We start from the raw sequence: 72,089 nt of genomic DNA, 5'->3' as shown, positions 1-72,089 counted from the left end.
CATATGGACAAGCCACAACAGAAAGGAAATACTGCAGAAAAAAGTTAAGTCACAAGCTGCCCCACCACCACCAACAACAACAAAATCCTCCCATAGAACTATTTATAAACTGTACCAAACCTAGGCTAATTGACACCATGTGAGAATGTGCCTCTCACCCTTAACTAATTTGCTAATTCACCCCCACGTGGGTCTATGTACACATGATTGAGGCCTGAACCCCCTCAGCTGAAACTAGTGCATCAACACTGCTGACCCACCACACTGTTGTATTTGAGAGCTTCCTTAAATAGAGGTGAAATGTGCTCTCACTGTCCTATTCAAATTCTTTGGTTCCTGAAATGAATAGTAGCACAGATGTAAAGAAAGAACAACTGGATACAGCAATCGCTCAGCAGGTCTTTTTAAGCCTATGTGAGTTGCACTGATCGGGCAAAATCACTGTCCATGCTCATATGTCCTCGTATGTCGGGAGTTAGGACACAGAATGTTTATTTTTATTGAATTAAAACCCTGTTGTGGTGAAAGAACATCAAGACTGTTATAAAATGAACACTCATTGATATGTTATTGCGTTTCACAAATGTAACAATAGCACTTTGTGATGATATTATTTTAAACTGCTTTAATGATGTCAAAATAATCAAAGTACCTAACTGAGAAATTCTGCTCTAGGTCATAGTCTGATTTACAGTGTCCTTTCACGTATCTAATACTGGATATACCGGTAGTTCTGGACTTAAAAATTAGAAAATGACTATGGGATGGCTTTATTGGAAATCTCTCAAGAATTCACATACACTTTTACCTTTGTTTGTTGGGAATGAAAGCATAATAGAAAATGCTGAATGTCCATTTAATGACTGATCGCATAGCACTACATCCATATTGCACTACAATAAATTACACATTAATCCAAGAAAGAACTGCACTGTAACTTATAGACCATAAATAGACTTAAATAGACCATAAATGCTGTGAATGAAGTGAAGTGTGAACTGAAATGTCTTTCTTCACCAAATATTACTTTGTCTTGTGTGCCAGCCTTAAGCATGAGATACAATACAAGCTGGAAAGGTTTGACTCAACATGAATACATTTGTTACTACATGCAAATTTGTCTTGAAAGTTAAGCTTCTAGGTTTGAAAAAATGATGGGCACTTTATAATGAAGGAAAACAGTTTGGTACTGATTTATTATTGCATTTTTCTGTAAAATTCGATGGTTTGATTGTAGGCAATTGAGAAGGACAAACCAGATTTCTTGAGCCCTTGTTTCCATTAGGATGCCGTTTGGATGCTGCTGATCTGGCCGCTGATGATATTTGTACACAGTGGGCTCACTGCTGGTGCAGCCGTGTCCTGCAGGAACGAGCAGGGGGAGTCTGTGGACTGGTGAGTGGTTTTTCTGCCTTTACTAATTCCCCAGTATACATGCAACAGCAAAGAGGTGTAAATTGTAATAAACAGTAGATGGACACATTCTTTCATTGCGTGTATTAAACATTACAATTTAGAATAAATAAAAGCTGAAAAAAGAGAATCAGCTTAAAGCATGTGTGTCCAGCTATAGTTCTGGATGCCCTGATCCAGCAGATCTCGGGTTGCTTTGGCCGTGTCCCAATATGCAAGGGCTTAGGGTGTTTCATTTCTAAATTTGTCACAAGGGTGCTCACCAGCACCGCCAATGCAGACTTCTCTGAAGTCCGCATTGGAGTGGACTCCGCTGAAGGGAATTACCCCCAATTGCTCGCGGAATGGTGACGTTCCACATTCTAACATATCAAGGCGGAGAGAAGTTGCCATGGAGAATACAATATTCACGTATTAGCAAAATGGAACTTTTTTTAAGTTTTAGAACTCATAATATTGTAACGCATACGGCCACCATTGGTTGTGAGAGCCGGCTTACCAGCGCGGTGACGTCACCGCCCTTCCCTGTGAATAGCAGGGACCGCAGCCGCCGGGCTGATGGGAGATTTCCCTTTAGTTCAGCTGGCTGGGTCCCTGTTGAGTGACGCCGGAGGCCCGGGTTCGAGTCCCCGATGGTGGGGGTTCGACCTGAGGCGGCAGAGGAGAGGGCGCATACCCACGTGAACTCCGGAGCGCTACAATTTTTTTGAAAAAACAAACTTCATTAGGCTACTTTAGATTCAAACTGTATGTATTCTACGTACAAAGTTTTGACATAAAGCTTTTATTTCGTCACCCCCATTTCGACTGATGTATATTTATTCATTTACCTGCTTTGTATTTTGTACACAGAGTATTTATTTCGTATTTAATAGTACAAGCTTTGAGGTATAGCCAAGTTTACCTTATTTAGTTGAATGAAAGCGTTATGTTCCTCGTACTGTCATTTTTGTACTGGGACAGACGATATGAAATGTATTTAATGGTACACAGCTTGGAATAAGCAGCGATATTGCCAGTGATTCCTTAGTTTACTTCGCCTGTTATGAATCGAGGTTAAGTTTTCAACATGAATGAACACAGTGTCACTACATTTGTACAGGAATTGACGAGATAAAATTCAATTTAATCAAACTGCAAGCGGACAACGAAAAAATTAACAGCCGACTTGGATTTCGACCCTCCTGAGCCGTGTGACAAAACAGTGACATCACGCGAGGGTGCTTTTTACCTTTTTGTACTAGTGCGCCCTTTAATACTGGCGCACTTGAAGTCCACACTTGCGCTACATCACAGAAGTGCGGACTTGTAGAAATGGCTTAGGGCGCAGGTCGAGAACTGGGACATGGCTTTTATCTCTGAAGCACCCAGAGATTTGGGGAAGGACATTAAACCGTTGTGGCTAAGCAAATAATTAGATTATTGGGAGGTAAGAGCCGAGTTGGAATTGAAGATTCATTTAACTGGTGAATAATTAAATACTGGAGTCACACCTGAAGAAGGCTCCACGTTGTGTTCTCTTTCTTCTTTTTTTCAGCATGGAATAAACCTATTACTTGTTCCTTTGCAGCCTACGCATGCTGACGCAGCTACCCACCTGAACTATCAATGTAACATTACTTTTTCACAACAATTTTATTATCAGAGAACAGATTATTTGATCAGAAATAGTTCCAGTTTGCTGTTTGATTGTTGTACTGTCTTTTGATTGTTTGAATCTTAATTTATGCATTTGTACACTTACGTTTTAAGTTGCTTTAAAAATAATGAGGTAGTGAACACCCCACCTACCTTGACAGGTAACAAACTCTTTGTTTTGTTTTTCTCACATAAAAATGTAGGAGAAAAATGTTTGACACTTCCAATTTTTGTTTAACCTGTTATTAACATTGACACATTTAGCCAATTTCCTCCTCCTTAAACATTTGTTATATCTCTGCAGCAGAACATAGCAGGAGCCTGGTTCAGGTCTTAAATTGAAGGTAACCCCCTTGGCTTTGAGTGTGAACAGTCAAATTTCTTATATTTCTTAATGTGTCCACTCAGCAGACAAACATATGAAAAAAACCCCCAAAAAACAGCAGGCGAAAATGTTTTTTTGGTCTTCAGAGGTCAGATTTTTCAACTATATGCATGTCAAGGGCCTGGGAATGATTTGAAAACCTTGTTCTAGGTGACTACTAGCTTGGATACAAATCTGGGAAAAATTGATCAATTAGAAAAAATTCTACATCATGTTTTGTGAAGACTGAACCTGGAATGAAATTTCACGCCTATAATAAAAAATCATAAAAATATTGAAAATAAGAATAATAACCATTGCAATTGCTATAAAAACCATTAGACACTGCTAGAGAGCCTTTATCTGCTGTTATGCAATGGAAAAAAAACTCAGAGTTGCCTTCTGGTGTGAAAAAAAGGAGCACTGATAAGAAACTGATTGATTACCCCTTCTGAGTCAATGATTGACAGCTAAAAGGCAGGCGGAATGCAGCTGGAGGCTTCTAGAGGAAGCCTTACCCCCTAAGGGCTCTGAATGGCTGAAAATACAATGAATGACAGTGGTTTTTACCAATCAGATCGCCTTAGTTCTAGCGGTCGTTCTTCAAACATTTACTATGAAGTCAATAACCTTCAAGAGTTAAACTGGAGATAAACTAGTCTGGGTTATTTTGGATATATATCATGCTTCAGAATAAGGTAAAAACATGGAATATATATACTGTATATATACGCTGGTTTTTGCTTTTGCGGTTTTGTTGGTAAAAATGTATGATATTGACATGCTGTGCTAGCCGGGTGTTTTTATTGGGATTCTGCTAGTTCATTAATTTATTGGTTTATTGCATAACAGTGTCATATCTGTGGAAACAAACTTTATGGTTTTGTTGTGATGATATTGGAGAATATGTGCATGTGAGAAAATTTGTGGAGCAGTTAAAAAAAATGTTGTTTATCTTGCGTTTATCTTAAAAATAAAAAGTGTCATCTGGGGGGACAAGCGTGGTCACCAGTGACCACGATCCGGGCAAACAGGTTTTTTCAATTTTTTTATTGATATCACATTACGTTATAAATTATAGAGCTTAACTTTCTGTATGCATCATATGAAAAAAAATGACAGAAAACCTCTACAACATGTTCATTGACATAACGATGTACTATTCAGTACTGGAATTTATTTTTTTGTTTAGATATTTTTTCTATTTATAGAACACTGCATTAATAATTATTGAACTTAATTTTCTATGTGTGCTTCATATGAAAGAAACTGACCGAAATAACATCATATGTTCACTGACATATTGATGTACTGTACACATGTATGCATAGCCCGTGGGGTGTGATTAATGGGCATTTCGACTTATGTAAATTTCTAGTTACGTAAGGGTTTCTGGAACGGAACTATTATGTAACTCGAGGTTTGTCTGTACATTTTTGTCTCTATCCTTAAGCTCTAGAATGTTACTGTGAAATTAAGACATTTGGGTCTTCAATTCATAGACTGAAACAGACACCTGTTGCAAAAAAACTGACCTAGGACCTCAAGCACTTAACTACCACTATGTGCTCAAGTTGCCTTTTCTCACAAAAACTCTGAAATGGACAATGCGACTCAATTCTAATTGCATCTTGTATCTAATGAGCTCTTTGAACCTCTTCAGTTGGAGTTTGGATCCACAGTACAGAAACTACCATTGTTAAGTCAGTTAATGATTTTCCAGTGGCTTCTGGATCACTTAATGTGCTTTTTATTCAACTAAAATGCTGCTGGTGTCAATCACAGTCCCACACTGGATCACATGGAAACTTATCTTGGGATATCTGGCACATCCCTTCCTTGGTTTAGCTCTTATTTATCAATACCACAACCAGAAACAAATTCATCAATCCTAGTTAAAAGTGCACTAACCCGAGGTATTACATAGAGATTTGTACTGGAAACTTAACTATTTAATATTTATACACTGGCTCTTGGGCAAAGTTTTTACCATTATGGGCTTGGGTTTCACTGCTATCCTGCTGACAGATTAATTTGAAAATCAAATTGGATTACTACTATTCTGGTTTCTGTACTTTACAGGTGTCTGTCTGAAATTAAGATATAGATACAAAAGAAACATTTCTGAAAGCAAACCGTGACAAGACTGATATTAGCTCAACGGCTGAAAAATTAATGCTATAATATTGATATGTGCCATTATTTTTTTGTGTATTATGTGTACTACTGTAAGGAGCTTTGAGGGTTATTTAAAAACACTCATAAATTAACATTATACTATTATTATTGTCCTTCAATGCATAGTCATGAGAATTGTGAAGAGAGAAAATCTTGCAATACTACACTCACCACTCTGGGCAAGATGTCAAATTTGCCAAGCATGAACTGCAACTAATAGCACCAATGATCGTGAGAGACGCTGACACATCGAGGCCACTCTGCGTGGCCTCTATGAACTGGGCTGTTAAATCTACACAAGAGCTAATGCTGAATTCAAACAATTCTAATTCCTTAATGCCATATCCTCTTCATTAAAGTCCAGGCACTACTGTTTTGTAAATCCTTTAGTCACCTCAAAATTGATACCCAAAATATAAACAAATAATTGTTCCACATAGACATGGAATACTTGTTTATTCTGAAATATAACTGTTCTATCTACATACACTTCACACTTTAAACTATAAATCCCACCATTTTCTAACTGCTTTTTCCAATACAGGGTTGCAGGGGAGCTGCAGCTTATCCTGGCATGCAGTGAGCGCAAGGTGGTACAGTATACACGCTGGAGGGGACAGCAGTCTATCACAGGACACACACAGATAGACACACACAACCTCACACCAAGGCCAACTGTCCCAGAAACCAATTAAACTACCAGCGTGTCTTTGGACTGTGGGGGGAAACCCACGCAAACATGGGGAGAACATACAAACTCCACGCAGACAGCACCCCAGGTCTGGAATTGAACCCAGGGCCCCAGTGCTACATGGCAGAAGCGCTATCCACTCCACAGCCATGCTGGCCCTTTATATAGATTTTAATTTTCTTTTGATTGTGTTCCAGAGTACTTATTCTCAGTAGTCATAAAGGTAAGACACTGCATACTGAAAAATTATTTTATTTTCTTAAATGTAGCACAAAAGGGACAACAGTGAACACTAAATCCCTGATCCACCCCTCTTCATATTATACTCACTGGATATATATGGCATACAGTATATATGGGGAAACAGCCAAGTCCTGTCAGCTGCAAATGGGCAGGGATGTTTTTGGTAACATTTGGTAGAAAACAGACCTCTTGCTCTTTGAGTAAGCAAAACATGCTGCTATCTGGAACCCGATTCTGTGATTTTTTTTAAGGAGCATATTTGTGATTTTTAAAGTGGGCCTTAGTTTCTGATCATTAATATTCACGTTTGTTTTAGGTAAGATGATTGTCACTATCGTTGTTGCTGTGTTGAGAGAGGTTAATGTTACAAATTACTGCCAGAATTACTTCAGTATACAAACTACCAAGAACAGAAAAACGCAAGAGAGGTTACAGACACAAGTGGGCTGCTCAAGTGACCGTATTCATTAGGTTGCTAGTAGCTAGTAGTTTACTGATGAATCATGTGAAACTGTCTCTTGTACTGTAGGAATCCCAGGAACAGGTTTATCTCTAGAACAAATCTGATAGCTTGTCCCAGAGACAGTTCACCCTCTCAATGCATGACGTCATCCTGGCGCCCAAAAGCTGACACCAAACAAATAGCAGGTTTAAGCAATATTGAGTCAGAAGTTCCTACAGTACCTTCTGGCCTCCTTCTGGGTCCAGAGAATGCACACACGCTACATACTCCTGCATGGCCTGTTCTTTGCTCATGTCCCCGAGCTGCTTCCAGGCCTGCCTGCAACATCACAGCACAATGTGTAACCCATCAGCAGCCTTACAGAGCCCAGCTGGTAGAAACCACACTCTTAACAGCTTTTCAGTAGGACAAATGTTTTGTTTTCTATTTTTAATACAGTTCGGCAAGGAGACTGTCAATGCTAGAACTCATCTTCTCGGGTACGTAATCTAGTCACAGTCTATCCCATAAATTGACTGACAGATGTTACTTGTCTAGGATGTTACTTAGCCTTTAACAACTGAAATCCTACTTACAGTCCCTGGTCTGTTGGGTTTCTTACAATCACTGTAAAAGTTCGCACATTTACCTTTCTTTTTTTCTGGACAACACTGAAACCTATATTTAGTGTGGGTTTTGTGGACTCGCACGGATTTGTCTCTTGCCTCGTGTAACTTAAAATGAGTTTGTGCACAATACTTTAGCTATCACTTACTAAAAGGAATACATATTCAACAACTGAAAAGGTATCAATGAGAAGAAGCAAACTTTAAGAATATGATTAGCTAGTCATCATGTGAACAGAGGATAACAATGGCTGTTTCAAACAGCAAATACACTGGAATTTAACTGTATTCCTATTTTAAATTCACAGTGGCAATATGCTCACTGTGTGGAAAATGATTCCATTTATTTTTTAAATGTGCTTGATATGATATATATAGATATATATTGTATTACCCTGTTCATTTATGCCAACTGCTTATTTCTAAATTTTGCATATAAATAATGTATATAACTCAGTATACGTGGCCAGTAGGTTTGTCAGTAATACAAAATGTTTGGGGACTACCAGGAGAAATAATGTCACAGGTGCAATGTAGTACTACAAGGAGGTACTGTAGATGGATTATGCTTATAATCACAACGTAGTTCTACAAACAATTATCTAAGAAGACAGTTTCCAATTAAACCAGTTTAACTGTAGTTCATTCAAACTTACCATTTCCTTTGTCCTTCAAAGTCAAAGAAGCCTGGTTTTGCTGTGTTACATGTTCCAACTTTGACCTGAAAAGTCAAACCAGACAGAATTTGAAATCTGAAAAAAAGTTTTATCACATACAATTAATTTACAGTTTCTATTGCTAGAAAGCATCATCATAAAGTGCTTAACAAATTTTAGTCCAAGCGGCAAACATTGTACTGTATCAAGATTATGAAAACAATGTTTGAGGTCATTCTGCAGGAAATACAGGACTGAATTTAAAAATGGCAGTAAGAAGGTGAAAACTTTTTTTAAAAAATCTTATTTTAAGCACTTTCTACAAATTTCAGGAATTAAGAGAAACAAAAAATAAGCACTGAAGTGATAAAATATAACAATAATTATTCAAGACAAAACTGGTTAAAGAATTTATTAAGCGATGTCGATCTCATGAAGCAGAGCAAGTCCTGAACTTCTATTCTCCTGTACGTCACAAGAGCTTGCTGCCATCAGCAGCACGGAAATAGAACATTTTGAGATTATGCTCAAAATGAGAATGTGTCCTTGGAAACACAGTGTGTGATGTCATTGCCTTTATAGTTGCTCATTTTATTCCATTTAAATAGGTCAGCATGTCTCAGATAGGCGTATTTGGCTCAAATAAGGATTAACGTTCAAATATGAATTTGCATTCACAGACTGGATTCACATCTTGTTACTGCTACTTCCAAATTCTCCAGACCAGAGCTGCTTTCCCATCTGATTCATACACATTTAGAAGCTTACAATCATAGTACGTATCCCTGTGTCGCATGTTTTTATCATGCCAGTGAAAACTATATTTTTGGTGTCCACCCAAATATCTTTTAAAATGGCTGTGTAAAGTATTTATTTCTGCACTTTTCTATATCTGATGTCACGCGAGAGCTTGTTAACGATTTTTAAAGCACTTTCATATTCCTCACATTAAAATTGCGAATTTAAACAGGTATCATCCGAGTCTTCTGCCGATCAGATCTTGGTCCTAATAAGTCTTTGACTGACGACTTCAAGATGTCATGAGGAAACTGCTTCTTGCCAGTTGTTGTCTTGAAGATGTAAAGTGGGAACTTTCCCCCGTCACAGACTTCAAGAAAAGCAACAACAAGCCAACCCGTTGTTGCGCACAAATCGCGACTTCAGAAAAGTCGTTTTGTACACTTCTATTCAACGTTCGTCAATTAAAACGATCCCTTGGGAAACTAGAAAATATTGCTAGTGGTTTCTACATCCAAACGTACTCAGTACTTTATAAACACGAAGGTTATCCCCCATTGTCACCAACTACATGACAGAAACTGATTATGCACATGCTGAGTGCACATTTGGAAGGTTTCAAACTAATTGATCCTGAGCCCGAAAACACATCAAACACGCCTTTGCTGCAGTTTATTAAAGAGTTGCCAAAGGTTTGGGGTTGCTTTACCTGTTTATACCTGGCGTACAGGTAAAGCAGCTGTTCTCTGCTCGCTGTCTGCACCAGTCCACGGAGCCGCTCATCTGCCGCTTCAAACTCGGCTTCGAGCTCTGTCTCTTCCAGGCGATACCCCAGGTCACCAGCACCGCAACCTTCCTCCCCGAGACCCGTCTGAGTCCGAATCTGAACCACCGAGCGGCTCTCCTGTGTCCGGCCGAGCCGGGTCGGTACCTGAACCCGTAGCAGAGTCGGGGGAAGACGATGGAGAGCGAGACGCCATATTTGGAGTATGTGCTATAAATATAAATGTTATGATCGTAGTTTGTATTTCTCGAATAATCTAAATCGATCTCCAGGAACACAAATTATATTAAAATTACTCTCTCATGCAGACAGTACCAAGATGCTGGCTAATCGTTTCAGGACTTGTTGCTCACCGCGGGGAGGTCGGCAAGATGGCGACCAGTTCGCACGTGTTTTGTTAAGCGCTGAAAAATTTGGAGTCTTTTTCCCTTAAACTGTTGGTGAAAGGAGAAAATTTGCTTTGATTTGGATGTCTATGATTTTTGACTAACTTTATGTCAATTTTTGGAGAGTTTTAATTTTATTTCTAACCCAAAAAAAGTTAAAACTTGGATACGATTTTTTTTCTTTCCTCTGAATTGCACTACTGGAAAAAAAAACCCCGTTATTTTAGGATGGATTCGATCTCTGAAAAAAGCACTGGTGGAAAGAAGCGAAAAGAGAAGGACGTTTCGAAAATGCCGCGGCCTTCAGGAGGGCAGGTGCACCCTGCAGCAGGGGCGAGCGGCGGAGCCGGGGCGCCCCCGAGGCCGAGCACTCGTCCGCCCTCGACAGCGAGAGGAGCTCCGGAGAGCCGCAGCTGGAACAGCTGCTCGACTCCGACTGAGACATTGAGCCCGACACTCCGGAAAAGCCCCTCATGAAGAGGATGAAAGACGAGCCGTCTCTGCTGGAAATGCAGAATAACATCGTGGTGCTTCTCTCCAGGAAGATTAATGAGAGAACAGATCATCTGGAGGCATTGATTCGAAACAACACGATGACAGTTGCTGCCTTACAAAAGTCAGTGGACTTCGCGTTGGAGGAGGTGAGAGACTTAAGATCAGATATGAAAGCAGTGAAGGAAGTGGTTAAAACAAATGCACACATACTGTTGTCAATCTTAGAACTAAAGAAATGTAAGAATGTGTTGCAAAGTTGTGATGAGGCAGGTAATGTGGTGGGGCAGTTTGGCTTGAGCAGTCTGTTGATGGTGGAGAAAAGATGTCTGGGATTGTTTTGGTGATTTTCAATGATGTGAGAGAAGTAGGTGGATCTAGCAGACTCTATAGTAACCTTATATTCAGATAAGTAATCTCTCCAAACCTGATAATGTACATGTAGGCCGGAAAGACGCCACCTACGCTCAAGTTTGCGAGAGGCTGCCTTCATGGATCGCAGATGGTCATTGTACCAGGGGGCAGGGCGTCAGGGGTTTTCGTGATTTGACAAAACGAAAGGCTATTTTTTTTGTACTGCAAGAGGTTTAATGCAGATTTTTATTTTTTACAAGAGACGCACGCTTGTTCTTCGGATTTGAATTTTTGGAAGAGTCAATGGGGGAGTGATGTCTGGTTATCATTTGGTAGTAATCATTCTGCGGGGGTTGCAATATTAAAGGGTAAATTTAAAGGTAAAATTATTAGTGGTAGAGTTCATCATTTGGGCAGATGGATAATTCTTGTAGTGGCTCTTAATGGGAAAATGTTTTTGCTGGGGAATATATATGCTTTTAATAATGAACAATATAGCAGAGACTTGTTTCTTGAAGTTGAAGAAGAAGTGAATAAGGTGAAGGACAAGTTCCAGGATATTGAAATTATTTTAGGGGGTGATTTTAACACAGTCTTTGATGTTAAGTTGGATAGATACCCTGTACCTGCTAGATCTCCCCCTCCTGATATGGAGTTGCACAGGTTATGTCAAGGCTTAGGAATTAGTGATATATGGAGATGTAAACATCCAGGACTAAAGGAGTTCACGTGGTGTAACAAGGACAGATCTAAACAATCAAGAATAGATTTTTGGTTAAGTTCAAATGCATTAGAAGGACAGATTAACAAGGTTTCTATTGAACCATCAGTACTATCTGACCATAAAGCAATTTATCTTTCTGTTAACTTGAGTAACAATGAGGATTCTAAAGTCCCTAAGACTTATTGGAAACTCAATAATATGATTTTGGAAAATGACAGCTTTAAAATGGAAATGAAGGAAATTATACAAACATATTGGAGGCGAGCTCAATTAACAAATTCATATAGCCAAAACTGGGAATTTATGAAGTATAAGATAAGATTGATTGCTATAAAAAGAAGTAAAGAAGCTGTCCGCTCTAATAAAATAAAGGAAGAGGAAGTTATTAAGGCAATTTGTGATCTTACTGATGACAGCAATACTGATCAAACAGATGTTTGTAAATTAATTGGACTGCAAGCTGAACTGGATGAACTATACATAGAAAAAGCAAAAGGAGCTTTTGTTAGATCCAGGAGACGATGGTTGGAGGAAGGCGAAAAAAACTCAAAATACTTCTATAATTTGGAAAAAAAGAATGGAGATTATACATCTCTTAGTAAACTTAACATAGATGGCTGTGAAACTCAAAATCCTGTAGAAATTTCAAGATATGTATCAGATTTGTATGGTAAGTTATATACTAGTAAGGCATGTTCTACAGAAAAAATGTGTGATTTTCTGAACTCATTAAAAGAAGACTTTAAAACTATAGACGAAGGGTTTAAAGCCATCTGTGATAAAGAGATATCCATCTTTGAAATTAAGAAAGTTATTAATAAGCTCAAGGTTAACAAATCTCCTGGTAATGATGGCCTTACCACTGGATTTTATAAGACCTTTCGAGATGATTTGGCTGAATTTCTTCTTCTGGTATTTAAGGAGTCAATTGACAAGGGAGTCTTACCAACCTCGATGACTCAGGGCTTAATAACCATAACTCCAAAACCAGATAAAGATCATTTGTTGATAGATAATTGGCGGCCTATCACTTTGATTAATAATGATGGAAAGATTCCTGCTTCTGTTTTTGCAGAGAGACTGAAAACAGGCCTTGACTCAATTATTGATGAGTCACAGTCGGGTTTCATGAAAGGAAGACATATATGTAATAATATTCGTTTGGTGTTGGACCTTGTAGACTATGGTGAACTTATTAGTCAGGATAGCTTTGTTCTATTTGTGGACTTTTATAAGGCTTTTGACACAATTGAACATTCTTTTATTTTTGAAACTCTCAAAACTGGAGAAACTGGTGAGTATTTTCAAAAGGTAATTAGAACTTTGTACAATCAAGGTAACAGCTCTGTTAAATTGGCTCATGGAACTTCTCATAGATTTAGAATTGGTAGGGGAATTCGACAAGGATGTCCCATAAGCCCATTCTTATTCCTGCTGGTCACACAAGTTATGGCTATTCATATAAAACAAGATGTGTTTCAGGGTATTCAAATACAGGATAGAGAGATTAAGTGTTCCCAATTAGCTGATGACACAACGCTATTTTTAAGAAACCATGCAGAGATTGAGAAGGCAATTAAGTGTATAAATGTTTTTTCCTCTGTTTCTGGTCTTTCTCTTAATTTAAAAAAATGTGAACTGATGGCTCTTGGGAACTGTGATGTTTCATCTATATGTAATATTCCTGTAAAAGATGTAGTTAAATATCTAGGTATGAAGATTTCCAAAAATCCAAAAATTAGAAATGATCTAAACTTTTCTCCAATTATGCATTCATTTGAAAAAAAACTTGACTTATGGTTGTTAAGAGACCTTTCTTTAAATGGTCGAATACTTTTGTCTAAATCTGAGGGTTTATCTAGATTAGTTTATGCTTCACTGGTTCTGGACGTACCACCTGCAACTATTAGGAAAATTGACTCCAAACTTTTCAAATTTATCTGGAGGAATAAACCCCATTATCTTAAAAGAGAAATGATTTGTCGTCCACAGGCAGAAGGGGGCTTAAATGCTTTAGACTTTAGGACATCTAATGCTATTTTTAAGATTAAATGGATACAAAACTATTTAGAAAATAAGCAAAGTATATGGCATATAATCCCCAATCTGATATTTCAAGAAGTAGGGGGTCTAGAGTTTTTACTAAAGTGTAACTTTGACATAGGAAAAATCCCCTTGAAACTTGCCAGTTTTCATAAACAAGTACTTCTGACGTGGTCACTTATGTATAAACATAACTTTTCCCCACATAGATTTACTATCTGGAACAACAAATATATAAAAATTAGAAATAAAACCTTATTTTTTGAAAACTGGGTCAAGAATGATATAATTTGGATTAAACAATTAATCAAGGCTAATGGTAAAATATATAGTTACACCGAGTTTGTTAATAGATACAATATTTCTATTACTTTGGATCAGTATTTTACTGTAATTAATGCGATTTCTGGGGAAATATGAACTCTTTTAAGGAGTTGTAATAGTAGTCCTTTAGAAACATTGGAAGAATTTACAGCTCATGTTAGACTACAAGGAAAGGATATTGTGAATTGTGGATGTAATAACCAATTTTTGAGATCCCTGTTAAAAAATGATAATTTACTTGCGACTACAATATATTGGAATTCTGCATTTGGAAAACGCATTGATTGGAGAAAAATTTGGATGATGCCCAATAAATATTGTATAACCAGTAAAATTAAGGAGGTTTCATACAAAATAATTAATCAAATTTACCCAGTTAAAACTCTTCTTACCCAACGATTTAAAATTAATATAGATGACAAATGTGTTTTTTGTGACAATAGCCCTGAAACTATTCAGCATTTGTTTTGGTTATGTCCCAGGGTAAAAATGTTCTGGACTAAGTTGCAGAATTATATTAAAAAAGAGACCAATATTGATATTTGTTTTGTTGAAAAAGATATTATGTTAAGTTTCAGCCCCAGTGAAAACAATAGAAAAATTTCGTTTGTAATAAATTTAATTATTATACTGGCACGTTATCACATACATAAAATGAAGTGGTCTGGGAGGTACCCTGTGTTTGAGTATTTTAAAATGGAAGTAAAGGGGTATTTGCAGACTATTTCGAAATGCAAAAATATGAAAGCGGTGCGGACATTATTTTTATTTAATTTGTTTAATCTTTTTTCATAACTTGAATTGATGTAGTAGTATGTACCCCTGATGCTATTTTTGTTTTGAATTGTTATATGTACTCTTGTTTGTATTGTAATGTTTGTTCTTTTGTTAAGCATAAATAAAAATTTAAAAAAATTTAAAAGAAAAGCAAAAAAAAAAAACTTGTTGCTCACCGCGGTCCGTTTACCGTTCGCTCCCCTAAGCGGTCCGAAGGGAAACCAAAGACGCAGAGTACATAAGTTCCTAGTTCTATATATACAGTATAGATGGAAAAAAGAAACGCAACATTTTCTGGAATGAGAATACTATAGTTATAGCTTATGTACTTTCACAAAAAGTTGTCAATTTGTTTTAAGCCCTCTGACCAGCAATACAGCTTGTGCAGTGAGGCATTGCAACTTGCCAATCACACAAAAGTTCATTAGGTGCACTTGTTGTTGCACAGTAGAACGTTGATAGTTCATCTGGCTTGCTTGGTTTTTCAGTAGCTAATTCAGTGGCTAAGTCATTCACGTAACTCGTCTAACCCTTTCTTCAAGGACATCAGGATATCGGCGTCCACATCATAGTTGGGTAGTTTGTTCCAGGCCCCAAACCCTTTGAATAAAAATATGCATTTCCCTGTTTGGTAGATTATTTAAACCTCTTATATTTAAAAAAAATTCAAATAGTTTCCCCTAGTTCGTGTTTCACTACTCAATCTTATGAAGTGCACTACTGTAGGTCAGTAGCTTTGAGGATTTTGAATAGTTTGAATAGTTACTTGCTATAACTATGAATAGAATTATGAAGGCTAAGACTGTTTTATTTTTTTAATGGTGTAGTACACCAATAAGATATTTACAGACAACATTAAAACTAACAAACCATTTTGTGATTTAGTTGAAAAGTGTCTGGTCATGGATGTGGCAGTGTGCTCACCTATTTGAATAACACAACATTATACAAAAACATGAATGCAATTATTTTTATTTCAGAAACAGTAGATCAGCTAGGCAAATGAGGTTCCCATCATTAGAACTCCTTTTTTGATTCTTACAGGAAGGCTCTGGATAAAGCGGTCGACATCTTCGACAGCAAAGATGGTTTTTTTGGCATCTTCCTGGAGTTTGGAATTACAGGGATCCCTGGAAACACAGAGTGGTTTGACATGTCACTGTTCGAGTTTCTTTATTCCATGGCAGCGGGTCAGATAGACTTTGGATACAGTTCTTCCCAGCGGAATCTTAATGTCAGGTTTATTCAATAAGAAGCTATTTGATTAAAGGTGTGTGGTAATTTGGCTATTAGACAACTGTTTTTCAGTCATTTCAATCACATTCATAACTATAATTCCTCTTATCTTCTATTGGACTATTCACCCCTGATCTGTACTATTACCTGTCCCTTAACCAGTTCAATACATGAATTTCCCTAAATGCCTATTGCCTTTAATTTAAGAAGAACACTATCAAAAGCATCTTTAAAATCTAATCATATCATTTTGTACGTTCTGCGTGTTTACTGCTGTGACTTGTTTGAAGAATTTTAACAAGTTGGTAAAGGAAGAATGACCTTTTCTAAAACCATATTGACTACTGCTAGGGTCTTCATATGAGCGATCCTGTTGTTTAGTTCTAAAGTGGTTTTCATAACTTTACTTGTAAAAGAAGTAAGACGTATTAGCTTATATCTTGTCATATAAGTCACATTTAGTCATATTTACTATACCGAGAGATACTGTAGAAGGGAATGAGGTAGGGCACTGAAAATGGAGAAAACAGAGTACTGTTGAAGAGCACTGCCAAAGATTGATGCACTGGACAATGGACTATTTAGAAGAAGAGAGATCAGGTAAGAGTAGAGCTGCACAGTTAACCACTAGATCAGAGTGGAGTTTAGAGTTCTGCCTCACCATTCCCATGGAGGTAGCAGTGTCAATAAAAAGTGACATTTGCAGAAGACTAAGGCCAATTTGTGTAAAAATCAGTTTGTTATTAAAGGATTCTAAATTTAGGATGAATTCCCCCATTCTACATAAATTCCATCCAATGTCTAATTCTGAACCACACTGGTCACTAATGTGCTACACAAAATAAAATCACAGTCACAAACTAAATACTCACCATCTGGAGTGTTCTGAGGCTTGTTCCTACTGAATCTGTCCAAACTAAAAACTTCTTTTTTGAAGAACTATGAGCACACAAAGAAAACAATTAAGGAATATTTCTTCCACAGGTATTATAATTGAACTGTTACGTACTGTATTGATCTTGATAAATTTGTAGTCATTATTCATACAGAATATTCAGCATTGGCCACCATAGCAGTTGCTATTCTTGTTGATTGCAATTAATAGAAATGTCATTCTATTCCAATAATTTCTGTAGTGCTAATATTAAAAATACAATAATGCCCAAATTAATTAATAATTAAAGTTTGGGTAACTAATCCATACCTTGTGTTTTTGAGGCTTGTTGTACTCATCAGGCACTTTAAAAGGTCCAAAGCTTTCACAGCTCCCACGTCCACTGGATGTTCCCTGGGCTCTTAAGTTTTCCAAAGATGGATTTGTTTCATTCTGAATTCTGAAGTCTTTTGACCTATTACCCATGATCTTATGCTTTATCATGGAGCCAAACTTTTTCAAAGGATGTTTCTTGACTTTCTGGCTCACATTCACATCTTCATCCGGCGTATTAACTGCAAAGGGGATGTTGCTGAGCGAGAGAAGCCCTTCGCTCTCAGACGTTTTGGTCAGTTGCATTGGGGTCATGTAATGTTTTGCTATGTCAATGCGCAGACCACTCTTGCTTTGGGCTGGACTGACATTTTTGTCCTTATTAAGGCTGGGATTGTACACATACCAAGATGAGTGTCCAGGCAACTCCTGTCACAAAAAAACAAAAAGTTACAGTTCAGTGATTGTTGTTTCAGTTTTAGAAGTAAATCAAAACAAGTAACACTTCTCTTACGGAAAAAAAGATAAGGATTATGGGGTGTGTATATGATTTTAGCACTGACGTTAACACTAGAATAAAGGCAAACAATGAAATATAAAATAATCAGTTTAAAATAATCAGACATCAGTTTGGAAATGTAGACAATACTGTGAGCAAGTCTCTCTATAACAGCAATAACTCACCTGATTGCTTTTGTACTAATTTAATAAGAAAGTGATAAAGCTGAAATCCACAGACAGGTGAGTTTGGTACTGTACGTACGCTATGAACTGACAATAGGGATATTTCTGAGATGTTATACAATATTAGGGAAAACAAATCTGGATTTGTAGTTTTATTGCATTGTAAAGGAAAATGCACAACATAACTATAATCATATTTACAAAATGAGTTCCATCTTCCAGTACTTTCTACACAAATGTCTGTTAATTAGGTACAGAACAGGTCCATCCTACTTTGGTAAGAGAAATTTTTACAGGTTTGGAACTGTTGGTCATACCTCATCAACCACATCATGCGAAGAGGACTCCAGAAGTCGTGTTTTCATACTGTCTGGCCTCGAGGAGCTCTTCCTAGTCTTCTTAACTTTGTTCCCTGAAACCTTACACTGCTGTACTACTTCTTGATCCTGGACTCTTTGAGCCAAATAATCTCCAGGCTTCTCTGGGGTCTCAGAAGCAGAGCAACCTTTTTTCTTATTAGAACAAGGTGTCACACCAACAGCTTCTCCTAGGGAACGCGATGAGCAGGGCTTATCCATAGTGTCTTCTGGCTGGAAACTGTTTTCAAAAACACTTTGGACTGTTGGAGAAAAGCCCTTTGGAGACTTTTTCATAGAAGACTGTAGTTTTTTACTTCTGACTGTAGTTACATTTGTGTCCACAATTTTGTCCTGTGTGGACTCACTGGTTTTCTGAGAAATGAGAGATTGTGAAGATGGAATTGAACACCCGCTTCGTAAACCATGAATTGCAATAGTTTCTTTAGCCACACAACAGGCCATTTCCTTGATCATTTCTGGATTCTCTGAGGCAATTCCTACTTGTAACACTTTCTTGTTGCCATTGGATTCCATCAGTTTGCTGTAAACAGAGCTAACAGTTTTCTTGATGGCTTGCTGTGATGGAAAATGTCCTTCAGCCTTTGGTTCACTGATGGTTAGAGTGGAAACCTTTGACAATTCCTTCAGCGCATCTTTGGTGAGTTTCAGTGCCAGGTCCCTGACCTGAGACTCAGACAGCTCTTCCAATTCCCCAGAATAATCTTCTGGTTTGGGGAATCCAGGGCGAATTTTCAAAAGCAGTTTTGCAATGATATCTTTCAATACATCTATTCGACCAATAACAGGTGAAGGTTCTAACTGGTTCGTTTTGGTGCACATGAGCTGCTCAGTGCTCCGGGTTTCCATATCAATGGCAGCTTGAGGAGTACTGGACTCAGGGCTGGAACAGTTTAGCTGAATTTCCTTTAGCAGATTATCTGTGACTCCATGTACTATCTCAGAAGAAACAAGAGAAATTTCAGAAGACTGAGCACTGGGTGTTGCCTCTTTGTTGTGCTCACTAGTGATTCTAATATCACTCATCACCTCATCAACCTTCACATCATGCGAAGAGGACTCCAGAGGTTGTGTTTTCATACAGTCTGGCCTCGAGGAGCTCTTCTTAGTCTTCTTAACTGTCTTCCCTGATGCCTTACACTGCTGTACTCCTTCTACATCCTGGACTCTTTGAACCAGATAATCTCCAGGCTTGTCTGGGGTCTCAGAAGCTAAGCAATCTTTTTTCTTATTAGAACAAGGTGTCACACCAACAGCTTCTCCTAGGGAACGTGATGAGCAGGGCTTATCCATAGTGTCTTCTGGCTGGAAACTGTTTTCAAAACCACTTGGGACTGTTGGAGAAAAGCCTTTTGGAGACTTTGTCATAGAAGACTGCAGTTTTTTACTTCTGACTGTTCGACCAATAACAGGTGAAGGTTCTAACTGGTCCGTTTTGGTACACATGAGCTGCTCAGTGCTCCGGGTTTCCATATCAATGGCAGCTTGAGGAGTACTGGACTCAGGGCTGGAACAGTTTAGCTGAATTTCCTTTAGCAGATTATTTGTGACTCCATGTACTATTTCAGAAGAAACAAGAGAAACTTCAGAAGACTGAGCACTGGGTGTTGCCTCTTTGTTGTGCTCACTAGTGATTCTAATATCACCCATCACCTCATCAACGATCTCACTTGCTTCTCTGCTAATACTGGTTTCTGGTGAAAGGGATGAACATCGGGAAGCTGAATGTGTCAGCTTGGAAATGTTGGTCACCATAGAGCTGATTATGGTTTTGACCACTGTCTCATTTCTGGAGGCTACAGCTTTCTGTAGAACTTGTTGGGATCCAGTTTGACACAGCAATTCATTGTGAACAGAGCTGGCAACCTGCTGAATCTTGTGTGGTTCATGAAACACATCATTATCCTGTTTCACAACTGTTATCTCCTGGTTTTCGGACAAGTCCTGCAACACACTGTCAAAGAGGTCCACAGCTATCTGACTCAGCAAAGACACAGACATCTTCCCTGGGATTTCTGTAGAAGTTTCCTCTTTTATCAAAGTAGGGTATATCTGTAATAGCAGCTGTGTTATGATGTTTTCCACAGTCTCAGTACACACTAAAGTCATATTAAGTGATTCTGTTGATTTAGCCATAGAACTTTCCTGGAGCCCAACTGAGGAAACCGGTTCAATATTCAACGGTTCTACAGGGACACTGAGTGGTTTGATTTCAGAACTGTTTTCAAGGTGGGAGTCTCTTTTCAGTTCCTCAGAAGAACTCTTCTCAATTTCTGATGTCACCCTGGCTGCTGGTATATTACCTATGGTAACAAAGAGCTTTTCATTTAATGATAGTAAAACAAAATATCAGAAAGTATGTAGAATTGAAACAAAAACTAAATTATATTGAGAAGTAACGAATGACAGGCATCACAAAATATTTGAGTATAAAGCTTCATGTTCCTGTAAAACTATTACATCTTGGAGCTCAGGTAACTACATACAAACAAGCAGCCATATTCACAGATACTGTATATATGGCTACTGAATATATGGCTATATTCACTCATTCTCTCATTCATAGTCATGGCCTACACTATCTTAGTCTAAATACATCAAAAACTTTTAAAAGATACAAGAGATAGAAAATCAAGGTACTGTATATTTACAATACAACACAAGAATTACCCCCAACTTATATTGTGTTAACATCTTACAATATACTGTAGCAATCAATACATTTGTATTTTTTTCTATCGTTCATAGTTTCAGTTCTGTTTTCACATCTTTCTATGAGAAATTGCTCAATATTACACATATCTTTGAAATAACACATATATTGGGAGCTATATTTTAATAATCTTATGTGTATAAACACAATTTTTAAGTGTCCATTTCTGTAATTGTTCCAATTTACAGTATAGAAACGCAGTATATTCAAGAAACAAGTTAAAGTGCAGTCACTACATTTTTTAACTTGTACTTCATAGCAACTAAAAGGTTAATACACTATTAAATGATTTGATTTGATTTCCTTCTTACCTTGATTTTCACTGTCTTCAGGCTTCATTGATAAATCACACACAGCAGACAAAACATCCATGACAGACTTTACAAGCAAGCTGGAAAGCTGATTAATTGCATCATGGTACATCTGTGAACTGGGCACTGATGGTTCAGTACTTTTCTGTGGTCTGTGATCCTTGGCAGTCAGAGACACTTTCTCTGAAATCCTTTGGGAAGACTTAAATTCCGGATTTGTATCACAATCTTGAAAAAGTGAAACATCTTTCTCATTTTCGTCAAAAGTTGGAGAATCGGGAAAACTGAGGCACTGCTTCAACAGCTTTTTCACTGATTTCTCAGTAAATGAATACAACAACTGCATAGAAAGCTCTGAGGACTTTGGATGGGATAAATCCTGAACAACTAGATGGCTCTTTAAAGTTGGATCTGAATTAGATTTGTGAGCTGTGCCGAATTGTACTGCAATTCCCGATTTCAAAATTAAATGGAAAACATTTTTGACAAGTTCTTCTGAAAATACACGCAGAGATCCATTCGAGACAAGTTGTTCCACTTTCCTTTCAATAGGACTCATTGTAGAACTCTCTGTGGAGGTCCTGACTTGGTCCTTAGGCTATTCTGAAACCCTTGTCTGCAGTGGGGGGAGATTGTGCTTTGCTGTGGCTCCTGGTACTTGAGATGCACAGGACACCTCTTCAGCTGAAAGCTTTTCAATGTTCAAGTTAACATTATTGGAGTGGGTTTGAAATGCTATATTCTCAGTGACGAGACCAGCTGCACACTCTGATTTCTTTTGGCTTACTCTAGACTTGCTTTTTGTATCTGAGGCCTCCATTACATCAAGTTCGCCCATAATAATGTCAACAATACCCATGGCAACAATTTCAGTGTCAGACACTGCAGACTCTGCACATGCTATGTGTTCTGCTGAGAAGTCAAGCTTTGGTGAAATGAGAGGGCTTGGCTGGTCTCCTTCCTCAACATTGTCAAGTGTTGTTTTCTCTGAGCCTCTCTTTTGTTCTGCAGCATTTAAGCTGTTTTGATCTGTAAATGAATCTTCTATCTCATTGCTTTTGCAAGGAAGTTCCATGAACTCTTGTTCACCCAGTCCCATGTCATTTGAAGTAGAGGGTTTCTTCCAAACCCAGGACCGGGGAACTCGATTGCTTTTACATGTCAATTCATTTTCTTGTTCTGCTGTAGGAGTAGGTTGATCCTTAAGTTTTGATGAAGCATCAGTCAGGGCTCTATAGGGAGTGTCCCGATTCATGACTTCTGTGTCATCTGTATAAGAATCAATCACCATCCCAGGCACATTTATGGGTGGGAAACGTTTAACAGAATATTCTCTGCGGTTACTTTTAGTGTACTCTTTAGTGTACTCGTCTTGGTGGCCATGGACTATTTTACGAAGTGGCCGGAGGCCTACGCCCTCCCGGACCAGAGTGCCCCCACGGTGGCCGATGCACTACTGGAGGGGATGTTTGCCAGGCTGGGGGTGCCGGAGGAGTTACACAGTGACCAGGGGTGTAAGTTCGAGTCCCAGGTCTTCGCCAGAGTGTGCCAGCGCCTGGGGATCACTAAGACGCGGACCACCCCGCTGCATCCCCAGAGCGACGGTTTGGTGGAGCGGTTTAATCGGACGCTCGCCACCCAGCTGGCCACCCTGGTGTCCCAGCACCAACGGGACTGGGACCGCCACCTCCCCCTTGCGGTCTGGGCGTATCGGACCGCGGTCCAGGAATACACCGGGTGCACCCCGGCCTCGCTCATGCTGGGCCGGGAAATGCGAACCCCGGTGGACCTGGTCTTTGGCCCGCCGCCCGGAGACGGGTCGGCACCGCCGGCTGGACCGGACTACGAGTGGGACCTGCGGCAGCGGATGCGGCGGGTGCACAGCTTTGCACGGACCCACCTGACTCAGATGGGGGTCCGGCAGAAGCGGCACTACGACCTGCGCTGCAGGGGGCCTGCCTTCCAGCCCAGGGACTCAGCCCTAAGCTGGCGCTGTCGTGGGAGGGGCCCGCTGAGGTACTCGGGGTGGTGGGCGAGGTCTGCTACCGTGTCCGGTTGCGAAGAGTGGTGGGAGAGTGGTGGTCCTGCACCGAGGCCGCCTGGCCCCCTACCGGGCCCGGGAGGAGGAGCCGTGGGGGAGGCTCCACACTTATAAGTGTATAGCGTGTTGTTAAGTAATTACCACCCTAAAGATGTGTACGTGTTCCGTCAGTCTCCTCATGTGCATGTATATCCTGTGTTTGGTTTTGTGGTTGTTAATGAATAAAGCTATCGCTTGGTTTGTTAATCACGTCTCCACTGGTCCTTTGTTCTGAAAAGAACCTGTAAACGCTACAGTATATTGTAAATACAGTAGGTTTTATAGTCTTATAAAACACTTTTTTTCTAAGCGTTTTATAATGCTAATCTTGCACTCTGCTGTGTCCTAGTTCCTTTCAGTTGGGCTTCACTGGTGAAATAAGGATGAAAACATCCTCTCTCTGCCCAGTCTTGCTTTTTGGCGGTTGATGTGTCTGTTCTAGATATGTCTAAAACGGCACCTAATCTGCAGGAAGAAGCTGTTAAATTGGTAAACTGGTATCTGTAGCTGTGTAGCTGCAGAAAGGGATTGAAAACGCACCGACAGAAACTTTTTAAAAACAAATCTGGGCGCGACGGTAGGATGACGTCACAACGGAACGGCCATTTCACGAGGTTCCTAACTCCTCAGCCTCGAGATGTGTTCTGGTTGTTTTCGGTTTGGCTGAAGGTATTTGTACCGTAGCAATGCCGTGCTTTAAATTTCATACTTGGTTATTTAAGATCCCTGTTTATAAGAATAGGTGTGTTAACCCCTCTGTATTCTAGCTAGATTTCACTCTGGAATTCTTAATCTGGCCTTCCTAAAGTTTTTCCTTAAAACAATTGGTGAAGACATTTCTCACTTTTCAACCACTTTTCATCTGTAGCTCCAAGGAACTGCTGGTATAGTGGTGGACAATGCGTGATGGACTTTGGGATCCTTTGGGATGGAAAAGAAGTGTAGAAATGCAATTTTAATTATGGTCAATTATGGTATTGCAGCCATTTATAGTTATACAGGTCTTGTCCTCAATATTTTCAGTCACAGCAGCATGACACATGGAATATTATCCATCCATTGTCTAATCACTTGATCCAATTCAATGCTGTGGAGAAGGGCTCTGCAATTACCAGAGGTCAGTTTCTTCATTTCTGTTGCAGTGTGAGAGCAAAGAAAATTACAGTCATCAACAATTATACTGCTTATCTGTTTAGTTGCAAGAGGATTATCCTTTCTTTTGGACAGAATCTGCATTCGGATTTGTGACCAAGATTACATAATACAAATGCCAAAGCTTGGAACGTCTGAAAAAGACTCAGTGGATGACAGAGGGATCAAATTTGCTAACTAAATGTGTGTTCACTGATTGATCTGCAGAGCCACACGGTCAGGCTGGGTGCAATAAGATGTGGATACAGTCCTTCAAATTCAAATCCCTAGTAAAAAAAGAGAATACAATCCATTTTATCCAGCAGCCATATCACTCTGCAACTCACAACTGGCAACCCACTGAAGCTCAGCAGGTGTGAGCCTGGTCAGTACCTGGTTGTGAGACCTCCTGGCAAAAACTAAGGTTGCTGCTGGAAGAGGTGTTAGTGGGGCCAGCAGGGGGCGCTCACCCTGCAGTCTATGTGGGTCCTAATGCCCCAGTATAGTGACGGGGACACTATACTGTAAACAGGCGCCGTCCTTCGGATGAGACATAAAACCGAGGTCCTGACTCTCTGTGGTCATTAAAAATCCCAGGGCGTTTCTTGAAAAGAGTAGGGGTGTAGGATCTCCCATTGGCCCTTACCAGTCATGACCTCCTAGTAATCCCCATCTATGAATTGGCTTCATTACTCTGCTCTCCTCCCCACTGATAGCTGATGTGTGGTGAGTGTTCTGGTGCACTTTGGCTGCCGTCGCATCATCCAGGTGGATGCTGCACATTGGTGGTGGTGGAGGGGAGTCCCCATTACCTGTAAAGCGCTTTGAATGGAGTGTCCAGAAAAGCGCTATATAAGTGTAAGCAATTATTATTATTATTATTATTTTAATACCCTGAATGTATGAAATAAGCACATGCTTGTTTTTAGCCTAGTCTTGCTGACAATCACATTGCTGGTCTGATCACCTGCAGGATACGAGAACTCCGTTTCTATAATATTTTGTCTTTGAAGAACTGGCATCTGATTCATTTCCAGTAGTCTCTCTCATTACTTGACTGTCTGTTGGGAACTGTTAGTCCTGCTTGTGTTTATTCTGCAGTCTGGTGAACAACAGGTCGTGAAATTAAGATCTATTTGATTAATTGTCTTTTATCCACCCTTTATCAGAAGGCTGCTTATTCCTGTTTAAGGGTTTGCTGACCAGGAGTCTATCCCAGAATACCAGAGGTGTAACTCGGCATTAGTAGTATACTTGTCCCCTTGTAGGGTACATACACAAACACACAGGGCGATGTAGACATTCCAGTGAACCGAACAAGCATGTGTTGAAGATGGAAGATGGAGGGAATCACCCAAAGGAAGATTATGTGAAAGCAGGGAGAAGACGCAAACCCCCTACATAAGGTGCACACGTCTGGAATCAAATTCAATGACCCCCAAACACGTTCACCAATTTTATTTCTAAAAAGATAACTTTCTGCATTATGATAAATGATGAATGCACCTTCGTGTTTATTAAAATATTATTCTAAATGATTTTTAAAAATGGTGTTATTTTTATGTAAGAACTGTTTCAATCAAACGCACTAAAAAAATCAATATTTTAGGAAATGTTGGAAAAGGAAAAGATGGTTGAAAAGTATGGAAGCCCGTTTCCGCCAGGGAGTCAAAAAAACGCGCTATGGTATCTCAGAATTCCGATTTAGTATCTCAGAATTGCGACTTAGTAACTCAGAATTCCGACAGTATCTCAGAATTGCGACTTGGCAAATCAGAATTGCGACTTAGTATCTCAGAATTCCGACAGTATCTAAGAATTGCGACTTAGTAACTCAGAATTCCGACTTAGTATTTCAGAATTGTGACTTAGCAACTCAGAATTGCGACTTAGTATCTCAGAATTCCGACAGTATCTCAGAATTCCGACTTAGTATCTCAGAATTGCGACTTAGCAACTCAGAATTCCGACTTAGTAACTCAGAACTCCGACTAAGTAACTCAGAATTCTGACTTTATATCTCACATTTGCGACTTCGAAACAGCCCATATTTCATTGTCTGTCCTTTTGTTATTGTAACGGATTCGGGTTCTAGGGCTTGTGCCCTCGCCGCTCCCACCCTAGTTTGTGCCTCACTGCATTGGCTCGAACCCAGGTCCTGCCAACTGAGGTACTTTCTGAGTTGCTAAGTCGCAATTCTGAGTTGCTAAGTCGCAATTCTGAGTTGCTAAGTCGGAATTCTGAGTTACTAAGTCGGAATTCTGAGATACCATAGCGCGTTTTTTTTACTCCCTGGCGGAAACAGGCTTCCATAGAAAAGCCTGGAATGCAATTGTAATCCTCACTTAAGGGGAGCCGGGTTTTAGAACTGGCTATAGTTGCTCACGGACATAGCGTTGGCTTTATGAACTACAACTCCCATAATGCAATACTCAAGTTTACGTCACAGTCCCTATTCTGCCTGGCTGTGGTGACCTCTAGCGGGGCCCTCTCAGTTCTGGCAGCTTTACCGTTGATCGTGTGCACTCACCGGCGCGCGCAAGAGGAACTCACACACAGTTTCCTTTTTTAAAGTTTATTTTCTACAAAAATAGAAAAAAACATGGGAGGGTTTCCAGAGATATGTACAAGTCAGGTTTACAGCAGGCTGGTAGCGAGAGTCTGACTCCTACCCTCGTACATGTTGTTTTCCCCTGTTTAAGACGTTTACTATAACACCATTTAAACGCGACACAACATAACAACTCAACTCACTAAGAACTTAACTCACAACACACAGACAGTTTTCATCTAGCGACTTCACACAGTTAGCTAACGAAGTTCAATTTCGTCTCTGATAACCCGCAGAGCCCGAATACACTTTTGATACTCTTAAAACAAATATAAACGCGTAAACCTTAAACCGAAACTATGACATCAGTAAACATAAATTTACAGACCTTTTAAAAAAGCCTTATTACTTCAGATCTTACCTAAAAAATTAGAAAGAGCCATGGGAGAGTTTCCAGAGATACGTACAAGTCAGGCGTACAGCAGGCTGGTAGCGAGGGTCTACCAGCCTGCACGAGGCGCTGTTCCCGATTCCCGGGCCCAGCTGCTCATCACCTGGTTGCACAAGCTTTGACTTTTCATTTTCATTACTATATTTTCACGTTGTGTTTTTCATACCACTACCGAAAAAAAAAAACATATTTTAGAGGAAGATGTCAGCTTGATTAAACAAATATTGCTCCTTAAGCCTAGTTCCTTACTGTGCTAATTCTGCCACCTACTGGACAAGGTAATAAATAAAACAAGGAGAAAATCATAGAATATAACACCCACACAACAGGCCAGCCAAGTAAAGGGTGTAAGATGACCAGGGGAAGGGTCATTCATAACAGGTATTTTCGGAATGACCTACTTAAAATACTAGATATGGACCTCAGTAAAATGGCTGCCAAAAAGAATCAGCTGACCGGTATATGGAAAGGGTCTACCCTGAGAAACAATGAGACACAGCTGAGCCGCATCAGGAACCGAAATTGAAGTGAAATATAAGTGAATATAAGAACAGGGCGGAAGCCGATCAGGTGAATGCGGTTTGGAGGAAGAGAGAGGAAAGAGGTTTATGATAAAGATCGGACTAATGAATAACGGACTACTGAAAGGAGAAAAGGTTTATGGTTTTTGGATTGCGGATAGTGGATAAGGATACATCGCGGATTGGCTTTATTACGGATTTTAGTAACTCGGATCGGAACAGGATTAAGAGAGCGGATTACGGACTGGATTTGGAAGATAATTGGAGGAAGAAACGCCACGAAACTCAGGAAAGAAAAGTGTGGTGTGAGTACTTCTCTCATTTACATAAACTTTCCCCCGGAGGCACCACAAGGGATATCTGAAGGACTGAAAAGAAGTGCACTGATTGTCACATTATCTAAGGTTGTCTTTTAAAATGTACTTGTATTCCATTAACAGCATCTATTGCATTGCCCGAGAAAATTAGAAATTACTGTATGTAATCTGTTTGAATTGGGTTCCTATGAAAAAGACTTGTGAAGAAACCCAGCTGGGACTCAAAACCCTTGGTATCTTGTCAGAAGAAGAGAATGCAATGTGCCCCAAGCAGTATGATTTTCAAAACCCAGATTTAGTACCAGAAACAAATAATTTGTAGCTATTTTATAAGAACCTTTCATCTCGTGTTTTAATTGTAATACAGTGTAGTAAAATGCACAATGGTTTGGTTTTGGGAGAGAGAAGGAATAGGAGGGAGAGAGGTAAGAAGGGAAAGCAAACGAAAGAAAAGTCCAGAATAGGCTGTAGAAAAAATGAGAATAGAATATGACATATTCCAAGGTGAAGTCAAAACAAAAATAAGACCTTAAAAAGAAATCAACCTATCACTGTTTGCTGGGAGAATGGATGAATCCTGTCTAATGCTCAGCTTACACTCTGTTAATAGCAATAAAAGACAATGTTAGTCCTCCGTGGTTAACCTACATTTATGCTGTTGCTTTAAAACAGATAACAACGGAAGAACTGAATGACATGGCGGAGAATATAGTGGCGTGGGTGGCAGTGTCCATTATCAGAGTGCTGCTCCCAGCCATCTCCCTGTACAATGAAAAGAGGAGCCGGAGAAGAGTCTCTTAATCACCTGCTGCAGATCTAATAACCTTGCCTCTGAATTGTGGATGGTGTTCTTGAATGTGTCAACTCTCCCTTGTCAGCAAATAAGCCAATAAGAAAGAATTCCCACCCCAAAGACTGTGCGTCTTAATCAATCTGCAGACTCAGAGGCTGACAGTGAGATTTTACAGGTTGTCTCTAAAAGCTTGAACCACTTTCACTGTATGTATTGAGTCAGTGTCAGTTTACGGTCTCCATATTAAATGAGATGTAAAGTCTCAAATTGCACTTAATGAGTATGTTTTCTTTAGTGTTTTAATGAAACTTTCTGGTAGCAGAATGTGTGTAGCGTTTTTTGCAATGGAATGCACAGCAGCACTGTTTCAGAAGGATATACAAAAGGTAAAATGTACTGTAATATTGTGGTAAAATAGTTGATAGCTGAATGGATATGATTTAAAATTACAGTGGTTTCCAGTAGTAAAATAATGTTAAAAGGAAAGAATTCTATAAAGGTAATGAAGGTTTTAATCCATCCATTTTCTAACTGCATTATCCACTACAGGGTTGCAGGGGAGCCAGAGGCATGATTTACCCTGAACTGGACACCTGTCCATCACAGCGCACACTCACACCAGGGACAATTTTCACAAAAGCCAATTACCTGAAGACAACCCAAGCAAACACATGTAGAACATACAAACCCCAGGTATGAGGATGAACTCATGGCCCCAGTGCTCTGAGACAGCACCACTGCACCACTTTTTTATGCTACTATATTCCAGTTAAATACCAGTGTTTACTGTTGCTTATTTTAGCCTGGAAGAGATACATTATGATCATTTGATACTGGCAAATATTCTTGTAGCACAAGGAAAGCGGTACAAACACTATATTTCCACTAGGGGGAACAGTAGGTTTTTGGACTAAACTGTCCTGCTTTGGCAACACTGTATATTTATGGTATATAAATTAGTTATTTCTGGATAATCACTTCAGGAACTCACTTTATCCCCTGAACAGTAGTCACTGTAAATATAATTTGTCTTTTATTTCCCAAAACAATTCAATATTTACCACTGTACTGCATACAGTATTTAGCCTCTAGAATTTAATTTGCTCAATGTTAGTCTTGAAGCATGTAGTTAGTACTGTATAGGTACTATCATTTAACAGCATTCATGAGATACATTCAAACAGAATATTAATTCCATATATTCAATTGAATCTTTCAAAGAGAACAACCATTTCCCTGCAAAATTAGGCTTTTCTCTGTCACTTCTCAGGTGGCTCCGACAATCAGCTGCCGTTAAATTGTGGCTGTGGGCATCTGTTTCAGTGGAGTGTCTACTCCCTCTTTAAGTGTGATATTAGAAATACATCTTTTTTTGCTCAAAAACTGCTTTTTACAAATTAAAGATACGGCTATAAACTAATATGACGTTTTGGCTGTGAAGTCTTCTTAAGGTGTGTGGAGACACATCTGAAGAAGGCTTCACAGCCGAAACGTTGTGTTTTCTCTCTTCTCTTTTCAGCATGGAATAAACCCATTGTTCCTTTACAGACTACGCATGCTGACGCAGCTACCCACCTGCACTACTATAAACGAATATAGCATACAATGGCATCTAATTATAACAACTTATACTTGGGATTTTTTAAAGAATCTTTTGTTTTTAATCCACAGCATAATATTACATTATGAAAGACAGTTTTGTGCAGAAAAAAAAGCACCTTTACATTTTACTTTATTTATTTAAAAACTAAGAGCTTCTTTTTAAGTGGTAAGAATGGTAAATTGTGCCATGTGAAGTTCATTTTTCGGTTTCCACTGTCTACATTCCCGGGCACGGCTTATATGTGGGTTAATATTTACCTATCGGATTAAAATAACACAATTGAAACAGGATGAGGAAATGTGCACACACTCCTCTGACATACTCATGAGAGAGAGTCTTTCCCCGCTTGACATGCTTTGAGCTTATAAAAGAGAGATCACCCACTGGAGAAGAACACGACTGTGAGTGACATCACTGTGAGGTCATAGGCATTGAGCAGGTCAGAAAATCAAGACTGCAAGGGGAGACTCAATCCTACCCAACATTAGAGACATGCCTGCTTTTGCAAGTGCTAGCTTGATAATGGTTTAAGTTCCTCAGATATTTTTTAACTTCAGGTAGGTGTATGGCCTTTGACTTAAAAATCAGTAAATCATTAAAGAATGCTGTAAGGTTTAATAGACTTAAGATATTCTTACCAGATTGAAACACCAGCACGGCACTGTAACCTTATTCTTTATAAAAATGTGAACATAAACTCTCTCTTTTAAACTGTACAGGCCTATTACAAAGCCAGTCGAAGTGGACAGCTCCACAGAGTAAACAGTCATATAATCCAATGCTTCAAGTTGATCAATAATGTAGTAACTGTACTGTATATGAAGATGTGGTGATTGTTTTTATTTAACCTTATCCACCTGTTCTGAAAAGCATAGGTTGTCTTGTGTTTTGCAATACGTAGTCTGTGGTGTTATTGATTTAGCTAGTAAAAATATATATATTACTCATCCATTGTGTGGTTTCTGTGTAAAGTGTTGTCAGCATTACACTATTAATGTATTACAATACTGCTGTGAAAACAAACTTATTGATTATGTTTAAAAGACACTGGAGATCACTTGCATTTGCAATATTTTGAGAAAAGTGTAGTGTTGAAAGCTAATACACACGTATATTCCCCCCCGATATATTCAGTACTTCATTCAAAAAATGTTTTTTTAGATGCATGACTTCCTCATGATACATATCCTTTCTAAATACATTTTACTTTTGCTATTAAGGTCAGTACTGAATAGTTTAGGAACATGTAAAGGTTTATTCCATGCTGAAAAGAGAAGAAAAGAAACAATATTTCAGCTGTAGAGTCTTCTTCAGGTGTCAGTTCCCGTTTCTTTTCTTCTCTTTTGCAGCCTACGCGTGTTGACGCACTACCTACTTGAGCTACTGCAGAGTTTTCTTACATATTACTTACCACCATTTGCTTTGACTTGGAAAAACTATGCAGTATCTTTTGAAAAGCAGCCCTTTCTTGTTCGTCTATTTCTGCCAGCCACGTGTTACTGGCAGTCCTCAAATGTGTCAACTACTGTGAGGAAGGCCTTCCACACTCCAGGCCTGCTTGTGCACACAGCCCCGCCTCCTCTTCTCGTTTGACTGATCTCTCGGTTCGTGTCCGCGATGCAGGTCCAGTGCGGACCCCCGCCCTTCGTCACACACCACTTGGAGTGGTCCACCATGATGCCGAAAGGCCTGGCCTCTGGCAGCTGCATCGTCGTCACGTTGTACACCTTGTGCACCACGGAGCAATTCGGCAGCAGAGGCCGATGAAGCTTCCCCCAACTTTTGGCAAAGAAGTCGTCTCCTAAATAGTTAACCAGCAAACCCGAGTAGAGATCTGAAACGGAACAGAGTCACAGGTTCCATGTTAGAATCTGTCCCAGGCACACTTTCTACCCAAGAACAAGTGAATGTGTATTTCTCCCCCCCCTCTCTGAATGCTGTACTGTACTGGCTGCTACCCAGAACGTTCTTTTTTAAATCAACACCACCAATATACAGTAGATCAAGTGTGAAGTGTGACATATTGCTTTTGAAGGGCGGTGTTTAAAACTTACTGGATTGTTCCTTTTCTACATAACATTTTTTTAAATGTATTTAAATAAAATATGACAACCGTTTCCAATAACCTTTAAAGTAACAGCAGAATGAGATCCTTGGATCAATTAATCAATTTCTTTTCAAAACTAGTTGAGATTAATGGAACAAACTGCACATGTTATTTAAGTCCTGGTTCCTTTCAAGAAACAGCAGGATGAGATCCTTGAATCAACTACTAAGAAATTAGCTAAATGGGCCAAATGTAACCTCTCGTGTTCTTAGGTATTAAATGGTATCTAAAGAAGCTACACAAGTTATATTTTTATCCTTTCTTGTGTTTAAATCAACATACCAAGAGAAAAACATTTGTTTTAGATTGTTGTATGAATAAAAGATTGAAATATTCTATTAATCAATTTGCTCAAGAATTGGGCTTTACAGAATGTTAATAAAGCACCTACAAACTACCTCAGACACAAATCCTAAACCTAAATTACTACTGAATATAAATGAATGCTTTACTAACATCCCATAAAATCTCTGTTGAAAGAAAGCGATGCTATGAAACCTTAAATCTAAAGTGTAACCGCAGAACCATGTAGGAAAGTTCAGTTGCCAGGTGGCAGATTGAGAAAGTTTCACCAAAACGAAGTCTGCTTTTTTATATAAATACATCTTCAATTGGGAAAGGCTTTGACTAAAAATAAACTGGATATTGTTCCAACAAAATCTTTGTGAGAAAGTGGGTCTTGCTGGCTAGAAACGGCCAACATACAATAGAGTTAGACTTTGTAAAAATTAAATAAATTCAGATTCTGAGAGGCTCAATAAGTGCTTGTTCAGAGTAAATCAGACACTGTTGACCGAGTTTCAGCAGTGATACATAATTCACTGAATACCAACACCAACACAACAAGATTGGGCACTTTGGGATATCCAAGCGATCTCAAACGCGTCCAATAACTGCAACCTCTATGACCTTGTAGTGTTGTCAGTGAAAGAAACATCATTGGTACAACTTATGCCAACTCCGACACTTAGCATCACTGTGGGGCTGTTATAGCACATATTTTGAAGGAATAAGTACATTTCGTCATCTATTCCAAGCTGGTACTGGTCTGGAACTGTGATAATTCATTTGTGATTTTAAAATGTAGAGGCATGCAAAAAATTAGTTAACCAGCAAACTATTGATTCCAAATATCTAAAATGAGAAAAATAACTGATGTGACATTTTCACTTCTCCAGGAACAAACTGCAATAATGAAGCACAGAGATTGTATATGGATCATGGCAACTGTGTTGTTCACTACTGTTTCTGTATTTTGAATTGGAGAATAGTTTCTAAAGAAGCGATCAGTTGGGAAAAAACCGTGATCCATAGACTTTACTGATTTTTTTGTTTTGCAGACTCTAGCTCTGCCTTGGCTTTCTTTTTCTGAACACTGACAGGTTTTGTGCCTTCGCAATGTTGTTTTCCCCCCATCTCACACATTGTTTGAGCAGCTTTTGAAAAGAAATGCGAATGAAGGGGGATGTCTGAAGTAAGTTGTAGAACAGAAAAATACGTTTTGTTTAATCTTAAAACCAATATCTGGCATTGGTATGGGTGGTAGTGCCATTTGCATAAGGGAAATTTCAGATCGACTTGCATTTATCAGAAACTTCATGAAAAGGAATTGAGATTCGAGAGGGAAGAAGTGGTGCTCACCGTCGTTAAATCTAGAGTATTTTGCAAAGCTGGTGAAAGTTTCCCCTGCTAAAGATGTCAGGGGCAGCTGCTTAAACCAAGGCTCTTTCCTGGGATAGCATGTTCTCTGAGCCACACACTGAAGGTCTCTGTGGAAGGTTTGGGGGATGTGATAGTCAAAAGAGTATACATGGATATACTGGAGTTGCACAGCTGTAGAGACAAGAATGAAAAATAACCAAGAGTAAGTATGGCATTTTCATACATCCAGGTCAAATGCCCCCTTTCTTTTTCCATTAGTTTGGAGAGTTACCTTTATTTATTTTCATTTGTTAAACTATCCTCCAAGTTCTAAAATGTTGACATACATTTTCAGCAGCCACAATACACATCATTTAGATTCAATTAGAAAGTCTAAGGCTATTTCGATATTTATTTTCATCTGTATACACAATGAGGTGTAAGTCTATTAGTGTCCACCTATTCTCAGGGTTATATTAAGCGTTCATATGTAATTGAACCACCAACAGAAAATAACAGAATAGACTGGTTTTTGCCCCACAGGTAAATTTAGAATAGGAAAAGAAAAGGTGCACCAAACCAGAACAAAAACTGCAAATAACCAATACTTGAATCTTAAAATCTGGAAAAATTGTACCAAAGGCTTTCAGAAAGTGATAGACAGCTGCGATGTCAATGCCATGGACATACTAAAGCTCAGCAATCAAAGTTGTTCAAGAAAAGCTTCACACAGCTGTATGTACATGTGAACACCTACCTATGTCCTTGAAGGTGCTGTATGTGTAAGTCCCGCAGAAGAAGGTCTGTGCATTTTCATGCCCACTGGAGGGCCAGAATGATGTAGAATGATTTTTCACATCTGGAAGCTCCGGGGTGCTGTGAACCAGCCACACTCCTGTCTGTCTGTCTAACATCACAATCCCTGAAAAAGGTCACACAAGATACATTCAAATCTCAAAATTTGATCGTTTTTGATCCGTCTGGTTTTTCAGTTTCAATGTTTTTAAAGGACAAGTCTGCTCTTTTTGAACAGAGTCCATTATCAAGCCTGCTCCCAGCTGACGAAGTCAATTAATCAATTCAGATCAAAAGTCAGATTAAGAGAATTGAAAACCATAGTCCAAAATAGGACTATTCTTAATCCTATTAATTATTTTCAGTTCTCTTGAACTGACAATTGGCCATGAAGTATGTAGATTTATTTCTTAATCTCAACAATTTAATTTACTGTATTCATTTAGAAATGGGCTACTGTAAATTCAATTCAATAGAAACCTAGAGCCCAAAACAAGCATCTTTAGTTTTGTTTTACCCAGCAGATGAATCTTTTATTATAAACATCAGTATTATATTGACTTACAGAAGTGTTTTTAAACTCAGTGATTTTCACCAGGAGAAAAAGCTCTGATGGCAACAGATTTGTTCTTAGCTTATGTGATGCCTCAGTCAAAGAAATGTAAATGGGAAAAAAAATAATGAACAAAAACAAGATGGAAATATATACTTTAAAGCTTTATGATTCAAGTTTTAAAACCAGAAAACACAGAAAGCTTGTGTTGGTATTCTTCAGACACAGTATATACTTCGGACGTTCCATCATGTCTTGACCATACACAGTAAATCATCAAATAAATGTTTTCTACTGAATCAATGATTTGGACAAAATCTGCAGAATCACACATGTAAATGTTCTACCCTGAAATAGTGTAAATTTTAAAATATTTTATTTTAGATATATATAAAATGAACAATTCACATCCTGCATATGTAGCAAACATTGCACTTGGCTTTAATCATAGGAATAAGCAAGCAAACCCAGCAAGTATTACAGATACAATTATATTGTTTGTTGTGCTGTCTGTGATGTTTTTTCCCCCCCCCATTTTCTGTGTCCTTCTGTCTTGTACAGATGCAGCCATTCAAAATGGGTGGGGTATTTCACGGCATACCCCGGTGGGCGTGTCGCGGTATCACGCGGTATCACGCGGTTAATCGACGTCATTTGACGTCATGCCGGAAACTATCCAGCATCACCTTGTAAAACCGCCAGGGGGAGCTTAACCTCTCATGTACAGCATTTGAGCTTTTAATTTTGAACTGTGTATTACAGCATGTTAATCATCAGTCATTAAAATGTTGGTATATTTTATGAAAGCAAGATTGCTCAGTTGGACAAAAGTACACAACCTACCTTTATCAGAAATATTTATGCATCAAAGCCTTTACCGAAGATATTACTAATAGTATTAATAATGAATGACTTTGGACAAGCTGTATACTCAAAGTATAATTTCTTTAGCACATTTGTACAAGCGCTTGGAATCTGCCCAAGCCATACTTTGTCAGGCATTTTGTTTTACTTCAACGGGCATAAAAACTCCCTTGCTTTTAACAGGGCGTTTCATAATTTCTAACTACGAAAATGATTTAAAATGCGACACTTATCATTCAACTAGAGCTCAAAATATCACAAGGATCCTCAAGAGCACAGCAAAGACTGTATTAAAAGATACTTGTATGAGATACATGAGAATCCAGGCTTTTTTTATCAATGCTTTCTTTTCCGTATACCAGATTTTATGGAACCACTTCAGAAGGGTGTCAGCCAGTCAGATTCCAGGAATCGGTACTTTAAAGGAAAAATACACACCGGTATTCCATTTCTCCCTAAACATTTCAAGCATCAAAGTATTTAACTAGCATGTGAAATAGCGTGTGAAAAAGTGGTAGTTTTAAGCTTTTCTGCTAATATAATATGGAATCGCGTATCTAAAGAATTTAATAACGATATGATTATATTCGTGTACTGCGACAGGGCTGTGTAGGGCTGTTTCGCCTCTCTCTTCATGTGACTTCCCTTGTAGCCTACTGGTCTACGTGCCCGCTTACCAACTCACGGGTTGTGTGTTCAAATCCAGCTGGTGCTGGACTTTTCTCTTAACAAACATTTCTTCGAAAAAATAGAATAGCGATATTATGGACAATCAATTGACTTTTATATTTCAAAATATCACAACATGATCGATTCTAAGTCATTTTTGATAACAATGAATAGTCACCTTCTTCCCTTCTGACAACGGTCCCTGCTTCTGCTTCCTGCTTCTATTGTGTGTGTGTGTGTGTAATAGAGTAAATTTTTATAGAGAAATGGAGGCTGGACAGTATGCGATACAATATAAACATTTATATTGATTTAAATCGTGTTTTGATTTAAATCGCAAACGCGTGTTTAATTATATGTGTTTTTTTAATCATAATCAGGCTAATGCAACATAAATTGATACAGTATCTCTGTCTTCTAGGTATCTTAATAAACTTTCAGCATAGCTTTCTACCCGTTTAGATTTATATTTCTTGGGATTTTGGGATCAAACGTGGAAGGATTAGATTGTAATCGTTTTTATTTTTCAAATACGTTTTAGAAAAGTGTAATCTATACCTGCCCAGACTGTACGCCTTCCTAAACCCCGCCTTTCACTAGTGTCCTGCTCTTCCCCGCGCACCCCAGCCGGGCGCTCTTCGGCCTGTGACCGGGACGAATGTATATTTTAATATTTACACCCGGCGCGGTACCGAGGGAGCGTCTGCATTTATAACTTACAGATGCAGCCATTCAAAATGAGTGAGGTATTTCGCGGCATACCCCGGTGGGCGTGTCGCAGTATCACGCGGTATGACGCAGTTAACGTGGTGTCACGTGGTTAACTATCCGGCGTCGCCTTGTAAAACCGCCAGGGGGAGCTTAACTCTCATGTACAGCTTTCGAGCCTTTAATTTTGAACTGTGTATTACAGCATGTTAATCATCAGTCATTAAAATGTTGGTATATTTTATGAAAGCAAGATTGCTCAGTTGGACAAAAGTACACAACCTACCTTTATCAGAAATATTTATGCATCAAAGCCTTTACTGAAGATATTACTAATAGTATTAATAATGGATGACTTTGGACAAGCTGTATACTCAAAGTATAATTTCTTTAGCACATTTGTACAAGCGCTTGGAATCTGTCCAAGCCATACTTTGTCAGGCATTTTGTTTTACTTCAACGGGCATAAAAACTTCCTTGCTTTTAACAGGGCGTTTCATAATTTCTAACTACGAAAATGATTTAAAATGCGACACCTATCATTCAACTAGAGCTTAAAATATCACAAGGATCCTCAACAGCACAGCAAAGAGTGTATTAAAAGACACTTGTATTTATCAACGCTTTCTTTTCCGTATACCAGATTTTATGGAACCACTTCAGAGGGGTGTCAGCCAGTCAGATTCCAGGAATCGGCACTTTAAAGGAAAAATACACACCAGTATTCCATTTCTCCCTAACGATTTTAAGCATCGAAGTATTTAACTAGCATGTGAAATAGCGTGTGAAAAAGTGGTAGTTTTAAGCTTTTCTGCTAATATAATATGGAATTGCGTATCTAAAGAATTTAATAACGGTATTCGTGTGCTGCGACAGGGCTGTGTAGGGCTGTTTCGCCTGCCTATTCATGCAAGCTGTCTTGTAGCCGACTGGTCTAGGTGCGTGACTACCAGCTGGCAGGTTGTGTGTTCAAATCCAGCTGGTGCTGGACTTTTCTTTTAACAAACATTTCTTCGAAAAAATAGAATAGCGATATTATGGACAATCAATTGACTTTTATATTTCAATATATCGCAACATGATCGATATTTGCGATATTTTGAACATATCTTCCCTTCTGACAGCGGTTCCTGCTTCTATTGTGTGTGTGTGTGCAACAGAGTAAATTTTTATAGAGAAATGGAGGCTGGACAGTATGCGTTACAATATAAACATTTATATTGATTTAAATCGTGTTCTGATTTAAATCGCAAACGCGTGTTTAATTATATGTGTTTTTTAATCATAATCAGGCTAATGCAACATAAATTGATACAGTATCTTTGTCTTCTAAGTATCTTAATAAACTTTCAGCATAGCTTTCTACCCGTTTAGATTTATATTTCTTGGGATTTTGGGATCAAACGTGGAAGGATTAGATTATAATCGTTTTTATTTGTCAAATACGTGATTGTATTTCTGAATGTTATGTGACACCTACAGTAGTTCACTGCTTTAAATACATCGAATTAAGAAAGTTATGTGTAGCACTTTAGATCTTTTTTCTGAACCAGGGAAAATCTGATCATGTTTCTCTATAACAATAATAAAAAACTTTATTTTACATATCGCCTTTAAAAGTGGCATCTCAAAGCAATACAGTAGATCGAAAAACAGTTAAAAGGGACCAAATTAAATACCAGACAATCGCAAACGCGTTTTCAATAAAATTATTTTATTCATTCAGCAGTTTGTGAGAGGGACATCCAGCAGGGGAGACACACCCACCGGTTTTCATTGACAAAATTGTTTTTTTTCAATTCCTCTTGTCTAACAGGAATGTTTTGTTTGTGGACAGACTGTTAGACAAGAGGAAAAGACCGCCTCCTCCTACGAAGCATTAATCGCGTATCTAAGGAAAATTGCAGTATACCTTTGTTCATGCACATCATTATACAGTACAGTATCTCAATTTGTATTTCGATAAAAAAAATCGTTTGCCCAGCCACTACTGTTGTTATTGTTTTTATCCTGTAAAGCGTTTCCTTTTTCTGCGTTTTCCATTTCTTTTTTCTGATCACTCGCTTTCTGGATACACATCTCACCTGTCCTGTTCTTTGTTTTCCTGGTTTGCTGATTATGCCTGCTGCGGTCCACTCCTACCCTCACACCTAAAGAATACTATTTTAAATTTCTTGGCGCAGTTCATTAACCCTTGTATGTGCTGTCCGCGCCAAAAATGCAATTAAAAAAAAGTCAAAAAACGCGCTCAAAATACAATTTATAGCTTAATAAGATACACTCCACAGGCAAAATTAAAGACAAAATTAAAGACGATTAAAATCTGTAATCTTTCCACTTGTACTGTGAGTCATCGGACAGTTTCTGCTTTGTGTAAGGATGGTGAGAAAGCTGTGCTCAATGTATTTAAGGGACTTAAAAGTTAAAGGAGATGCTTAATATTGCTTGACTAATTTTAAAAACCAAGTTATAAATGCAGACGCTCCCTCGGTGCCGCGCCGGGTGTAAATATCAAAGTATACATTCCCAACAAGAATTGTACCCATCTTTCATGCAAATAAAACACCTTGAATTGAATTGAATTGAGGGAGAGAGGGGGGTAGTGGGACAGAGATACTGTAGACAGACTCAAGGCAAATAAGATACTTATGGGTACGCAGGCATTCACGACAGCAACATACAAAACGTTTGCACGTACTGTATAGTTAAGTTATTACTTGGTTTTCAAAATGCAACGAAATACAATATTGTTGTTGCTGCTGTTCTGGTTGTTTTTATCCCGTAAAGCGTTTTGAGAAGCCACCTTTAAAGGCGATATATACTGTAAAACCGCTGATTCTTATGGAATGTGTTCCGCAGGAGATTCAAATTTTTATTTATTTATTTTTTAATCGCGTATCTTAGGAAATCTCAGTATAACTTTGTTCATGAACAGTGGCATGTTACATTATCATTCGTTTTTTTAACAAGGCTCGCCAGCTAATGTGAATTGAAACCTGTCTTGCTAGTTTTTAAAGTCGTGCATGTGTAAACTGTACTAGAGGGCATGCAAGTTACTCTGCCCCTTTCAGCTGCAGGGAGTCCCTCTGCTGCAACACACAGCAGACAGAACGGGAGACTATTGCCTTTCATATCTGACACCAGTGAAGTAAAAGGGGTGTCTAAAGGGGTGATTTCAGACCACATTTTAGTTACTTTATTTTGTTTACTTTTAACATTTCTGTAATTTACAGTAGATGTCACAATAGAAGCCCGAAGCCTATTATACTCAGTCTAGCCTTGGATCCTCTGAGTCCCATGACTCAGTCTTGTCTGCTTTCCTAGAATAAAACCAGTTAAGTCTTGTGTACTATGCAATTTATATTTTCCGATTCCATGCATTCCCTTAATGTTTAGAGTTTACTATATTCTCCAGACTCAAACACATAAGTACTAATAGCTCTGTCCCTTTAGGAGACTCTTTGCAGTACTGTGTCCCACTACCCCCATGAATTCTTTAGGTTGGGTCTAATATTTTCCAGTAATATACAGAATGGGATACAAAATGCTGTCAGGCAGGTAACAGAAAAGAGAAAAATATAAATATTTCCATTTTACAGACGTTCACACATTTATAACATTTTGGCTCAATAAAAAGCTAACCCAATAATTAAATGTGATAAAGTATAGTTTGGATGTTTATACATTCATGTTAATCGTATTCTTGATTTATTTCATGTTTCATTTGCTAACTTAGAGCATATTGTGCAATGAAGAATAAAATAGCTGCATGACAAGTGACTTCCTTCTCTCAGTGGAAATTAAAAGGTAGCCTGATAAATTATAATAAGACAGTAAGAAAGGTTCCAATCAGGAGGAGACAATTCTTTCCATTTTTTTGTTTGATTGCTGGTAGCAAACTGATCTGAGGATCTACTCCAGCTCTTTCTCTTTTTATCATACAGTAAATCTTATTTTCTTGCTTTCTGAAACACAATATAACAAAAAATAACCTCACAAACTCAAAGAAAAAATCCTTGCTCCCCCCCCTTCCCTTGGCAGTACTTCCTCCCATGCTTTTAACTAAGGGCATCTAAAATACTGTCAAACAGCTACAATGGTATCTCTGTACAAGGCTTTGACTGTGTCAATCACAGCACCTACCATTCCCTTACCAGCAACAACATGGATTCTAACACTCAGACATTAAAAAAAGTCAGGCCAAGAGAGAAAATACCGAGCTTTACAACATGCGGTACCAGTAACATTTTACCCACAGTAGACTCACCAACCAGATGTGTTTCAGTTTCTGTGATAAGCCTAGATTAATCATATCCTCTCCTCTAGTAGGAGCACCAAGTGTAAACATGTAACGCCCCTATTAAAAATAATGGCAAAACAGAAGTTCACTCTTTCTAGAACATACCTTCCTATGGACACTCCTAAAATGTATAAAATAGTGTCCACAGCATCTCATAATAGAGGCAAATGGGGAACTACAAACTCATTTCATACAATGCCATCCATGAGGGGTTAAATACACCCTGAGAGAAATTAATTTCTGGATAATTCAACGGCTGTGATTTCTGGAATATGTATTATCCCAAATATTTTCAAAAGAAATTGAATCATTTCAATGAATCTGTGCCATTCAAGTACCTGCTCCAGACAGTAACCACTGCTAAGGGTTTATATGAAGCTTGCATTAAAAGACTTTAAAAAAATGTCATGTTCCCATAAAAAAGTCATGCCTTGGAGTATAGACCCCCAAAGGAATGCCATAGACTCAAACTGCAAAATAAACACATACAGAAAGAAAGTATTTGTATTGTAATTGCAAATCCTGGTATGAGTGATTGGTATGACTTTCCTCATTACAAATCTCTTATTAGAATTTAAATTTCTCTGTAACTCCAGGTCAGAACAGAGAAAATGTAACTGCCTTAAGGAGTTTACGATTATGAAAAATAGAAGGATAAGCATGATACGTATGTCTTCTGTCATTTTCTAAGTCATGTTACTGAGCACCAAATCTTATTGAGAATATGAATCCATTTAAGGTTTATACCATTAAAGTAAAGGTTTATTCCATGCTGAAAATGTTTGTACCAGACTTTTTTGAGGCCTGTTTAATTGTGTCTGAAGTCTGATGTTGTAAATTTTATTGTTAAAAAGATCCATGAAAATGTCACTACTAAAGTTAGCTGGTACTGTTGGTATTGTAAGTGGCAAGTAGAGCTCATATTTTAGATTTTGTGTAGTTTCTAGCTTTGAACTGTGTGTTGGATGCACATGAATTGAAGGAATGGGCAAACATAGCTGATGTGGATCCACAGAGCCAGCATATTAAGATGTTTATAATTAGAGGCAATTTGTTTAAATAACTAGGTATGGATACTGATGTGCAAGAGAGGTGGAAAGGCTGTTTCCTTAAGCCAGCCCTATAAAATGTTTTATTCTCAGTGAGATGCTGCCATTTCATAGTGGGTTTCTAACACTGTGTATAGTTCCATCCACACAGTGCCTTTACTTCCATCCATTTCTAATCTCTTTATCCAGTACAGAGGATTTGGAGCCTATCCCAGTAAGCGACGGACACAAGGCAGAATACACCCTGGACATAGCGCCAGTCCATCACAGGACAGACAGACACAAACACACACACACCAGGGCCAGTTTAAATCTAACCTCAGAACCTTTCTTTTCAGAAGACTTAGTGTCTGTATCTGCTTCATTTTCTAATTTTGGTAGCACCTCTAACTGCTTGTCTTTCTTATATGCATTTACTTTGTAATCTGTGGTCCTTTTATCTGTTTTTACATCTACTGTATTGCTTTGAGATGCCACCTTTAATGGTGATATATCAAATAAAGTTTTTTATTATTGTTATAGGGAAACATGATCAGATTTAAAAAGATCTAAAGTATACTAGTTTGTCACTCTTCTCATTCCCTTTGCTAAATGACTTTTCATACTAATCTGATCAATCTAACTGCCAGTTTTCTGTGCTTTCTCTATCCTGCTAGATTTCCAATTATTCTGAAAATTTTCATCTTGAAATAACTCATTTCTAAATACCTTTTCACTGTTAACATCTTGCAGCAACTCTGCGACAAAATATACACTCTGACAGTTCATCCTGCTACCAACATTAAATAGAACAAATCTTAAGATTTCTATATTTATGTCTTTATTTAGTGGTTTCATTAGTGACAAAGGCTAAACTTTCTTGGAAAAATGTCTTTTATGTGTTGCGGAAAAAACTGACTCGCTTTAACAAAATATGTTTACAAATCCTTTCACCTGGCATTTTCGTAGTTAGAAATTATGGAACGCTCTGTTAAAAGCAAGGGAGTTTTTATGTCCGTTGCAGTTCTTTTGCAACATGAATATAATTATATCGTTATTAATTTCTTGAGATACGCGATTCCATATTATATTCCCTTTTAATCAAATTCTAAAAGTATGCTTGTTGACTCCGGTATCGCGTTAGTTAAAGACTTCGATGCTTAAAATGTTTAGGGAGAAATGGAATACTGGTGTGTATGTTTTCTTTAAAGTACCGAGACCAGCCATATACTGTATGTTTAAGTTCCAAAATTAATATCGTTTATGGACTTCACACGCGTTGCAGTATGCTCCTATTCTTTTTATGCTCAGGCACTAAGATCTCCCTTCTGCTTTGTGTAAGGATGGTATCAAAAGCAATCTTAAGTGGTGAGAAAGCTGTGCTCAATGTATTTAAGGGACTTAAATGTAAAAGGAGATGCTTCATATTGCTTGACTAATTTTAAAAACTAAGTTATAAATGCAGACGCTCCCTCGGTGCGCTGCTCTGGTGCGCCGGCTCTTACACAGTGCCTGTCTGCCGTAAGCGTTACAATATACATACCCAACACTGCTTGTACCCATCTGTCATGCAAATAAAACACCTTGAATTGAATTGAATTGAGGGGAGAGGGGGGGAATACTAAAGACAATACTGGCTCAATACCAATACGGGCTTTGACGTGCTAATGCGTTGGTTTAACAGTCCGGGTGTGGCAGGCTTCCAATGTCAACTCGACTCGATTGGAAGACAATGAACGTATTTTAGCCCTAAATGAATTAATAGCAAACATGGTTTACATAAAATACATTTTTCCAAGAAAGTTTATAATAATACGATCTATAGTTGAAATCTGAGCCTACTTTAAAAATAAAGGAAAAGCATTTTCAGAGAGCAATCACGCTGTGTTTATGTAGAAAAAGCGATTAGGTTTATGAGCAATCTAATTACCTATTCGCTTAAAACGCTATATAAAATAAAGTTTATTTAGAGATGAATGATCAGTGTCGCAGTTTAAATAATGGGAGTCAGGAAACTAACACACAGCGCCACCGGATTTAATAACGCAATAAAAACGCTATAAAATAATGTGACTAGACACAGAAAAAGTTTACAGCACAGTACAATAATAAATGCTGACCATGACTTTAGAAGCATAAATTACCTTACACTCAATTTAAACACAAGCTGTCTTTCTGTATGAACCTCTAAGCTGGTTCATACAGAAAATGTAGAAATGCATTAGCCTGATTATGATTAAAAAACACACATAATTAAACACGCGTTTGCGATTTAAATCAGAACACTACCCCCCTCTCTCCCTCAATTCAATTCAATTCAAGGTGTTTTATTTGCATGACAGATGGGTACAATTCTTGTTGGGAATGTATACTTTGATATTTACACCCGGCGCGGCACCGAGGGAGCGTCTGCATTTATAACTTGGTTTTTAAAATTAGTCAAGCAATATGAAGCATCTCCTTTAACTTTTAAGTCCCTTAAATACATTGAGCACAGCTTTCTCACCATCCTTACACAAAGCAGAAACTGTCCGATGACTCACAGTACAAGTGGAAAGATTACAGATTTTAATCGTCTTTAATTTTGTCTTTAATTTTGCCTGTGGAGTGTATCTTATTAAGCTATAAATTGTATTTTGAGTGCGTTTTTTGACTTTTTTTTAATTGCATTTTCGGCGCGGACAGCACATACAAGGGTTAATGAACTGCGCCAAGAAATTTAAAATAGTATTCTTTAGGTGTGAGGGTAGGAGTGGACCGCAGCAGGCATAATCAGCAAACCAGGAAAACAAAGAACAGGACAGGTGAGATGTGTATCCAGAAAGCGAGTGATCAGAAAAAGGAAATGGAAAACGCAGAAAAAGGAAACGCTTTACAGGATAAAAACAATAACAACAGTAGTGGCTGGGCAAACGATTTTTTTTATCGAAATACAAATTGAGATACTGTACTGTATAATGATGTGCATGAACAAAGGTATACTGCAAAGTTTCCTTAGATACGCGATTAATGCTTCGTAGGAGGAGGCGGTCTTTTCCTCTTGTCTAACAGTCTGTCCACAAACAAAACATTCCTGTTAGACAAGAGGAATTGAAAAAAAAACAATTTTGTCAATGAAAACTGGTGTGTGTGTCTCTCCCTGCTGGATGTCCCTCTCACAAACTGCTGAATGAATAAAATAATTTTATTGAAAACGCGTTTGCGATTGTCTGGTATTTAATTTGGTCCCTTTTAACTGTTTTTCGATCTACTGTATTGCTTTGAGATGCCACTTTTAAAGGCGATATGTAAAATAAAGTTTTTTATTATTGTTATAGAGAAACATGATCAGATTTTCCCTGGTTCAGAAAAAAGATCTAAAGTGCTACACATAACTTTCTTAATTCGATGTATTTAAAGCAGTGAACTACTGTAGGTGTCACATAACATTCAGAAATACAATCACGTATTTGACAAATAAAAACGATTATAATCTAATCCTTCCACGTTTGATCCCAAAATCCCAAGAAATATAAATCTAAACGGGTAGAAAGCTATGCTGAAAGTTTATTAAGATACTTAGAAGACAAAGATACTGTATCAATTTATGTTGCATTAGCCTGATTATGATTAAAAAACACATATAATTAAACACGCGTTTGCGATTTAAATCAGAACACGATTTAAATCAATATAAATGTTTATATTGTAACGCATACTGTCCAGCCTCCATTTCTCTATAAAAATTTACTCTGTTGCACACACACACACAATAGAAGTAGGAACCGCTGTCAGAAGGGAAGATATGTTCAAAATATCGCAAATATCGATCATGTTGCGATATTTTGAAATATAAAAGTCAATTGATTGTCCATAATATCGCTATTCTATTTTTTTGAAGAAATGTTTGTTAAAAGAAACGTCCAGCACCAGCTGGATTCGAACACACAACCTGCCAGCTGGTAGTCACGCACCTAGACCAGTCGGCTACAAGACAGCTCGCATGAACAGGCAGGCGAAACAGCCCTACACAGCCCTGTCGCAGCACACGAATACCGTTATTAAATTCTTTAGATACGTGATTCCATATTATATTCCCTTTTAAGCAAATTCTAAAAGTATGCTTGTTGACTCCGGTATCACGTTAGTTAAAGACTTCAAAGCTTAAAATGTTTAGGGAGAAATGGAATACTGGTGTGTATTTTTTTCTTTAAAGTACCAAGACCAGCTATATACTGTATGTTTATGTTCCAAAATTAATATCGTTTATGGCCTTCACACGCGTTACAGTATGCTCCTATTCTTTTTATGCTCAGCTACTAAGATTTCCCTTCAGTGGTAAAATTCAATATCTACAACGGGCACAGCAAAGACGTTTACTGTAAGTCTTTCTACAACAGACCAACGGACCACGAGTGCCCCTGTTGGTCAACCAATCACGTACTGCGGTGCCACGCGTCATCTTGCGTCACACTGAGCGACGCCACCTGCGGTACGTGTCTGTAACGCGCACTTTGAATGGCTGCATCTGTAGTTTTTAAAATTAGTCAAGCAATATGAAGCATCTCCTTTTACTTTTAAGTCCCTTAAATACATTGAGCACAGCTTTCTCACCACTTAAGATTACTATCCTTACACAAAGCAGAAACTTTCCGATGACATACGGTACAAGTGGAAAGATTACAGATTTTAATCGTCTTTAATTTTGTTACGTTATACGTTTTAGGAACGTTTCATCTAAACAAACACCACAAAACTATTCTCGATTGTATTTCTGAATGTTATGTTACACCTACAGTAGTTCACTGCTTTAAATACATCGAATTAAGAATGTTAGGTGTAGCACTTTAGATCTTTTTTTCTGAACCAGGGAAAATCTGATCATGTTTCTCTATAACAATAATAAAAAACTTTATTTTACATATCACCTTTAAAAGTGGCATCTCAAAGCAATACAGTAGATCGAAAAACAGTTAAAAGGGACCAAAGTAAATACCAGACAAACGCAAACGCGTTTTTAATAAAATGCTTTTATTCATTCAGCAGAGAGTGAGAGGGACATCCAGCAGAGAGAGACACACACACCGGATTCCATTGACAAAAAGTAATTGTTTTTTTTACATGTTTTGTTTGTGGACAGACTGTCCACAAACGTGAGACTGTCTTTCTCAGACTTACATCCCCGAATGTCCCCCGCCCCGGTCAACAATCCTAGGAAGGCTAGGTGCCTTTTGCCGAAGTCGGGAGACATTGGAGGCTTGCCACACCCGGACTGTTAAACCAACCCATTAGCATGTCAAAGCCCATTGAGGACCCGGGCGCAATAATTGTTTTGTCCCTTGATTTACTGATCTGCATTAATTATGGAAATCGAGTTCCTGCTCTGTGCAGACGACCTGGTCCCGCTGTCGCCCACAGAACAGAGGCTGCGCCAGAACCTGGCACTGCTGTAGCAGCACTGTCAGACCTGGGCGCCGACAGTCAATCTGGACAAGACCAGAGTTATGGTTTTCCAGAAAAAAAGCCAGACCTCAGGGAAACAGGTACAAATTCACACTTAACAACACATTAACACCTAACAACGGGAGCAGGGACGAATTAGGCCAGTACCCACTATTGTTAAACATACAGAAAAGGATATTAAAGTATTGAATATTAGTATTGGCTTTAGTATTAGCCATACAGAACATTAAAGTGCCACTTTTCCATTCAGCGGGCGCCTGAGCCGCTGTGTCCTATCTTCTGACAGTCGCCATTTACTCTATCTCACACACACTCACACACACACACACACACACACACACACACACACACACACACACAATAGAAGCAGGAAGCAGAAGCAGGGACCGTTGTAAGAAGGGAAGAAGGCGACTATTCATTGTTATCAAAAATGACTTAGAATCGATCATGTTGTGATATTTTGAAATATAAAAGTCAATTGATTGTCCATAATATCGCTATTCTATTTTTTCGAAGAAATGTTTGTTAAAAGAAAAATCCAGCACCAGCTGGATTTGAACACACAACCCGTGAGTTGGTAATCAGGCACGTAGACCAGTAGGCTACAAGGGAAGTCGCATGAAGAGAGAGGCGAAACAGCCCTACACAGCCCTGTCGCAGTACACGGATATAATCATATCGTTATTAAATTCTTTAGATACGCGATTCCATATTATATTCCCTTTTAAGCAAATTCTAAAAGTATGCTTGTTGACTCCGGTATCTCTTTAGTTAAGGACTTCGATGCTTAAAATGTTTAGGGAGAAATGGAATACTGGTGTGTATTTTTCTTTAAAGTACCAAGACCAGCCATATACTGTATGTTTATGTTCCAAAATTAATATCGTTTATGGCCTTCACACGCGTTACAGTATGCTCCTATTCTTTTTATGCTCAGCTACTAAGATTTCCCTTCAGTGGTAAAATTCAATATCTACAACGGGCACAGCAAAGACGTTTACTGTAAGTCTTTCTACGACAGACCAACGGACCACGAGGGCCCCTGTCGGTCAGCCAATCACGTACTGCGGTGCCGCGCGTCATCTTGCGTCACAATGCGCGACGCCACCTGCAGTACGTGTCTGTAACGTGCACTTTGAATGGCTGCATCTGTACATTATAAAATGTTACTTACCTTTGCTGTGTCCAAAAGATGAAGGAGCAGGTTTAAATGACTTTGGAGGTTGATCGTTGTATAGAAGATACCCAAAGTCCACAGTCTTTTAGGAAGGAATATAAAAAATATCAATACAAAGTCTGTATTTGTATTGCACAAAAGGCTTTTGAATTATAAGAGAAGCCTGTGAAAATAAACAGATCGAAAAGACAATGTATATCCTGACCTCACTTTCTGGGAGATGACACAGATTATATATAAAGGTTTCTTACCTTTTTATGAATGTAGGACAAAAAAGGCTGCAAAGTCTGCCCCACTGCACTCTTGGAGTCATTTACCAATTTCTTCCCATATACCCAGCCATTGGTATGGTCATCCATGTAGAGGTATCGCAGACCTCTTCCTTCATCGTGGTCTGGCAGCTTATACAGAATAAACCTGTATGATTCCAAAAACACATAAAAGAGTATTACATACTGTATACTGCTCTAGAACTGTGACACTGTACAATGTGTCCTGGGTGTTGGACAGACAGTGTTAACTGTTGTGATCACTAGAAAATAAAAAGGGCACTTAAACAATACTAGTGTCTGTTGCCAGTCTGTGGGTGCACTGGTGCTTCTGGGAGATGAACAGAACCTGTGGCAAGAGAAGATGGGTCAAGCAGCCTTGATCATTTCTAGGTGATGTAGTGGCCTACAAAGCGAAAATAGCTCTTGTTTTTAGGGGTCGCCCATGTTTGACATGAGCATTGTGGCAAGACTAGAATAATCTTATGCGATTAGAGCTCATTTTCTGCATTTTAAACCAGCAGAGCTCTGTAGAATTGAACTGCAGCAGTTGACAAAGAGTCAACAGTTGACTAAAAGAAGCGAGGCAAGGCAAGCATCTCACAAACATTACTCTCCTCAAGAATACATTCTGGTGAATCGTTTCAAAACGAACTATTGAAAGGAAAAAAAAACTTTAAAATCCAATAGTAATTTCTTTATGACAAAAAAAAATCATAGACAATGTACCCTGGATTTACAGATGCAGCCATTCAAAGTGCGCAGCACAGGCACGTACTGGGGATAATTGGCTACGTCATTGCGCATCGTGATGGGAGATGACGCAGAATACCGCGGTACGTGATTGGTTGACCGACAGGGGCACTCGTGGTGCGTTGGTCGGTCGTAGAAAGATTTAAATGTCTTTACTGTGCCCGTTTAAGTATTGAATATTTATATGGAATTTTACCACTGAAGGGAAATCTTAGTAGCTGAGCATAAAAAAGAATAGGAGCATACTGTAACGCGTGTGAAAGCCATAACCGATATTAATTTTGGAACATAAACATACAGTATATGGCTGGTCTCGGTACTTTAAAGAAAAAATACACACCAGTATTCCATTTCTCCCTAAACATTTTAAGCATCGAAGTCTTTAACCAACATGATACCGGAGTCAACAAGCATACTTTTAGAATTTGATTAAAATGGAATATAATATGGAATCGCGTATCTAAAGAAATTAATAACGATATAATTATATTCATGTACCGCAACACAAGAATAGTACATGCTGTACGATGTCTGTTGATAATGTTTCTGTAGGGCTTTTTCAACACTCCTCATGTGACCTTGCCAGTGGCGCTGTGGGTTAGGTTCCCGACTCACACATCACATGTTGGGTGTTTGAATCCAGCCAGAGCCATTACTTTTTTTTTTAACAAACATTTCTTTGAAAAAATAAAATAGGGTTAGTGTTAGGGTTACTGTCAAACTAAATCAACAATTGATTTAAGGACGATCTGTCAAAGTGCAATGAAATACAATATTGTTGTTGTTATTGTTGTTTTTATCCTGTAAAGCGTTTTGAGAAGCCACCTTTAAAGGCGCTATATAAAAGCGCTGATTCTTATGGAATGTGTTTTCTTTCTTCTTTTTTTCAGCATGGAATAAACCTATTACTTGATTCTTATGGATGCCCGGTTCCGCCGGGGATTAAAAAAAAAACCCCATGGAATCGCGTACAGTATCTAAGGAAATAGCAGTATAACCTTATTCATGCACAAATAGTGGCATATTACATTATTAAATTTGGGTGTCTCCTCTTGCCAGAAACCTATAAATTGCATTTTGAGTGCGGTTTTTGACTTTTTTTAAATTTTTTAAATTACAACCCATAAATAAAGCTGATACTGTTTAGACTTTTAATTATTTAAAACTGTATTACAGCAGCACAATGCACAATGCAAAGTAAATCGCTATCTTTGTCTTCTGTGTAATAATGTTCACCTCTCTGTCCAGCAAATTAACAATAGTAATAATAATGAACTTTATTGTATATGGCGCCTTTAAAGGTGGCTCCTCAAAGCGCTTTACAGGATAAAAACAATAACAACAATACTGTTAGGCTGGGCAAACAATTTTTTTAAAAAAAGACATACAAAATGAGATATAAAGATGTGTTCCGGCTTAGACATTAACGAAGAGCATAATGAAGGTCATAAAGGTCATAAACGATATTAATTTTGGAACATCAATATATTATGTAAACTGTATGTTGCTGTTATTGGTATTTTAAAGAAAAAATACTGTAAAATCCTGGGTTCGGTACAATGTTTCAGGCATTCATGTGAAGGACAACAGAGCTTTCACTGGCCGATTATCAAACTTTATTGATAAATCAAAAACAAAAACTATCCGACCAAACCAGAAAAAGAAAAAAAGAATAACGGACACAGCGCGAGCCTGCATTCTCTCCTCAGCCGTCCACACCACACTTTTCCCTGGGTCAGAGATTAAATAAAACTTCACTCGCACCAAACAAATGACCACACACTGAACACTGAACATGTTAACCCAAATATGTCTCACAATACTTTTATGGTACATTACTTTGCTAAAATGTATTTAAAAATAAAAACGATTACAAACACCAGCAGAGAGAGAGACACACACAGTTCTTCATTGTCAAAAAGTAATTGTTTTTTACTTTGTCAGCACCCAGACAAACGCAAACGCGTTATTAATGAAATGCTTTTATTCATTCTTAATCGAACTCACAAGTTGTCATCTGCTGTTGAAGCTCTGTGACACTAGACTCACACATGGCTAGACTTGACTATTTAACCATGAGATTATGTTTATGTTTATTAATCTTCCTTGTTATGCACTGAGAATGATAAGCACCCCAAACACAAGGGCGGCGTAGCGGTCGGCTCTGGCTTTCCCATCTATACCGATGCACTGCAAGTACAACCCCCCCTCCTTCTCTTGAGTGATGGGCAACAGTTGGATATCTGGGAGAATTGTTCGTTCCACTGGCGTCTGTGAATTCCGCTGTGTAAACGGTGCTTCCTGAGGGGAGATAGATGGCGGGGACAGCGTCAGCCAGGTCCTGGGCGGTGGTGAGCAGAGAAGCCAGATGGAGTGTCCTGAGGCGGTGTGTGCTCTGGGGGGGGCAGAGCTTCCGCCAGGCATTGCAACCTGCGCAGTGGGGGGAGGCACTCACCGGGAGACAGCTGCTCAAGCGTTTGACTGCAGGTACACACTGTCTCCGGCTTCTGCATCTTCAGGAGTGTCTCTAACCTCCCAATCCTCCCCTGTAATGCGTCGCACTGCTCCCGGTGCTGCCGAAAAGTCTCCATACAGGTGCTGCCTCTACAGGCTGGCACCCTTGAAAGCTGCACGTATGCGACTTCAATTAACACCAGTATTAAATGTATTACACTGTATTAATCAAGCCTTGTTTCCTTGATAATAGTTGATCTGTTCTTGCATATTGACATAGAACTTGAACCTTATTGCATGTACATGTACTGGTACAATGGAATCCTTACTTACAGAAAGTTAGGATAGTTATGATCGGGTGTGAATGAGGAATGTTGAATGGTATTGAATAGTTTGACTTTTGTGAAGGCAAATCCATGAGAATATTTTGTGCTCTAATCCTGCAATTAACATGATAAATCAAGTTAAAATAAGTTCCCAGATGCTTCCCTAATTAATCTACTGTTCTTATCATAGTTTACTACAGTAAGCAACACTAGATCATAACCTTGTCGTGTGGTTTGGTAAGCCTTCAAACTAATTTTCTTGAAACACATAATTACAATACACTGTATAATAGCAGAATAACAATAACATCTTTTAACTGGATTTGATTGCTTTCAGAGTTCTTTTATAAGGATTGTGCCTTTGTTTCTAAGGTTAACACTGTCCTTTCATTACAGAAATATCATGAGGTCCAAGCAAATAAACACACATGCACATATAAGTGACAAGTAATAGGTTTATTCCATGATGAAAAGAGAAAAGAGAAAACACAACGTTTCAGCTGTGAAGCCTTCTTCAGGTGTGCAGGTGTGCCTTCTTCTTTAGCACACCTGAAGAAGGCTTCACAGCCGAAACGTGTTTCTCTCTTCTCTTTTCAGCATGGAATAAACCTATTACTTGTTCCTTTGAAGACTACACATGCTGACGCAGCTACCCACCTGAACTACTTGCACATATAAGTGTTTGCAAGCCTGTATCTATATATTCCTGGTAATATGCTTCTATTAATGTAGTAAGAAAGCAATCAGAAGAACTGTTTATAAAGTATTCTTGGTAAAACTCATCAAATCATCTCACTTTTAAATAACTTTAAAAAGTTGCCTGATCACTTTCTTCTTGCCCCTCTTTTGATAAAGAGGTATTGTTGGTTTTTTTTAGGATAATGAAATCATTGTGAGAAAGATGTTTTAAAGAATTCTACAGGATATTTTAGCAAGTTAGCGAGATAACACTAGTAAGGACCCTGATAATTAGATACTAATTATTTTTGTTTGGAAGTGTATCTTAGCATTTCATAGAACAGCACAGCATGGCATAGAAAGTGATGCATTTGTATCACTATATTACGAATATTCTTTCAAAAACATAATCAATTTTTCTATATTAAACTATAATAAAAATTCTATAATAAAATCAGTATAAAATTAACACGGATTTATTGTTTATTAGATTTAATGTCTGCTAAAGACTTATAATTATTAATTATAAAAGACCATGTTATGGCAATTAGAATTTCGAAAGTAGTGGAGTATAAGTGGCTCAGCACTGGGAATACACGTTCTTTGATGGGCTGGAAAAGTCCTGTACATCACTGTGTAAGGTCAATAGGTGTATGACTGTGTAAGAGAGGTTGGACAAACCTGGGGTCAAAGGTCATGGGCGTGAGCAGAAATGTACAGATAAAATCGCCAATTCTAATTTGGGTGGGTATAAAATTACCACTACTACTACTACTACTACTACTACTAACCAGGCAGCACAGTAGTACAGTGGTTAGCATTGCTATCTTACAGCACTGGGGCCCTGGGCTTGATTTTGGACTCAGGATGCCATCTGTGAAGAAATTGTCTTTTCTCCCAGGGTTTCCTCTGGGTGCTCCAGTTTCCTCCCCCCGTCCAAAAATATACTGGTTGGCTGATTGGCTTCTGAGAAAAGATTAGCTCTAGTGTGAGCTTCAGTGTCTGTATCTGCCCTGCGATTAATTGACTTCCGGTCCAATGTGTCACCTTCCTTGTGCCCATTGCTTCCAGGGATACAAACATCAGTATCATCTTTATCATTGCCACTACTAAATTAAACACAATGTACCTCACAACTGGCAGCCCACTAAAGCTCAGCAGCTGTGAACCTGGTCAGTATCTGGATGGGAGATCTCCTGGGAAAGCTAAGGTTGCTGCTGGAAGAGGTGTAAGTGGGGCCAGCAGGGGGTGCTCACGCTGCAGTCTATGTGAGTCCTAATGCCCCAGTATAGTGACGGGGACACTATACTTTAAAAAGGCACTGTCCTTGGGATGAGACATAAAACCGAGGTCCTGACTCTCTGTGGTCATTGAAAATCCCAGGGCGTTTCTCGAAAAGAGTATAGGTGTTACCCCAGCATCCTGGCCAAATTTCCCATTGGCCCTTACCAGTCATGGCCTCCTAAGAATCCCCATCTTTGAATTGGCTTCATTACTCCGCTCTCCTCCCCACTAAATAGCTGGTGTGTGGTGAGTGTTCTGTGTACACTTTGGCTTCACATTGGTGGTGGTGGACGAGAGTCCCCAATACCTGGAAAGAGCTTTGAGTGGAGTGTCCAGAAAAGCACTATAAAAGTGTAAGGAATTATTATTATTATTGACCTTTTCAAAGTACTGTGTTAACGGTAATAACTTGCAATCCATCATCTACTGACTCTTCATAAATCGCTAACTGCTGTTCATTGCAAGTATGAATGAATAGAATGTGATCTGTTATCTCGGTCTGTTGTAATATCTCTTTGTGTGTCCACACAGGAGCCCTACACTTTGACCAGACTCAGGGTTTCTGGCTCAGTCACAGTGTCCCCCACTTCCCTCCATTCCCAGAAAGGGGGTACAGCTGGCCGTCCTCAGGGAAACTGAACGGCCGGAATGCGCTCTGTATCACTTACAAATCTACACAATTCCCTCAGATAGGTGCGCAACATCCACTATAAAGTCACTGGGGAGCCAGAGCCTATCCCAGCAAGCAAAGGGGAAAAGGCAGGATACACACTGGACAGGATGCCAGGACATCACAGTGCATACAGAGCCAAAAACACACAGTGCTTACCCAAGAGTCAATTTTCCCAAAAGCCAATTAACCCAACTAGTCTGTTGTTTTTGGACTGTGGGACCAAAAACTGGAGCACCCAGAGGAAACCCCTGCAAACACAGGGAGAACATACAAACTGCACATTTGTAGTTCACATCTGTAGGGCAGAAACACATGTTGCGCTTCTAAAACTGTCTTGCTACAAGGGCTTTCCAATCACTACCAGTAGCTCTTTTATGTTGTTCTGTTGTGATTGTTATTAAAACATAAAAAGTTCTGAAAGAACTTAATTGGAAAGCAAAGCACTGAAAACCATTTAGTAAGGGGAAATGTTTCATTATACAATGTGAAAATGGCAGTAAAATTAAATTCCAGACCGGTAAGAGCTTTTTTTTTACTTTTCACAGAGTGTTTCCTTTCTCTTTAAGCCAAGAAAGAGCCCTGTCTGGAGAGCCATTGTAGATGCTGTTAAATGCCTTATATTTCTACTTTGTTGACATACTTGAGGGTTGTCTTTTACAGACATCTACACTGGTTGGGCTGCTCAAGTTTTAAAGACTACTCTGTTGACGGAAACCTGGCAACGAAAAGAGCATGAACTGCCTTCGAACTGCTCCCTTCCTGAACACGTTTTAAATATCAGAAGAATTAAACTGCCGGGACCTGTGGAGTTCTGCTCTCACTTTGATCATGCCAAGTGGTGTGTATCCCAGAAGGATGGAGACCAGTGGATCTGCACTGGAGATCTAAACAGAGAGGACTGCCAGTAGTGGAAAAGTGGAGGACTTATTTGCTCACAAAACCCTGTTATCTACCACGCTTTCAGGGGGGCTGTGTCCTGGTTTGTTAGGTGCAGAGACATGTTTAAGCTGTAAGAGGGGGAATGTTTGACCCTGTTGTTGCAATTCAGTTACGCTGACTCTTTCTGTATCTATTTGTTGCAGATGCAGAGCAGTGTTAATTGCGCTCAGGTTTAGCAAATGCTGTTTGATATTTTGAAGCTAATGTTTGCTGAAAAGCAAGAAAAAAAGTTGCTCAAATGCAAATGTGCTTCTTTCCAGAACAACTAAAATGTATAGGTTTAAACATGGGTTGATGGCTAACACAAAAGAAACACCCAACGACTGCAATTATCAATCCATTCATCTATTATCAGAAAGCAGCTTTTTTCCTGTGAAGTGTAGTGGCAAAGCTCTTCATTTAAAATAAGAGGACACTGGTTGTAAATGTCAATCAGAATTATGTTGCGCAAATGTTTTTTCTTTATAGGTTTGGTTGGGTTACCACCAGCAGTTCTGTGAAATCTTTCCTCATTTTGTGCTTTTGTCTTCTGTTGTGCGAATCCCATCTACAGCCAATAAATGATGGTGCTCGCAGCTCTGAATATATTAAGATTAGTGGAATTCCTGGTCTACCAGCACTCTTTTGTTGTGTGCATCTAATCTATAATCAATAAGTTAAGATAACAGCATATTATTTGCTGAGGTACGCAGATATTCCTGACTTCCATTGTTGGTGGAGCTGGGTCATATTTGCCTGGGAAAAAATGTGCACAACATGATTTCTTCTAAAAAAAACGTTTCTACTAGCATCTTGTGCTGTGTTCCTCAAATGTCTTATTTTTCCTGTTGGCACTGTTTTTCTTCCCGTTTTCTTCTACCACCTTACAGTGCGCTCACAAATTATTGTCACCCTTAATGAAGAACAAAAAACCCCATATAAAATAAACAGCACAGATAATGACTTATATTTTATATACCCCAAAACTGGGTAAACTAGTGAAAAACATTGATTTTGTTTTCTCTCAAACATTTCTTAGTTGATTTTTAAATGGTGTGTTTAGGATCACTGTCATGCTGGGAGGTCCACCAGAGACCAAATCATGCTGTAGCTTTCTGGCATAGGCAGCCAGATTTTTGCCCAGAATATCCTGATATTTAGTAGAGATCATGATACCTTTGTCCTTAACAAGGGCCCCAGTGGCATCACAACCACCCCACAACATCAATGTTCCACCCCCATATTTCACAGTGAATATACGTTTTTTTGTGTGAGTATGCATCCCTCTCCAACGCCAAACGTACTGGTGGTGTGAGTGGCCACACCCTTCAATTTTGGTCTCACCTGACCATAGCACTGGGTTCTAGTCAAAGTCCCAATGGCATTTGGCAAACTCCAGACACTTCAGTTTGTTTCTTGTTATCAATTCCTTCTGGCAACCCTTCCAAATAGCTTTTTGGCATGGATGTACCATCTAATTATTGATTTAGAGACTCAAGGACTCCAAGATGCAACCAGACTCTGCAGTTCTCCAGCTGTGACCCTTGGTTTCTTTACCATTTGTGAAGATTAATACTAATTTGTCTCTTAATTTGTCACTTCTTTGCCTTTCCCCATGGTGGTGGATGGCCAAAGTTTTTATTATGTGTGTTTACCTCTTTTTATACCCTGGTGAAACAGCAAGTCCAGAAAATGTTCCTTTTGACTGAGTTATATTTAAAAAAGCAGAACTTCATTTCAGATTTTATTTAGTTCAGTTTTCTTAAAGAAAAGTGGGGGATCTAATAATTTTGACATTAATGTTCCTGGAAAAAACATGTATTACTCATTTTAAATATTTGTTTTGAAATAATTCCCATTGTCTGGGCATAAGATAGACTCATTATCTGTGCTGTGTATTTTATACAGCTTATTTTGTTTAACTTTATCAAGGGTGCCAATAATTCTTGAGCCCACTGTACCTGCTTAGATAAATAGAATCACTATTACACACCAAGAAAAACACTCAAAACACTAACTTCTGTTCTTGGAAGTATAGTGTTCAGTCCAATTTTAATGCATCACTGATATTTGAAGAAAGTGAAAACCGCTTTGCACTGTTTGGAGATGATTGCCAAGATCATCCAGGTGGATGCTGCACATTGGTGGTGGCGGAGGGGAGTCCCCATTACCTGTAAAGTGCAATATACTGTAAGTGTAAGCAATTAATTATTGAGCTTAATTTTGTGGGTCTGTCTAAACAAAATTCCAAGTAGGATCAGATTTCAAATATTGCTCTGACAAAGTGTAAACCCAGAAAAAACTCCCCTTATGCAAAACTGGGTGAAGGGACTTATACCTTGATCACAGCTGCTTCCTCAATGTGCGGTTTTAAACTTCCAATTTTGATAAAGTTCTAGCCCAGGAATGTTAAAAGGTTACAAGCGAGAGAAAGATATTCTGCCCATCTTTTCTGTTTGGTTGATAACTATTGATAAAAGATTCTTTGTAACACTCCTGTGATTTGGATTGCACAGCATGTCTTTTCCATCACAGACTTCAATTTCATTCTCTCCCCCCATGTTGAATGTGAAGTACTGTAGCTGCCCGAGTCCAAATTCTCAGTTCTTTTCAGGATTTTGAATACTCAAGTCTCCACATCTTCAATCCTCCAGCCAAAAGTGATAAAGTTGTTTTAACCTCTCAGTTTACAACACAATACTGTACCTTTCAATGTGGGAGTTATTCCGGTTTCTCTTCCTTAGACTGTTTCCAATGTCAATTATTGTAATGATCTTCTAATATAAGGACTCCTACATTTTATCTTTAGCTTTTAGACATGCTCATTTCTAATATACAATGAAGTCATTGTTCTCTGTATTAAAAAACAATATGAATACAAGCTAATAAAAGGAAGACTGAAATAGCGGTTTGAGACAAGCCAGCCTCTTCAGACCTCATTAGGCCCCAGCATATGGACAAGCCACAACAGAAAGGAAATACTGCAGAAAAAATTTAAGTCACAAGCTGCCCCACCACCAACAACAACAACAAAATCCTCCCATAGAACTATTTATAAACTGTACCAAACCTAGGCTAATTGACACCATGTGAGAATGTGCCTCTCACCCTTAACTAATTTGCTAATTCACCCCCACGTGGGTCTATGTACACATGATTGAGGCTTGAACCCCCTCAGCTGAAACTAGTGCATCAACACTGCTGACCCACCACACTGTTGTATTTGAGAGCTTCCTTAAATAGAGGTGAAATGTGCTCTCACTGTCCTATTCAAATTCTTTGGTTCCTGAAATGAATAGTAGCACAGATGTAAAGAAAGAACAACTGGATACAGCAATCGCTCAGCAGGTCTTTTTAAGCCTATGTGAGTTGCACTGATCGGGCAAAATCACTGTCCATGCTCATATGTCCTCGCATGTTGGGAGTTAGGATACAGAATTTTTTTTTATTGAATTAAAACCCTGTTGTGGTGAAAGAACATCAAGACTGTTATAAAATGAACACTCATTGGAATGTTATTTTGTTTCACAAATGTAGCAATAGCATTTGTGATGATATTATTTTAAACTGCTTTAATGATGTCAAAATAATCAAAGTACCTAACTGAGAAATTCTGCTCTAGATCATAGTCTGATTTACAGTGTCCTTTCACGTATCTAATACTGGATATACCGGAAAATCAGAACTGCAAATAGTTCCTTGTCTTTCAAGGTCAATTGCAAAATGCCTTTTTTGGCATTCTGTGCATTCTTTTAGGCAAGTTTTGGTCTGGCAACACTTTCGGGTTTCGTGGCCTGAATTGGAGAAGTGAGAAAACTGAAGTAGCTGCCTGTATTGTCTCTCCTTAGTCTTGAAAGACTAAAACCTGCTTCAAGGCCACACTCATGGTAAGTGTCTGGTTTTCTTTCATTAGTTTTGAAAATTGAATTAGAATGTTCCGTGATTGAATTTAGTCACACAAGAAGTATCGTTCACAAGCCGTGTTCACTCACCCTCTGCAGTACGAGTTGGGGATTGTCTTGCTTAAGTTGGCATCTGGGCTCCTAACTTTAGCCTTTAGTTATGTAGCCTTTGAGTCCCTTATTACTCCATCATTATTGCATTGTTATTTTTGCAGCTATTAACATCAAGCCTACATTTCATTTTCTACCATTGTGGTAGTTCTGGACTTAAAAACTAGAAAATGACTATGGGATGGCTTTATTGGAAATCTCTCAAGAATTCACATACACTTTTACCTTTGTTTGTTGGGAATGAAAGCATAATAGAAAATGCTGAATGTCCATTTAATGACTGATCGCATAGCACTACATCCATATTGCACTACAATAAATGACACATTAATCCAAGAAAGAACTGCACTGTAACTTATAGACCATAAATAGACTTAAATAGACCATAAATGCTGTGTATGAAGTGAAGTGTGAACTGAAATGTCTTTCTTCACCAAATATTACTTTGTCTTGTGTGCCAGCCTTAAGCATGAGATACAGTACAAGCTGGAAAGGTTTGACTCAACATGAATACATTTGTTACTACATGCAAATTTGTCTTGAAAGTTAAGCTTCTAGGTTTGAAAAAATGATGGGCATTTTATAATGAAGAAAACAGTTTGGTACTGATTTATTATTGCATTTTTCTGTAAAATTCGATGGTTTGATTGTAGACAATTGAGAAGGACAAACCAGATTTCTTGAGCCCTTGTTTCCATTAGGATGCCGTTTGGATGCTGCTGATCTGGCCGCTGATGATATTTGTACACAGTGGGCTCACTGCTGGTGCAGCCGTGTCCTGCAGGAACGAGCAGGGGGAGTCTGTGGACTGGTGAGTGGTTTTTCTGCCTTTACTAATTCCCCAGTATACATGCAACAGCAAAGAGGTGTAAATTGTAATAAACAGTAGATGGACACATTCTTTCATTGCGTGTATTAAACATTACAATTTAGAATAAATAAAAGCTGAAAAAAGAGAACCAGCTTAAAGCATGTGTGTCCAGCTATAGTTCTGGATGCCATGATCCAGCAGATCTCGGGTTGCATTGGAGTGGACTCCGCTGAAGGGAATTACCCCCAATTGCTCGCGGAATGGTGACGTTCCACATTCTAACGTATCAAGGCGGAGAGAAGTTGCCATGGAGAATAAAACATTCACGTATTAGCAAAATTGAACTTTTTTTAAGTTTTAGAGCTCATAATATTGTAACGCATACGGCCACCATTGGTTGTGAGAGCCGGCTTACCAGCGCGGTGACGTCACCGCCCTTCCCTGTGAATAGCAGGGACCGCAGCCGCCGGGCTGATGGGAGATTTCCCTTTAGTTCAGCTGGCTGGGTCCCTGTTGAGTGACGCCGGAGGCCCGGGTTCGAGTCCCCGATGGTGGGGGTTCGACCTGAGGCGGCAGAGGAGAGGGCGCATACCCACATGAACACCGGAGCGCTACAATTTTTTTGAAAAAACAAACTTCATTAGGCTACTTTAGATTCAAACTGTATGTATTCTACGTACGAAGTTTTGACATAAAGCTTTTATTTCGTCACCCCCATTTCGACTGATGTATATTTATTCATTTACCTGCTTTGTATTCTGTACACGGAGTATTTAATGGTGCTCGTATTTAATAGTACAAGCTTTGAGGTATAGCCAAGTTTACCTTATTTAGTTGAATGAAAGCGTTATGTTCCTCGTACTGTCATTTTTGTACTGGGACAGACGATATGAAATGTATTTAATGGTACACAGCTTGGAATAAGCAGCAATATTGCCAGTGATTCCTTAGTTTACTTCGCCTGTTATGAATCGAGGTTAAGTTTTCAACATGAATGAACACAGTGTCACTACATTTGTACAGGGATTGACGAGATAAAATTCAATTTAATCAAACTGCAAGCGGACAACGAAAAAATTAACAGCCGACTTGGATTTTGACCCTCCTGAGCCGTGTGACAAAACAGTGACATCACGCGAGGGTGCTTTTTACCTTTTTGTACTAGTGCGCCCTTTAATACTGGCGCACTTGAAGTTCACACTTGCGCTACATCACAGAAGTGCGGACTTGTAGAAATGGCTTAGGGCGCAGGTCGAGAACTGGGACATGGCTTTTATCTCTGAAGCACCCAGAGATTTGGGGAAGGACATTAAACCGTTGTGGCTAAGCAAATAATTAGATTAATTGGGTAGGTAAGAGCCGAGTTGGAATTGAAGATTCATTTAACTGGTGAATAATTGAATACTGGAGTCACACCTGAAGAAGGCTCCACGGCCGAAACGTTGTTCTCTTTCTTCTTTTTTTCAGCATGGAATAAACCTATTACTTGTTCCTTTGCAGCCTACTCATGCTGACGCAGCTACCCACCTGAACTATCAATGTAACATTACTTTTTCACAACAATTTTATTATCAGAGAACAGATTATTTGATCAGAAATAGTTCCAGTTTCCTGTTTGATTGTTGTACTGTCTTTTGATTGTTTGAATCTTAATTTATGCATTTGTACACTTACGTTTTAAGTTGCTTTAAAAATAATGAGGTAGTGAACACCCCACCTACCTTGACAGGTAACAAACTCTTTGTTTTGTTTTTCTCACATAAAAATGTAGGAGAAAAATGTTTGACACTTCCAATTTTTGTTTAACCTGTTATTAACATTGACACATTTAGCCAATTTCCTCCTCCTTAAACATTTGTTATATCTCTGCAGCAGAACATAGCAGGAGCCTGGTTCAGGTCTTAAATTGAAGGTAACCCCCTTGGCATTGAATGTGAACAGTCAAATTTCTTATATTTCTTAATGTGTCCACTCAGCAGACAAACATATGAAAAAAAAACAGGAGGCGAAAATGTTTTTTTGGTCTTCAGAGGTCAGATTTTTCAACTATATGCATGTCAAGGGCCTGGGAATGATTTGAAAACCTTGTTCTAGGTGACTACTAGCTTGGATACAAATCTGGGAAAAATTGATCAATTAGAAAAAATTCTACATCATGTTTTGTGAAGACTGAACCTGGAATGAAATTTCACGCCTATAATAAAAAATCATAAAAATATTGAAAATAAGAATAATAACCATTGCAATTGCTATAAAAACCATTAGACACTGCTAGAGAGCCTTTATCTGCTGTTATGCAATGGAAAAAAACCTCAGAGTTGCCTTCTGCTGTGAAAAAAAGGAGCACTGATAAGAAACTGATTGATTACCCCTTCTGAGTCAATGATTGACAGCTAAAAGGCAGGCGGAATGCAGCTGGAGGCTTCTAGAGGAAGCCTTACCCCCATAGGGCTCTAAATGGCTGAAAATACAATGAATGACAGTGGTTTTTCCCAATCAGATCGCCTTAGTTCTAGCGGTCGTTCTTCAAACATTTACTACGAAGTCAATAACCTTCAAGAGTTAAACTGGAGATAAACTAGTCTGGGTTATTTTGGATATATATCATGCTTCAGAATAAGGTAAAAACATGGAATATATATACTGTATATATACGCTGGTTTTTGCTTTTGCTGTTTTGTTGGTAAAAATGTATGATATTGACATGCTGTGCTAGCCGGGTGTTTTTATTGGGATTCTGCTAGTTCATTAATTTATTGGTTTATTGCATAACAGTGTCATATCTGTGGAAACAAACTTTATGGTTTTGTTGTGATGATATTGGAGAATACGTGCATGTGAGAAAATTTGTGGAGCAGTTAAAAAAAATGTTGTTTATCTTGCGTTTATCTTAAAAATAAAAAGTGTCATCTGGGGGGACAGGCGTGGTCACCAGTGACCACGATCCGGGCAAACAGGTTTTTTCAATTTTTTTATTGATATCACATTACATTATAAATTATAGAGCTTAACTTTCTGTATGCATCATATGAAAAAAAATGACAGAAAACCTCTACAACATGTTCATTGACATAACGATGTACTATTCAGTACTGGAATTTATTTTTTTGTTTAGATATTTTTTCTATTTATAGAACACTGCATTAATAATTATTGAACTTAATTTTCTATGTGTGCTTCATATGAAAGAAACTGACCGAAATAACATCATATGTTCACTGACATATTGATGTACTGTACACATGTATGCATAGCCCGTGGGGTGTGATTAACGGGCATTTCGACTTATGTAAATTTCTAGTTACGTAAGGGTTTCTGGAACGGAACTATTATGTAACTCGAGGTTTGTCTGTACATTTTTGTCTCTATCCTTAAGCTCTAGAATGTTACTGTGAAATTAAGACATTTGGGTCTTCAATTCATAGACTGAAACAGACACCTGTTGCAAAAAAACCGACCTAGGACCTCAAGCACTTAACTACCACTATGTGCTCAAGTTGCCTTTTCTCACAAAAACTCTGAAATGGACAATGCGACTCAATTCTAATTGCATCTTGTATCTAATGGCTCTTTGAACCTCTTCAGTTGGAGTTTGGATCCACAGTACAGAAACTACCATTGTTAAGTCAGTTAATGATTTTCCAGTGGCTTCTGGATCACTTAATGTGCTCTTTATTCAACTAAAATGCTGCTGGTGTCAATCACAGTCCCACACTGGATCACATGGAAACTTATCTTGGGATATCTGGCACATCCCTTCCTTGGTTTAGCTCTTATTTATCAATACCACAACCAGAAACAAATTCATCAATCCTAGTTAAAAGTGCACTAACCCGAGGTATTACATAGAGATTTGTACTGGAAACTTAACTATTTAATATTTATACACTGGCTCTTGGGCAAAGTTTTTACCATTATGGGCTTGGGTTTCACTGCTATCCTGCTGACAGATTAATTTGAAAATCAAATTGGATTACTACTATTCTGGTTTCTGTACTTTACAGGTGTCTGTCTGAAATTAAGATATAGATACAAAAGAAACATTTCTGAAAGCAAACCGTGACAAGACTGATATTAGCTCAACAGCTGAAAAATTAATGCTATAATATTGATATGTGCCATTATTTTTTTGTGTATTATGTGTACTACTGTAAGGAGCTTTGAGGGTTATTTAAAAACACTCATAAATTAACATTATACTATTATTATTGTCCTTCAATGCATAGTCATGAGAATTGTGAAGAGAGAAAATCTTGCAATACTGCACTCACCACTCTGGGCAAGATGTCAAATTTGCCAAGCATGAACTGCAACTAATAGCACCAATGATCGTAAGAGACGCTGACACATCGAGGCCACTCTGCGTGGCCTCTATGAACTGGGCTGTTAAATCTACACAAGAGCTAATGCTGAATTCAAACAACTTAATTCCTTAATGCCATATCCTCTTCATTAAAATCCAGGCACTACTGTTTTGTAAATCCTTTAGTCACCTCAAAATTGATACCCAAAATATAAACAAATAATTGTTCCACATAGACATGGAATACTTGTTTATTCTAAAATATAACTGTTCTATCTACATACTCTTCACACTTTAAACTATAAATCCCACCATTTTCTAACTGCTTTTTCCAATACAGGGTTGCAGGGAGCTGCAGCTTATCCTGGCATGCAGTGAGCGCAAGGTGGTACAGTATACACGCTGGAGGGGACAGCAGTCTATCACAGGACACACACAGATAGACACACACAACCTCACACCAAGGCCAACTGTCCCAGAAACCAATTAAACTACCAGCGTGTCTTTGGACTGTGGGGGGAAACCCACGCAAACATGGGGAGAACATACAAACTCCACGCAGACAGCACCCCAGGTCTGGAATTGAACCCAGGGCCCCAGTGCTACATGGCAGAAGCGCTATCCACTCCACAGCCATGCTGGCCCTTTATATAGATTTTAATTTTCTTTTGATTGTGTTCCAGAGTACTTATTCTCAGTAGTCATAAAGGTAAGACACTGCATACTGAAAAATTATTTTATTTTCTTAAATGTAGCACAAAAGGGACAACAGTGAACACTAAATCCCTGATCCACCCCTCTTCATATTATACTCACTGGATATATATGGCATACAGTATATATGGGGAAACAGCCAAGTCCTGTCAGCTGCAAATGGGCAGGGATGTTTTTGGTAACATTTGGTAGAAAACAGACCTCTTGCTCTTTGAGTAAGCAAAACATGCTGCTATCTGGAACCCGATTCTGTGATTTTTTTTAAGGAGCATATTTGTGATTTTTAAAGTGGGCCTTAGTTTCTGATCATTAATATTCACGTTTGTTTTAGGTAAGATGATTGTCACTATCGTTGTTGCTGTGTTGAGAGAGGTTAATGTTACAAATTACTGCCAGAATTACTTCAGTATACAAACTACCAAGAACAGAAAAACGCAAGAGAGGTTACAGACACAAGTGGGCTGCTCAAGTGACCGTATTCATTAGGTTGCTAGTAGCTAGTAGTTTACTGATGAATCATGTGAAACTGTCTCTTGTACTGTAGGAATCCCAGGAACAGGTTTATCTCTAGAACAAATCTGATAGCTTGTCCCAGAGACAGTTCACCCTCTCAATGCATGACGTCATTCTGGCGCCCAAAAGCTGACACCAAACAAATAGCAGGTTTAAGCAATATTGAGTCAGAAGTTCCTACAGTACCTTCTGGCCTCCTTCTGGGTCCAGAGAATGCACACACGCTACATACTCCTGCATGGCCTGTTCTTTGCTCATGTCCCCGAGCTGCTTCCAGGCCTGCCTGCAACATCACAGCACAATGTGTAACCCATCAGCAGCCTTACAGAGCCCAGCTGGTAGAAACCACACTCTTAACAGCTTTTCAGTAGGACAAATGTTTTGTTTTCTATTTTTAATACAGTTCGGCAAGGAGACTGTCAATGCTAGAACTCATCTTCTCGGGTACGTAATCTAGTCACAGTCTATCCCATAAATTGACAGACAGATGTTACTTGTCTAGGATGTTACTTAGCCTTTAACAACTGAAATCCTACTTACAGTCCCTGGTCTGTTGGGTTTCTTACAATCACTGTAAAAGTTCGCACATTTACCTTTCTTTTTTTCTGGACAACACTGAAACCTATATTTAGTGTGGGTTTTGTGGACTCGCACAGATTTGTCTCTTGCCTCGTGTAACTTAAAATGAGTTTGTGCACAATACTTTAGCTATCGCTTACTAAAAGGAATACATATTCAACAACTGAAAAGGTATCAATGAGAAGAAGCAAACTTTAAGAATATGATTAGCTAGTCATCATGTGAACAGAGGATAACAATGGCTGTTTCAAACAGCAAATACACTGGAATTTAACTGTATTCCTATTTTAAATTCACAGTGGCAATATGCTCACTGTGTGGAAAATGATTCCATTTATTTTTTAAATGTGCTTGATATGATATATATAGATATATATTGTATTACCCTGTTCATTTATGCCAACTGCTTATTTCTAAATTTTGCATATAAATAATGTATATAACTCAGTATACATGGCCAGTAGGTTTGTCAGTAATACAAAATGTTTGGGGACTACCAGGAGAAATAATGTCACAGGTGCAATGTAGTACTACAAGGAGGTACTGTAGATGGATTATGCTTATAATCACAACGTAGTTCTACAAACAATTATCTAAGAAGACAGTTTCCAATTAAACCAGTTTAACTGTAGTTCATTCAAACTTACCATTTCCTTTGTCCTTCAAAGTCAAAGAAGCCTGGTTTTGCTGTGTTACATGTTCCAACTTTGACCTGAAAAGTCAAACCAGACAGAATTTGAAATCTGAAAAAAAGTTTTATCACATACAATTAATTTACAGTTTCTATTGCTAGAAAGCATCATCATAAAGTGCTTAACAAATTTTAGTCCAAGCGGCAAACATTGTACTGTATCAAGATTATGAAAACAATGTTTGAGGTCATTCTGCAGGAAATACAGGACTGAATTTAAAAATGGCAGTAAGAAGGTGAAAACTTTTTTTAAAAAATCTTATTTTAAGCACTTTCTACAAATTTCAGGAATTAAGAGAAACAAAAAATAAGCACTGAAGTGATAAAATATAACAATAATTATTTAAGACAAAACTGGTTAAAGAATTTATTAAGCGATGTCGATCTCATGAAGCAGAGCAAGTCCTGAACTTCTATTCTCCTGTACGTCACAAGAGCTTGCTGCCATCAGCAGCACGGAAATAGAACATTTTGAGATTATGCTCAAAATGAGAATGTGTCCTTGGAAACACAGTGTGTGATGTCATTGCCTTTATAGTTGCTCATTTTATTCCATTTAAATAGGTCAGCATGTCTCAGATAGGCGTATTTGGCTCAAATAAGGATTAACGTTCAAATATGAATTTGCATTCACAGACTGGATTCACATCTTGTTACTGCTAGTTCCAAATTCTCCAGACCAGAGCTGCTTTCCCATCTGATTCATACACATTTAGTAGCTTACAATCATAGTACGTATCCCTGTGTCGCATGTTTTTATCATGCCAGTGAAAACTCTATTATTGGTGTCCACCCAAATATCTTTTAAAATGGCTGTGTAAAAGTATTTATTTCTGCACTTTTATATATCTGATGTCACGCGAGAGCTTGTTAACGATTTTTAAAGCACTTTCATATTCCTCACATTAAAATTGCGAATTTAAACAGGTATCATCCGAGTCTTCTGCCGATCAGATCTTGGTCCTAATAAGTCTTTGACTGACAACTTCAAGATGTCATGAGGAAACTGCTTCTTGCCAGTTGTTGTCTTGAAGATGTAAAGTGGGAACTTTCCCCCGTCACAGACTTCAAGAAAAGCAACAAGCCAACCCGTTGTTGCGCACAAATCGCGACTTCAGAAAAGTCGTTTTGTACACTTCTATTCAACGTTCGTCAGTTAAAACGATCCCTTGGGAAACTAGAAAATATTGCTAGTGGTTTCTACATCCAAACGTACTCAGTACTTTATAAACACGAAGGTTATCCCCCATTGTCACCAACTATATGACAGAAACTGATTATGCACATGCTGAGTGCACATTTGGAAGGTTTCAAACTAATTGATCCTGAGCCCGAAAACACATCAAACACGCCTTTGCTGCAGTTTATTAAAGAGTTGCCAAAGGTTTGGGGTTGCTTTACCTGTTTATACCTGGCGTACAGGTAAAGCAGCTGTTCTCTGCTCGCTGTCTGCACCAGTCCACGGAGCCGCTCAGCTGCCGCTTCAAACTCGGCTTCGAGCTCTGTCTCTTCCAGGCGATACCCCAGGTCACCAGCACCGCAACCTTCCTCCCCGAGACCCGTCTGAGTCCGAATCTGAACCACCGAGCGGCTCTCCTGTGTCCGGCCGAGCCGGGTCGGTACCTGAACCCGTAGCAGAGTCGGGGGAAGACGATGGAGAGCGAGACGCCATATTTGGAGTATGTGCTATAAATATAAATGTTATGATCGTAGTTTGTATTTCTCGAATAATCTAAATCGATCTTCAGGAACACAAATTATATTAAAATTACTCTCTCATGCAGACAGTACCAAGATGCTGGCTAATCGTTTCAGGACTTGTTGCTCACCGCGGAGAGGTCGGCAAGATGGCGACCAGTTCGCACGTGTTTTGTTAAGCGCTGAAAAATTCTTTTTGAGAAGGGTCTTTTTCCCTTAAACTGTTGGTGAAAGGAGAAAATTTGCTTTGATTTGGATGTCTATGATTTTTGACTAACTTTATGTCAATTTTTGGAGAGTTTTAATTTTATTTCTAACCCAAAAAGTTAAAACTTGGATACGATTTTTTTTTCTTTCCTCTGAATTGCACTACTGGAAAAAAAACCCGTTATTTTAGGATGGATTCGATCTCTGAAAAAAGCACTGGTGGAAAAAAGCGAAAAGAGAAGGACGTTTAGAAAATGCCGCGGCCTTCAGGAGGGCAGGTGCACCCTGCAGCAGGGGCGAGCGGCGGAGCCGGGGCGCCCCCGAGGCCGAGCACTCGTCCGCCCTCGACAGCGAGAGGAGCTCCGGAGAGCCGCAGCTGGAACAGCTGCTCGACTCCGACTGAGACATTGAGCCCGACACTCCGGAAAAGCCCCTCATGAAGAGGATGAAAGACGAGCCGTCTCTGCTGGAAATGCAGAATAACATCGTGGTGCTTCTCTCCAGGAAGATTAATGAGAGAGCAGATCATCTGGAGGCATTGATTCGAAAGAACACGATGACAGTTGCTGCCTTACAAAAGTCAGTGGACTTCGCGTTGGAGGAGGTGAGAGACTTAAGATCAGATATGAAAGCAGTGAAGGAAGTGGTTAAAACAAATGCACACATACTGTTGTCAATCTTAGAACTAAAGAAATGTAAGAATGTGTTGCAAAGTTGTGATGAGGCAGGTAATGTGGTGGGGCAGTTTGGCTTGAGCAGTGTGTTGATGGTGGAGAAAAGATGTCTGGGATTGTTTTGGTGATTTTCAATGATGTGAGAGAAGTAGGTGGATCTAGCAGACTCTATAGTAACCTTATATTCAGATAAGTAACCTCTCCAAACCTGATAATGTACATGTAGGCCGGAAAGACGCCACCTACGCTCAAGTTTGCGAGAGGCTGCCTTCATGGATCGCAGATGGTCATTGTACCAGGGGGCAGGGCGTCAGGGGTTTTCGTGATTTGACAAAACGAAAGGCTATTTTTTTTGTACTGCAAGAGGTTTAATGCAGATTTTTATTTTTTACAAGAGAC

The 72,089-nt window shown here is 38.7% G+C and overlaps 2 protein-coding genes across 2 annotated transcripts; both read right to left on the bottom strand.

Moving 5' to 3' along the window:
• Nucleotides 1–15,911: 15,911 nt before the first annotated feature.
• LOC148823741 (uncharacterized) lies at nt 15,912–19,670 on the bottom strand. Its single transcript, XM_088928107.1, has 4 exons — nt 19,407–19,670; nt 17,314–17,745; nt 16,982–17,048; nt 15,912–16,003 (listed from the first exon to the last, which is right to left on the bottom strand). Exons 1-4 carry the CDS (start codon nt 19,668–19,670, stop codon nt 15,912–15,914), a joined length of 855 nt encoding a protein of 284 aa, XP_088784233.1.
• Nucleotides 19,671–32,344: 12,674 nt separating this feature from the next.
• LOC148823740 (deoxyribonuclease-2-alpha-like) lies at nt 32,345–71,502 on the bottom strand. The gene is made up of 8 exons (XM_088928106.1): nt 71,275–71,502; nt 70,513–70,734; nt 69,068–69,132; nt 68,028–68,124; nt 50,130–50,214; nt 35,354–35,518; nt 34,597–34,788; nt 32,345–32,682 (listed from the first exon to the last, which is right to left on the bottom strand). The coding sequence occupies exons 1-8, from the start codon at nt 71,500–71,502 to the stop codon at nt 32,345–32,347; spliced, it is 1,392 nt and encodes a 463-aa protein (XP_088784232.1).
• Between the last annotated feature and the right edge of the window lie 587 nt (nt 71,503–72,089).

This window comes from Atractosteus spatula, chromosome 11 (assembly GCF_055471065.1).
Source record: "Atractosteus spatula isolate fAtrSpa1 chromosome 11, fAtrSpa1.hap1, whole genome shotgun sequence".
Lineage (NCBI taxonomy): Eukaryota > Metazoa > Chordata > Actinopteri > Semionotiformes > Lepisosteidae > Atractosteus > Atractosteus spatula.
This window is presented reverse-complemented; position numbering and strand designations above follow the sequence as displayed.

Bases quoted from the DNA above. Each gene is read 5' to 3' on its own strand.
- LOC148823741 (XM_088928107.1), bottom strand. From the start codon at position 19,670: ATGGATAAGCCCTGCTCATCACGTTCCCTAGGAGAAGCTGTTGGTGTG. The intron at 17,746-19,406 runs GTGATGAGTGAT...TTTTTGTGACAG, and splicing joins ATGATGTGAAGGTTGATGAG to GAGTTGCCTGGACACTCATC. The intron at 17,049-17,313 runs GTATGGATTAGT...GTGTGCTCATAG, and splicing joins ACAAGCCTCAAAAACACAAG to TTCTTCAAAAAAGAAGTTTT.
- LOC148823740 (XM_088928106.1), bottom strand. From the start codon at position 71,502: ATGTTATTCTGCATTTCCAGCAGAGACGGCTCGTCTTTCATCCTCTTC. The intron at 69,133-70,512 runs GTAAAGCAACCC...TTGACTTTTCAG, and splicing joins TGTACGCCAGGTATAAACAG to GTCAAAGTTGGAACATGTAA. The intron at 34,789-35,353 runs GTAGGTGTTCAC...TTGTCTCTACAG, and splicing joins CAGCACCTTCAAGGACATAG to CTGTGCAACTCCAGTATATC.